We start from the raw sequence: 71468 nt of genomic DNA, 5'->3' as shown, positions 1-71468 counted from the left end.
ACTGTTACTACCTATGGTATGATTCATTGATTAAATAAGTACCAAATATATAAAGTAATTATACCAAACGGATTAGCAGAGAATCACTGAAACTGATAATATCAACACATACCTTGAAGCCACTTAGAGCTTTGCTTTGTGTCCTTGTTTGTGTCCTTGTTTGTGTCATCAACACATACCTCCAGCTTATATTTTTTAATTGCTTCAGCCCAACCTTCCTCGAACTCTTCTGGTGATAAACTGTTGTAGATTACATTCGGTAACGCCACTTTAATTTGGGGATAATCTGTAAGAGAACCAAGTTTCCGGCTGAACTTCTGCATAATGTGCCACATGCACCACCGATGTCGGGTATGTGGCATTGGCATCACTATTCGAATTGCCTTCCTCATTGCTGCATCTTGGTCAGTCATTATTGCGGCTGGAGCTTTTCCTCCCATACATGACAACCAAGCCCTAAACAACCACACAAAAGTCTCTGCATTTTCATGGGACAATAACGCACATCCTAACAATATAGTTTGCCCATGATGATTTACCCCCACAAAATTCGAGAACGGCAACTCATACTTGTTTGTCAAGTAGGTCGAGTCAAAACATACAACATCACCAAAATACTGATACGCCGCTCTGCTACGAGCATCCACCCACATTACGTCCTGCAACTTTCCTCCTTTATCTAACCGGTGCAGATGGAAAAAGTTTTGGTTATCCTTGGTCATTTTATCTAAGTAGTTGATCATTGCTGCAGCATCACCATCCCTAAGCCTCAGTGTCATCCTCTTATTCAAAACATTATGAATATCTTTCTTCGAAAATCCTATATTCTCAACCCCATTCCTTCTTCCTGCTAAGTTGTTGAAAATCTGTGCAACGGGCGTCCCTGAATCATGATCATTTTCCATATTTTTCAATAAGACATCTGTAATTTTTTTCACCCTATACATCGAAATATGATTAGACTTGCTTGGCGTAGGGTTATGGTTCATGTGTTCGTTTACAACAGTCTTCACAACACAGTTATTCTCACTGGTACGAGAACCATACAACATCACAGGGCAATTACACTTTTTCGACTTCTTCTTAACCATTGGTTCTTCAAAACAAGTCACTTTTTTCCCATTAATCACGCGCCGGTAAGTGGTTCTCCCATAACATTCACATCTCCATACATAGCTCTTAAGGGATTTTGATTTCCCACTTTCTTTGCCACTTTCTTTCCTTTCTTTGCTAGATATACTTCCACCAACACAAACTACACCAAATCCTTGTTGCTCCCCATACAAACGATAATAGTTATTCATAACTTCCCAACTACTAAAACTCATACCAACAACAAGGATCGCCATGACCGGACCATTTGTACCTTTTGTCTTCTTAATAGGGGTACTATAAACTGCAGAACTTCTTCCTTCTCCACCTTCCACATTACCTAAATCTCCAACAACCTCATCCAACTCCGTATCCTCATTAAGGTCATCATCATTTGCCACAAATACTTCTTCATCCAATTCATCACCTGCATCCAGTTCCTCATCATAATCATCAATTACTTCGTAATCATTACCATCTTCAACCCCATCATCAACATCTTCATCAACATCCTCATCAACCTCATGACCATCACCCTCATCACTCTCATCACCCTCACCCTCATCACCCTCATCCTCATCACCAAGTAAATCCCAATGCTCATCTAAAGAATCTTCATCCAGTTGATTATCAACAACCTTCATTACCAACACAACTTACTTACTGACTAAACATAATAAACAACAGAAGTACTAAACCATATATATTCCATAAATGTATATAGTTTGGTACAGTAACAATAACATCCTAACTCGATAATAATAATGTATAATGTATCAAACATCGTTTAATCAGTAATAATAAATCATTAATCGTATAATCACTCATTAATAAAATCGTTCATTCATCATAATTCAATCGTATAGAATATCAATACATCATTATGATTTAAAACTATTTCATTTCAGTTCCTAATTTCATTGTGTTCCTAATCTGATTATGTTCCAAAGCAAATCATATCAATAAATTTATTAACCATAACCCTAATTATTAAATTCCTAAAATGATTCAAACTTACAATTCTAGGAAGATGAAAATCTTTCAAATTATTGCAAATTTACCTCGTCTAGTTGTAATCTTCTCCTTCTTTCCTCCACTGTCCTGCTTCCCTCCATAGTTTTTATTGCCAACTGAACCGGATCTGATGCCCTTTAAGTGTCCAAACCCAACCCAGCTCTGGATTTAAATTAATAGGAATAACGGAAACTGAACCGGATCTGGATGCCCTTTAAGTACCCATTTGCGAATGAAGAACTATTTCAGTGCCCATTTGCAAATGAAGAACTATTTCAAGATTTTGGACAAAATAATTTCGTAGAATTAATAAATGGTTTTTATTTGGAGCAAATTCATTTGTAATTGTTTTAATTTGGAGTATAGAAGATTTAATTTGTAATAATTTTTTTTGGATCGCGGAAATTAAGAGAAACAAATTTTTGGAGGTAGGAACAAGAAGAACTGCTAAAATGAAGAACTAACAAATGAAAGAGGAAGTGGGAACCTTTGGTTTTGCCGCCAACAAAATTTCACGGAACTTTGGCGCAATTGGTAAAAATTTCACTCTCTCTCTAGCATTTCAGTTGGCGCCAAGTAATATACCATTTTGCTTTTATTTTCTCAGTTTAGTAGCCCCACAATTGTACCATATGAATATATACCATTATTTATTGCCATTATAGGTTTTGCAATCTATAATAATTATAGATTCAGAAACTCTCTTCAAAACACAACCCATTGGAGCACAAGTTACGCGACCATAGCACGTGGACCAACACGTCATGGTACCTCCTTATTTCCAGAATACGAAGTATTAATAAATCTAATACTTCGTATTACGTATTACTCGAGCTCGACGCAACGGCATTCTGTTATGTATACTCCCTCCGTCCTGGAATATTCGTACCGGTTTAAATTTTTGCACTATTCACATAATTCATTTTGTCCATATTTTATTTCTAGTATATAAAAACAAAAGTTAGCATATAATATATTGTACGCTTCATCTTAACATATATTTTCAAAATATTAATATTTCATAAGTTTTTATAATATGTAGTTAAAGATATTGGTGGTCAAAGTTGTGCATTGGCAAGCGTGTCCACTTGAACCGGTGCGAGTATTCTGGGACAGAGGGAGAGATCCTACTACATGTCTACATGTACACCTAGTGTACAAGACATCTTGTAAATCATGCTTTTCTATTGGTTGAAATGGCATATTTATTGACTTTCATTCTCATTTGTTAGTGGGTTTGATGATGTGTCAACAAATTAATGGTGATGTACAAGAAAATCTTGTACACTAGATGGACATGTAGCCTTTTCCCAGAGGGAGAACAAATTACACTCCCTCCGTATTTATTTAATAGATACACTTGGCCGGGCACAGATACTAAGAATAATAATTTAATGAAATAAAATAATAAAACAAGTGGGGTTGGGTAGATATTTTAATAAGTAAAACAAGTGGAGACCATGTAATTTTTGAGGGTGGAGGGTAAGTAGTTATGAAATTATTTGTTTAATAAGGTGATAGGACATATGATATATTAGATAGATTATTTAATTAAATAGTGGGGTTGATAAGTTACTAAAAATGACAAGTGGATATCTTAATAAATACGATCGAAAAAGACAAGTGTTTCCCTTGAATAAATACGGAGGGAGAAACACCAACCACAAGACAAAGTAGAAAAACAGACAAGAGGAAAATGACAAAAAGAATAAAAGAAATAAGACAATCAAGACAAAAAAAAGAAGAGAAAGAGAAAATAAAGAAGAGAGAGAGGAAGAAAAAAGCAGAGAGAGAAGAAGACGGCAATAGAGAGAGAAATTACAAAGTAGAGAGAGAAATACCATTATTTTTAAAGAAATTATTATTTCTTAAAAAAAGTGTCATTTTCTTTATAAAAAAAGTACTATTTTTATTTAAAAAATATTTTATATTAATTTTTTTACTACTCCCTCCGTATTTATTTAAGAGATTCATGGTTGGGCACGGGTATTAAGAAAAAAATTGAATGAAATAAAGTACGGAGTAATAAAACAAATGGGGTTTGATAGATATTTTAATAAGTAAAACAATTGGAGACCATGTCATTTTAGGGGATGGGAGAGGGGATGGGGTGTAGATATATTATTTAATTAGATGGTCGGTTTGATAAGTTACTAAAAATGGCAAGTGTATCTCTTAAATAAATACGGCCGGAAAAAGCAAGTGTGTCCCTTAAATAAATACAGAGGGAGTATTACTTTATTTTTTCATATCCATAATCAATCCAAAGAGATAATCATAAAAATATTATTAAATAAAAAAGTTGACAGCAAAAAATTTCATGTCTTTATTAACCTGTTTTAGGGTTCAGGGTTTAGGGTTCAGGGTTTAGGGTTTAGGGTTTAGGGTTTTAGGGTTTTGGGGTTTTAGGGTTTATGGTTTTAGGGTTAAGGGTTTACGGTTTAGGGGTTAGGGTTTACGGTTTAGGGGTTAGGGTTTAGGGGTTTAGGGTTTAGGGTTTAGGGTTCTAGGGTTTGGTTTAGGGTTTAGGGTTTAGGGTTTTAGGGTTTAGGGTTTAGGGTTTAGGGTTTAGGGTTTAGGGTTTAGGGTTTAGGGTTTAGGGTTTTAGGGTTTTAGGGTTTAGGTTTAAGGTTTAGGGTTTAGGGTTTTAGGGTTTAGGGTTTAGGGTTTAGGGTTTTAGGGTTTTAGGGTTTTAGGGTTTAGGGTTTACACTAGTAGAAAAAATATCATTTACAGCGCGCGTAAAAGAGGCCAATTGTGATGGCTGCAATGAAATGAACGGTGATTCAGACGCGCTGTAAAAAATCTACGTAGGCGCTGCAAAAAGAGATTTCAAATAGTACGTTTATTTTTTTAAAAAAATCACTCCAATATAATCCATTAGCAAAATTTATTACCAAAAGAATCCAAACAAAGAACACCGTAAAAGATTCAATTAATGGAGCTGCCTCCTCTCCCTTAGCTCTCTCTTGCTCAACCTCTGTAGTTTTTTCTCCATTTCTTGTTTCTCCCTCAGCTGCTCGTTGAGAGCAAACTCCATCAATGCTTGCTTTGTCAACTTATCCTGAAATGAAGTAGATAACACCAACCAGCAAACATCGAGAAGTATTTTCAGAAAATAAACACTTACGGTATCATAGATTCAGCAAATGATGCAAGGTGATTTCTCACGGTATCAGATTCAAGATCTTGCATCAAACATCATCATTGGTCAAACTACTTTACCTGGTGACATCAATATATATTCAAGATCCTAGATACCACAATCTTAACCGACGCAAAAGACCATCAATCAATCTGAATGTTTGAAGACTTAGACGCCCTTGACTCAAGAAAACAGTAGCTTTGAACATCCTGAAAGATGACACTGAAGGCAGCTATGGCACAGTGTACCAAGGTACACTAACAAAATACACTTGGTAGAGATGCAAAAAGAGCAAAATATTGCACCTGTTGTAGCAATCTAAGAGTTGCTAGCTTTTCCAAGGCAAGAGCAAAACTTATGTTTGACAGCATCTACAGAAATATTTTCCACAACAGAAAAATCAAAAAGTTGCATTCTTGACACTGTATGCACTTCTTGTTCAGTGAGAAGTGGAAAATTGTAGTTCTAATTCGCTCAATGACCTAATAAAAACAAATTTCTCCATTATGGCAGGGCTAAAGTTGCATTCTTGCATACATCTGAACCTCTGTTGCCTAACCCTTGGTACCAGCCCCAACAGGGGCAGTGGTCTAATGTTGATGATACCAGAAATCATTAATTACTGATCTGGAAAACAAGGCAATGACATTCATGAATTTGTAAAACCACCAAACATGAGTCAAAATTGCAAAAGTTTTGTTTTTATGTAAAAATAATGCTGTACAGAAGCCAACATGATTTTTTTAAAACCTCTAAATTCACATCAAGGCTTTAAAGGGACCAGCATGTTTAACATTAACCACATGTCCACATGAAATCGTGAATCAGAAAGGAGGCATATAATTCAAAGAGATTGGTAGCTACAAAACTTTTTTGCAATAGAAAATTGCTTGGACATTGTCTTACCTGCCAAAGTTCAAGTTCAGTGGCAATCTTTAGTTGCTCAGACCTCGTGTCGAGATACAATTGCAAGCTTTCTGGAGCTGTCAGATCAGGCCTGTCATGCTGGTCCTTGTATTTGTTCAGATTTGACAAATGGTTCCTGATTATTTCACAGAGTCGACGAAATTCTGTGGTACGTTTGTATTGCTTGCAGAATTGAAAAGCACGATGTGCCGTCATCTGCAAAAGAATACAGCATAATTTAGCCCTTAAGTACTTAATATAATACATAATACAAATCATAAAATAACTACCATAATAACTGTGGCAGTTTCTCCGTTTTTCTCTCACAAAATGTATATTAGTACTAGTAAGTAAGGGAACTATCCTGTTGATCATTCATATCTTTAATTCTTTAATCCATAAACCCATGTTGGCACTTAAACCTATTAAGATAATAAGAATTATTTAGAAACATTATTATATATGTCCGAAGAATAAAAACCAGTCTTTCGAGTACAAGATTTACTTCCAACTAGTACCCAAAAGTCAAAATAAAATGAACTATTATACGAAATCAAGATAGTTAATTATTCAAGGAAATATATACACAGCCAAATCACAAAATTATTGTCACGACACACTATGCCCAGATATCAATTTTCAGCTCAGCGCTAGGCTTCAAGCACTATTTGATCAAACCAGTTTATAACAAATCAAATGTTCTGTCCCTCCGTATCTCACAAGCACAAGATTATTAGATTGAACATATAATTCCATCACAATTAGTATATAAACCCAAATAAAGACTAACACCTATACAAACAACAACTATAATGACAATATATACTACCAACTACAAACATCAAATTAATCGATAAAACCCTGTATGAATTAAGTTATCGCAAAAAGAACCTTTAACTAAAAAGTAGTGTGCAGATTAAATGATTCCATCTCTATTTCATAAGTTTGAACTAGATAAGTTGCAGTGGTCCATTTCTGATCATTAACATATACAGTAAAACAAGTACAAATAACGATCTTCTAATCGAAGTCTTGACTCATGACAATAACATAGAAGCATCTTGTATGCCAAGAAAAATTCGTTTTCACTATTAGTCGCCAGTGGTGTTGCCTCTCATATAATAATCAAATAAATTCATATTTGTGTTCATGAACTGGTTGGCACAAACAAACAAAATCCCAGTAACTCAGCAAGGCAATAATGGGAGCATCAACAACCTCACAGCTGCCAACAACTATTTCTATAGCAACCACTTACCAGAGTTTAAACACTTCAATGCAGCTCATGGGAACTAGATAAGTTGCAAATGACGTTTTCTCTACTAGTGTGAAGACTAAATCCTGAAATCCATAAAGAAAGGGGGAAAGGAAAAAGGCGGTTAGAGTGTAATACGGGAAAGACTTGAAGAGAAAGAGTGATGCCTTTGGTTTGTGCTCAAATAGAATGGAAGATTATCATATCAGCATAACACACATTTCTATGGGAACGGACGTCTCTTCTAAACTACCACTAAAAGAGAATTAATTTGAAATCTATATAGCGAAACAAATATACCATTATCAAAACCCTTAGAAGACCCTCTATAATAGTTGGATTGCTTAAACTGATTCGGGGTAACATATTTCTACCATATCTTAGATGTGTGACTATTTTCATAGAAAGAGTCATACCATTATGATACTATAGCATCGATACAGGGCTGGCGTAAATATAAAAAGAGTAATACCATTATACTACAGCTCTGTTTTGATACTATACTATTTTCATAGAAAGAGTCATACCATTATGCTACAGGGAAGACGTAATAGAACCAAATCCACCAGGGAAGGATTAACTAATAGACAAGAGAACAGAAAACGATAAATGAGTGCAAGCTTTATCAAGTACACTAAAACAGATGCCATCAAACTTGACTGTCAATTCTGGTTTCTGTGAACTTTTTTTTTAAAATGGTAGTAACAGAAAGGAAACAAAACTACACTCGAATTAGGAAACCAGATAACAGATTCCAGGATGAGTAAAATAGTGAAAATGAAGTCAATGAAGAGAATTTCATAGAAGATTAAAAGAAAGCACCTTTCACCCAATTTATTCTTATGTAAAAAAAAATATAAAAGTGCATACACGTAACAAGGATTCATTATTAGCTTACAAGAACAAGACAATCATACCTGGCAACCAAGAACCCTGTAAAGAAGTTGTTGTAATGTTGGTAATTGATCAAGCAAGTCAACTGTATCAAGATCCTTTGTTCTCTGCACAGAAAATCAAAGGTCAATAATTATATTATGATGATATCAGAGCCGTTATGGGAAAGTTCAAGCTGAAATTAAGTTGCGGCATAATGGCAAGTTATGAAAGTTAACAACACAAGCAGCCAGGAAAACCGAAATGCATAAGGAGAAGAATTTAAACTTCTTACAGGACGTTCTGTCTCAACATCATTTTTGAAGACACGAAAACATTCCATTCCAGCCTTTCTTCCGAAAACAAGGCATGAGCACGAATGAATAAACTATCACCCACTTAATTTAACTTCACTAATCCACAAAAATTTACTCCAAAACCCTTTTCCCAATTTTTTTAATTTTCTGGGTATCAAAATTTAATAAAGATGGGTATCAAATTACAGGCCCATGAAAGAATTAGCCACAAATTTGGAATTGTTTGGGACAAAATTACGCATACCCAGAAAGAGAAACAAAACAATGAACATAATTACGAGATGAATTATCAAAATTGAGAGAAAGAGTAGAGAAATTACAGACATGAAACCATCAAATTGCACAGGTCAAAGAAAATCTCATCGCATGTGATTCGAATATACGAAAATCAAACAAATACGACTTGTGTGAATTCCAAATAACCAGACACAATTTGGCCCTAAAATCAACCGATATAACTTCAAAAACCTAAAAATTAACCCTAAATGATCTAAGTTAATAGCTCAATCGATTAAACCCCAAAATTTTACATCAAGTCAAAGGAAGAACAACAAATCAACCCTAAAAACAAACAAAATCAACGAAACAAAATAAATAAATAAAAATCGAAGAAAAACAAAGATTTTAGGCGTCGAATCCCTACCGCAATGGGCGAAGAAATGGTAGGAACATTGAGCCATAGCAAAAGGTCGCCGTCTTTCTTTCTCTTCCGCCTTATGTTTCTCTCTCTATGACCGGGGTGGAAAGACTTAGACACGAAATCGAAGAAGATGAATCCATTAAAGATTTGGAGAGATTCAGGGAGGGAGGAAGAAGAACTCTACCTAGGGTTTGAGAGAGAATTGTGAAATTGACGGAGAGTTCAAGGGCTTGTTTTTTCAGATCTGAAAATGGATTACAACGCGCGAGTGTGTGAGTTGCGACTATAGCACGATTGCAGGAGGAAGTATTTTCGGATATCAGATATGTGTGGGCAAATGCATATCATAGTAAGAGACAAAATAAGAAAAATGATAAAAAAGAAATTAAATGGTACTTTTTTAAATAAAAATGGTACTTTTTTTAACTGAATGGTACTTTTTTTTTACAGAATGGTACTTTTTTAACATAAATGGTACTTTCTTTTTTGTCTTTTAGCTATTTGTCTTTTAGCTGATATGTGTGTTGCCACACATATCTGATATCCGAAAAAACAACCTCCGATTGCAGCGCGTAGAGACATGGTCCAAGGCTCCAAGCTGCGATTAATTTTTTATTTATTTTCTCTATTTCTCGTAGCGTTCGATGGTAAGCAAACGCTAATAATAACTCATTTAAAGTCTGACCCGCATTGACCAAGGATATTTTGCAACTTCTGTTCATTAGATGATTTGTAAATGATGGGTTGCAAATGATATTTTTTCTACTAGTGTTAGGGTTTAGGGGTTTAGGGTTTAGGGGTTAGGGTATTAACCTGACATGATTTGTGTATCATAGGCAGTATTGGGTGTGGGGATGAACTGGCAATTTGCATAGTTTTTGCATGAGATCATTGACCATCTCATACTGATCGTATATTAAAATAAATATACGATGGTACTTGTTACCTTCGTATTTAATAACAAAAACATTATTCAATATACATTGATTAATCAAGACAAGAAACCCACAAAGCCACCACTAGTAGAAAAAATACCTGTTGAGGGGGGGCATTTTGGGCCTATTGAGGCGAACAAGGCCCGCTTCGACAGACGGGGCTTCAACAGCTCAGTGAGCTATTGAGGCGGGCTTTGTTCGCCTCAACAGCTCATCTGTTGTGGGGGGCTTTCAAAAGCCCCCCTCAACAGCCCAAATCCAAAGGAAAAAAAAGGACCTGTTGTGGGGGGCATTACCAAAAGCCCGCCTCAACAGACACCTCTGTTGAGGCTCACTTCTTAAATGCCCCCCACAACAGACCTGTATTTTTGCGCCAATACCTGTACATTGGCGCCATAAATTCATATGTTGTTGAGGCGTACATTAAAAGCCCCCTTCAACAACATTAATTTTATTTTCAAATTCTTTTAAAATATAAAATAGGTGGCAATAACCAAATCTAGATATATACTCCATTGAGTATTGAAACCTGTACACCAATCAACACCAAAATAGCAAAGATACGAATCTGCTTATCTTTGATAAATATAATAAATCATTACATTAACTTCTTTTACATTAACCCAACAGAGCAAAGCGTATATATAGTACGTACGTTTACAATTTTTAAACACCTCTCTAGTCTAACAAATTACAACTAATATTAACAACTAAAGACAAAAGGCTAGAGAGCTAATCTAACAAATTTCTCTAATCCAACCACTTAGGCCCCTTTAGATCATGCATTACAAACCTTAATTAAGGCCGTGTTGACTTTATTCCAATCGACTTGATCCCTGAAATTGGAAGGAGAATATATATGAGTACCAAAGTTTACACTCACGATATTATCTTTACATTCCACTGAAGCATAAAATTAAAAGATATAGTTGCAGACTATAGAGATAATTAAGTTGTTGAAAACCATGCAACTAAACATGTACTTCTAATTGCTCTGTGAGCATTCAAGCTAGTGTCCGGGAAAGCTGATGCCTGTCAAACCAAGATTAGTTGGTGGAACAACTCTAATTTAGACATATCTAATGCATATTAATCCTGTAATAAGAATCAAATGAGTCCTTAGGTTCTTTAGTTCAAAGTTGAGAGCGGAAATGTCATTTTAGCTCTAAACATGACCTGTAACGACCTAATGAGCCTTAAATGTGCATAAATAGATTCAAATGAGTTTTAGAAAGTTAAAATAATGCATATTAGTCATGTAATAAGAATCAAATGAGTCCTTAGTTTCTTTAGTTCTAAGTGCAGTATTTTCTTTAAAATAGAAATAGAATCCTGGAGCCTGTGAGTTTAACTACGATTGGCTATACCGCCAACCCGTAGATCCCACAATCTTTTGTAGCGAACACTAGTATTTTTTTCTGCTAGTTAATGATGACCAGTTTAACACAAAAAAAGTTTTGTGTTTTTGAATGGTTTCGGGCACAGAAATATACCAGTCTCGGATTTCGAAAAAATGCCTCAGATCATAGAGATCGAGTGTAACAAAGACAGATTTGAATTGCACTGAGAAATTACCACAAAAAAATACAGATACTTTGACAAGACGAGTGATCCGTGATTGAACAATTAGCAAGTTAGAGGTTGCGGTAATCAACTACTGAACATTCTGTTCTTTACTGTACTTCCTTAATCTAAACCATACTCTGTATATTTATGGCTATTACTCTGTGGAACAATATCTATAATACTCCATGTTTAACAGTGGAGTTGGAAAAAACCACCAGACTCAGAGCATATTCTAAACCACAGACTAAGATTCAAGTCATAGTCGGATGGGTCATGGAAGTACATACCTAGCTGCTAAAACACCTCTGCAGCTCTTCCAGGGCATCATCACCACCTACATACTTGAATTCCATGGAGTTCATCATCCACACTTTCGCTTCATAGACCTCCTCCATCTCAGTTCTCAGATTTGTCACCAACAGTTACCTCAAGAGTAACATAGTACTCGATATATCGTAGCAGTAACCATTTTCAACAGTGTGAACTTCGAACAAATCATTCTGCAAAAATAAAACATTCCATCGGTCCATCACTTGTATTCATAAATAGTTCCAAAACATAAAAGAATGTGATATGGAACTAGCTCATCTTCCAGTTTCCATATTCTGCATAAAAGGAATGCAAAACTAGCATTTGTTAAATTTGGAGTGTTCTTTACTCCACTCCTGCCACTAAAACATTTCAGAAATGAATATTTCAATGAAGGTATCAGATGCTATTAGCAAGCCGCGATAACAAGACAAATATAATCAATTTCATCAAAAATTACAGGCTATTGTTGTTTTGACAGTCTTCGGGCATTCAGGAATACAGAACCAATGATCAAAAGCTGTATATTCAAGCTTAAAACCAGTGATTAATATCACTGAGAACTGCACAATTATTTTAAGAGCAGGATCATCATCTACCTCTAAAACTTATCTGTCGAAAATGTGGATTCAGATGACATCAACCATTACAGCAGTCTCACAACGATAAAAACGGCCATCCTATAACGACTCAGAGTGAACCTTGTCTGAATTAAAAGGTTTTCAACCTCCTTAGGAGGATTTAATCCTAATTTACAACCAATGCACGGTCCATACGCCATGTTCATGCCAAATTCCCTCATTATGATCATAATCACGTAAATCACCTGAGAATTAAAAGTTTACCAATCAAACACTACCATATTTTGCATCTAAACGAAATTTAGAAGGCCAAAACACAACCAAATTTGAAAGTTAATCATCAGGACAATATGTCAAAAATCGCAATAAAATGTGAGACATTGAACAACAAATTAGATAAATTTTGTACATAAAAGGCGGTCCAATTTGCAAAATGGGAACGAATTCAAAAGTTCAAAAAGGTTGTATTTTTTTTTATCTGGATGTTGACCGTGCATCAAATTTCTCTTGGAAACACTTAATCGAAAGATTTGATAACATTTTCAGAAATTAATGAAGCATAATTCCAAAATACGAGACAAGAGAAAGTGCAGAGTAAATTCTAAACCGCAGAGGTCAAGGGGAAAACGTGGTAGTATTGGTGTATACCTAGCTGCTAAAACCCTCTTCCAGGACATCAGCATCACACACAAACTTGAAGTCCTGCACTTCGGTAGAGTTCATCAGCCACACTTTCCCTTCATGTCAGTTGTCACCATCAGTTGCTTCAAGAGTAATATAGTACTCTAATATAATACCAGAAACTACCTGTTCCTCAGTGTTTACACACAGTGAAATTAGGGCAAAGCATAGTACAAAATTAATAAGCTCCATCGCTTATATTCATAAACAAAAATACACAGCGTTAACCAATTAGCAAAATGCGAATATTCAATGAACATCAGGTTCAGATCTAAGAAACATGAGAACCCAAATCTACAAAAAGAAGATTGAAAAAACAACATAGACCTAAGATATATATACTCATCATCATTTCAACTTCAACTTCTTTCCATTAGACTCGGCCAAAACCCCAATTTGTAGGTCGCACTCAAGCAGTAAATACTGGAATTCATGGTCTTAGAAACTGAATCGAATATAAACTAACCTTGACAGATTGTGTGAAACAGAGTCGCGCGGTGGTAGGAAAGACGACGGTCGGGGGAAACTCGCCTTTAGGTGGTGGTGGAGCCGCGCGGTGAGGAAGGTGGTGGTGATGATGGTGGTGGTGGAGCCGCGCGGTGAGGAGAGCAGCGAACTCGAACTCCTTCAGATGCGTTTGCGTTGGAATAGAAGGTTTAGGGTGAGAAAATTATGTTTTAATTGTTTTAAATCTTGTGAAGCCCTGTTGAAGCGAACAAACATAAGCCCGCCCCTTTAGCTAGTGTCTATTGAGGGGGGCAATTAAAAGCCCCCTTCAACAACTTCTATAGAAGCGAACACCCGAAAAGCCCCCCTCAACCTGTTATTAAAATGTTTGACCCGCGTTGACCAAGTGGTTATTGAGGCGCGCTTATGTATGCCCCCCTCAACAAGGGGGCTACAATAGGGGTTTTTTCCACTAGTGCACTACCCACACAGAACTTCCAAGAGATAGATAGACCAGGCATAAACTTAACATAAAAAACAAGCAGCTTGAGAAGTTGAAATGGAGGCGACAGCCTTGCTCAAATCAGCTGGTCTACAGCTTGGGAAATGGATGGTGGAAGAAGCAAAGTATTTATATGCTGTAAAAGATAAGGTTGAGGGGCTCCAACATGAACTTGATTGGATTCAATGCTTCCTAAAAAATGCGGATATGAGGAAGGGAGATGATGAGATGATTCGCAAATGGATATCTGAAATCAATGATTTTTCATATGAAGTCGAAGACATTCTTGAGAAGTACCTCGTCCAAGTTTCCGGTCCTAGAAAAAACTATGGGATTGAGAAGCCGCTTAGATGGACTACTTGTGATCTAGGAGATGTTGTGTCAACTCATGAAGTTGGCTCTGCGATTGATGCTCTAACGAGTAAGATATCAAAGTTGGCTACCAGAATGACTACCTACCTCTTTGCCGTCATCAATGGCTGATCTTAGACATGCTGATTCCGATATTCCGGTGGATGACATAGTTGGGCTGAAAAAAGACACAAAAGTTTTGGTTGACCATCTGATGAACAAAGACACGAAAGTGATTGCCATAAGTGGGATGGGAGGGTGTGGTAAAACAACTCTTGCTAGGAAGGTATATCATGCAGTAAAAAAAGAGCGTGAATTTGAGAAGTGTGCTTGGGTTTATGTCTCTCAGAAGTTCCAACCAAGAGATGTTATACGAGAAATTTATCTGGAACTTTATGCTGATGATGACGAGAAAAAGAGGAATGAGATCCGAAGTGCAGGAGATAAACTAGAAAGAGAACTTTACAACGTCTTAAAAGATAACAAGTGCCTTGTTGTTCTTGATGATATATGGAACTTGGATGCTTGGAATTGTCTGAAATGTGCATTCCCAAAACCTGGTATGTCTAGCAGCAAATTGTTGATCACCACACGCTCTATTGATCTGCTTTACCAAATTGATTCTGAATGACTTCTTCATGAGCCCAAGGGTCTAGAAAGCGAGGAGAGTTTCCAGCTATTCTGCAAGAAAGCAACCATTGACAAATATAGCACATCAACAGGTACCCTCATCACCACTACGTAAAACTTTTCTATCACTATGATGTAGATCATTTTTTTTTTTGAAAGGATGTAGATCTAATTTTAGTTCAGAACCTATGTCTTCATGGAATAAATCTTGACTAACTTGATTCAACTTCATGTATTGTGTCTAAAATAAAAATGCCCTTATTTAGATACGAAAAACTCCAAAGTTCTCTAAATATGCCAAGATGAAAAAATTGATCTTGAGACTAGGCAAAAAAGTTAAATCTTGTTTTCAAATGTAGTTGATTTAGCTGCAACTAAAGGAAATTAAGATTCATAATGAAAATATTTTTCAAATCAAAAGGTTTAATCGCTAAAATAATCATGAATCCATGATCCTTCATTACAAACAAATTCCCAGTCTGTTATTTTACACTAGTTTGGGAGATCAATCTTCTTGTTCTATATAGCATCATTTTGGGCATTCCATATGGTGTAGACCAAAAATCAGTCATTCCATTGTACTCCCTAAGTCCCTATGGAGCCAGAGCCCATAGCTTCTGACTAATTTCTCTGATGACTCTCGGAATCAATAGGTTACTAGGATGAAGCCACCTCAACCCCTCTTTTTTTTTATGTAGAAAGATCACTAAACTATGAAAATTCTTGTTGTATCCCTTGTTGTGCATATTTGAGTCTACACATTGGAAAAGAGGAGAAAAAATAACCCACTTGTAAGGGGTAAGCAACTACTCCTCTAATTGTCAATTGGTTTTAGGATGTAGCCATTTTTTTGGTTTGTAAGCAGTTTGTTCTCTCCTTCTATTTATGGATAGCCCCACGCTAACACACCGTCTGTGGCACCAGGCCAATTTGTTATTACCAGTTTACCGCCTATGTAGCGCACCAGTACAAGGAACCAGATTGCAATTTACCAAGGCAAAAGAGTGTTTGGAATAGGTTGTCTATTCCTAAAACAACTTCATTATCTGGTTGGCTACTTTGGGTAGAGTGATAACTGATAAATTGTTCAAGCTAAACATTAGACACTACAGAGTGCACTATATGTGGAAGTGAGTCTGAAACACATGAACATTTATTCTTTAAATGTCATCCTAGTCATGAAGTTGACTAAAATCCAAGGATGCTAGTAAGAAATGAGGCATTGTGGAACTACCAAATTTTCCCGATAGATTAAATTTTCAGCATTCAAGTGTAAGAAGTAAGAAAATCATTCAGCAGAAAAAGTCCTGGTCTGGTAGCTCATAAGTCACAACTCACCAAGTGATGTATACTCTGTATATGCCTTTTATGATTTTATGTCCTTTTTCCTTAGGAGAGTTTTCCTAAAAGGTTAGTCCAAGCAGGAAGGACTAATGGACTATTAACATAGTTTGGTAAAAAATGAAAAGGTTACTTACCAAAAATAAAAATTGTTGGTGATCTTTTCTTGTTCTACTCTCCTGGTCGCGTCCCTTGAAATTCTATGGAGTATCCCTTTGGCAGAAGGAAAAAAAACCGTCTTAGAAAAGCACAATTTTAACAAAGATCGCTTCAATTCCCTTCCTGCCTAAGTTACATTTGACTAGGGGTTACCTTTGCATTTTGCACAAGGTATTGGCATTTGGCAAGGTTATATGATATATTTGCCTTGTCATTAAAGATTACATTCCTCTCATCTTTTTTCAATTTTCATGCAACTGATTTTGTTTTTGGTTTTTTATTTTTATTTTTGTAATGCCTGATTATGTTCTCATTGTATCTTCCTGTGCAGATCCTGAAGAAAAGTTCTTACAGGAAAAGGAGGATTTGGGTAAACAAATGGTTGTTAAATGCAAAGGTCTGCCTTTGGCTATAGTTGTAATGGGAGGACTCCTAGCACCGAAAAAAACTCTAAAGGAATGGAAAAGTGTAAACACGAATGTTGAGACATATTTAAACGGCAAGAATGATGTAGAAAATAGAGTAGCAAAAGTGTTGGAATTGAGCTATATAGATTTACCCTATCACTTAAAACCTTGCTTCCTTCATCTGGGAAATTTCCCAGAAGGTTTTGAAATACCGACCAAGAAGTTGTACCGGATGTGGATTGTTGAAGGTATTGTTGCTCCTGGAAATGATGAGTCTGTGAGCTTGGAGGAAACTGCAAATTGTTACTTGAAGGAGTTGGCGCAAAGATGTATTGTCCAAGTTAAAAAAGGGACAGAAGGAAAGATAAAATCTTGTCGTCTGCATGACTTAATGTTGAAGATGTGTATTTCTAAGGCAAAAGAGGAAAAATTCCTCTCCGTAGTTCGTCAAGAGAGTACGAATACGAATACGAATATGGGTAATGGAAGTTATTCAGCAATTAGAGATGGGAATCTACATCGTGCAGTCTTTCATTTTGGTCAGACTAGCTTTCCCTTCCTGTTTAACAAGGCTTCACACCTTAGATCCTTGATGTTCTTTACCAGTGGTCCAATTAAATATGAGGATCAAGGTTGGTTGAAAACAATGATAAATAACTTCAAGCTGCTTCGTGTGTTGGATCTTGAAAATACTGGCATTGAAGAGGTTCCTGATACGCTTGGTAACTTATTTCTTTTGAGGTACTTGAGCATCATGGGAACTCGAGTTAAAACGTTGTCATCGTCCATAGGCAACCTAAGGTGCCTTCAAACTCTTGATCTACGCGTAAATCTTCCAGAAAATTGTTGTATGAGTATACCAAATGTGTTGTGGAAGATGGAAAAGCTAAAACATTTGTATCTTCCTTCACATGACTACAAAGTCAAGGGGTTTCCAAAACTGAGGGTCAAATTTCTTAAGGTCAAAGGTTTAAGCAGCTTAGAGATACTCAAGAACTTTGACACAAGTAGATCTCGAGTTACTGATTTGTGCAAATTGGATAAGATGAGGAAACTCTCCATCAAGAACAATATACCCAAGATTGAAACTATTAAGGTCATAAAAGAATGCCCGAGCATGAAAAATGATAGGCTTGTGCATCTGTCCCTTAAGATTCATGGTGCTATACTAAATAAAGAAGCGACGATTTTGTCATACTGCAGCTGCCTTCGTACTCTGGAAATGTCAGGGACAAATTCATCCACGACAAAGATGATGCTTGAAACCTTTGAATTTCCAGAAAATTTGATGGCTTTAATTATCAACAACTGCGAACTAGGGTGTGCTAATCCTATGCAGACCTTCAAGCAGCTCCATAACCTGAGAAGTCTTTCCCTGGACACAGTCTCATTCTCAGAAAATTGTATGGATTTCACACAAGGAAATTTCTTAAAGCTTGTTGATTTGAGGCTCAGTAATTTGGAAACCTTAGAGGTGTGGAAAGTAGGAGAAAATGCAATGCCTAAACTTCACAGCTTGCACATATATCAATGTAAAGCACTACGGATGATTCCTGCTAGTTTGCCTACATCAGTTGAAGTTGTTTGCCAACCTTGTGTGAAAGGTATTGACAACTACTTAACATGTCCTTTCCATAAAGTTGCGCGTGTGGATGACGATGATGATGATTTGGCCACGAGACAGCGCAAGGAGTACCATCTTTGAACCCGAGCCTCAGTACACAATCCCTGCCTCTCTATGGATGTTTGGATGCATGGGAACATGGGCTTCACCATTACAATTTACAAGAAAAGAAAATCCGTATGTTAAGGCAACACTTAGACTCAATTACCATTTTATGGCCTCTAAAAGTACCTTTTAGCATTACATGCAGTGATTGCCTCTAAATTTACAGAGTAAATTTTAGATAAATCGAGGCATCCAAATCTTAGTTGCCTCTAAAAGGTACTCCGTACTTGAGATTCATATTAGCCTCCAAGTGTTTGTTACTCCGTACTATCTTCCTAAGTTATAAATTCCCCTATAAATGTTGTAAATATTTTTGTGTCATCTTCAGTTCTTCCTCTATCAAGTTTCTTGGTAAAAACTTGATTTTGAAATTGTTTACAAACGATTCTTGACATCAACTTTTTGAACTCCATCCCATGGGTTTTAATTTTGTCTTGCACCGCCCTCCTGCAGCATCGGAGCCACTACGCCACCACCAACCACCAAAATCAATTTCACCTTCTTTCAGTTGTCGCCTTGCTCCATGGCTACCCACCCACCTATGTTGGCCCTTAGCAAGTTTGCTACTCCAAAAGGGACTACAACACCTATGATATCAACCGTCATTTTGTGGTTCATTTCTCAGACCTTCAACTAAAGAATAGATGCAACAAAAAAATATTGAAGCCACAAGGACCTCTTATATTCTAGTAGGAACACATACAAGAGGCGGGTGAATTGTATTGGAACTTTAGTAAAGTTTCTTGTGGAAATAAAAGAACTGAAATAAAGAGAAGAAAGATTCAAAAATTGAGGAAACTTCTTGACACTGAACCTCAATTTTTTTTGTATTATTGTAATACCTCAATTACAATACTCACAATAACTCGAGTTCCTCTCAAACTTGAGTTCCTCACATCAATCCCCTTCGGTTGCTGTGCTGCTCTTCCTCTCTTTGTCTCAGACTTAACTTAAAGTCTCACAAGGATCACTCAACTCTTAATAACCAACATACAACTCGATTATTATGAAAACACTAGTATTTAATAAAGCTTAGTAATATTAGGAACTTAAGTACACTCTTCTTAGAATACTGACTCTTTTAAAACTTATAAGCTTTTAAGAATAGAAAAATGCGTTTGTCAGTTGTGTTTTAACAAAACCAAAACTTAGCCTTGGAGTCCTAATTAGGTTAGTTCCCCTAATCCCCTTAACTTCCACTAACTGCCATGTTTTGGCAGCCACCTCCCACGTTTACATTGTTTGAGTGAGTCAAGGCTTTACTAAGTCAAAGAAGTTAAAACAACATTTACTTGCAGAGAAATATAAGGAGCAGTTTTAGTAAATAAGAAATTCTGTTTTACTTGGAAAAAAGGCTTTATTAAAATTGGAATCCAAGAATTATTTTTCTGAAAAATCTTTTTGTTTATTTACTTTTCTTTATTAAAACAGTAGATCAGATTTTGTAAACAGCACACCTATATTTTGACCAAGTTGATTTAAGACACTTGTGCTCCTTCTAGTTCCTCGTACCATTAAGCAATATTAAATACTTACATAAAACCTAAACATAAACTCATATGGTTTAGTCTTTATGTTGCACCTACTGGAAGATCAACTCCGATGCTTCAAGGTCGAATTCAAACTCTGGAACTGACAATAGAGGAACTTTCATCTGAAACTTTGACTTGGAACTTGTTAGGTTGTCGAGGCATGTGAATGTTTCTTTATAATATCTTCATGATGTAGTTGTGTACCCCTTAGCTTGTCCACCTTTGGATTCCTTTAGCTTAGTGTATTCCTCCTTAGGAACTCGGATACATATCCTTAAAATATAAAATAGATTTTAAAGATTCGAAGCATATTAGAAATTCCATGCGCATAGTTTGAAAACAGAATTCACCCAAGTTTAGAAATTATACAAAACAGCAAAAGAAAAAAAATTGTTCCATGATACGCATTCAATTAAAACAGGGATCGGGCTTGAGGGGATTGTTCAGTTTCAGCTGCAGGTGGATCAATGACTTTGAAAGCCATATCATCAATTTGTCGCATAATGGTGTTGTAGCTTGTTATGACCCGAGCATTGTGATGGTCGAGAGTGGTCTGCATTTCCTGGACCAGAGTCACAAGTACACCATCTGATTTTGCAAGGTGAGCAACCTATGATCACTCCTTTCTTGGAGAGGCTAGCATACCAACTCTCTCCCTCAACTCAGCCATTGTGCCTTTGAGTTCCTTAATCTGCTGATCCTTGTGAGCTTCAGAGGAATTTGGTGGAGCTAAATCCATCAAATCCACAGAATAATGGAATAAGTTCCCTCCTAGATGGAACTCGATGAATCTCTCTGAACAGATGGAGCCTCCCAGGTGGAACTCGATGGAATCGAACTCTCTGAACAGATGGAGCTGCTGGCTCCTATGCTGGGCAGTGGTGTCCGACTGCTTGATCAAGTTCTTACTTCCGTATAGGAACCACAACTTCTTCCTCCTCCTGTTCCTCCTCATCATTTTGTTCCTCTACTCCCTCCGGATCTTCATCATCCCCTGTGATGTCCATATACACAGGGGCCTTCTGCCTGCTTTCTCTACTAGCCACCCTTATGCTTTTCCTCGTCCTTTGAGAAACCACTAGTTTCTTTATCTCTTGAGACTTCTTTGGAACCCTAGCTGGTGTGACCTTAACTGGAGTTGGTTCCTCCTCATCACCTTTTTCCTCCTTTTTAATACGGATCAGTTTCCCTTGAACAACTTTAAGGGTCAAGGAAGTTAACATCTCCAAGTGGACAATTTTGCTAAATCTTCAGCCTCCCCAGTGAGTTTCTTCACTTAAAGTATGAACACCCACGAGAAGCTCGAGGAAGGTTATTCCACGCAAAGGCCACCAATGTTCAACGACAAATTCTACACATACGGGAAGAACCGCATGGAGATCTTTGTTAAGGCGGAGAACTACCAAGTGTGGCGAGTCATAGAAGTCGGGGACTTCGAGGTAATAATGACCAAAGCTCAAAATGAGGTAGTTCCTAAACCAAAATTTGCAAAAGAAGATTTTGAAAAGTACGAAATCAATGCTATGGCTGTAAAAAATTTGCATTGCGGACTTGGACCTCACGAACATAACATAGTTATGGGGTGCAAGAGGGCAAAGAAAATATGGAATCTCCTTCAAGTAACACATGAATAAACCAATGAAGTCAAGCGTTCCAAAGTCGATCGTTTAATGTCTAAATATGAACGTTTTGAAATGCTGCCAAAAGAAACTATTCAGGAATATTTACTCAATTTACAAATATCACTAATGAATTAGTTGCTCTTGGAAGAATTATTCCACCGATGAACAGGTGAAGAAGATCCTCAGAAGCATGCCCTTGGATGATCGTTGGAGAACAAAGGTCACTGCATTGTTCGAAACCAAGGACTTTACCAAGTTCAATATCGAACAATTAGCAGGATCTTTGATGACCGCATCTTGGAGCTGTTGTTCCCGAGAATTCCTAGAACCGAGGGTTAGCTCTAAAGGCAGAGGAACTCGAGGAGTCAGAACCTGATGAGGAGGAAGCTGCCATGCTGGTTAGAAGGATGAAAAGGCTATACAAGAACTACAAGCCTAGAAACCAAAGACGAAGGAATTGTGAGAAAATTAAGCAGTTCCAAAATCGAACAAGGCTGCTTCAAGTGTGGAGATGATGGTCACCAGATTCGTGATTACCCACAGTGGGGAAAGGAAAAGGCAAAAGCAAGGAACAATCCAAAGAAAGATACAACAAATCTACTTTTTCCAAACCCAACTTCAAGAAAGCCATGATAGCAGTATGGGGAGAAACAACAGATTCTGAAGAAGATGAGAAACAACCCCATGAGGAGACTGCCAACCTCTGTCTCATGGATAAAATGGAAGGACCCTTCAAATGAGATAATTTTCACTACTTTTCAATCACTTTCAAAGTCTAAATTAATTGAACTGTTGTTGGAAACACTAGAAGACTACAAAAAACTTAGTATATTAAAAGGCCAAAGTGATAAGGCCTTGGAACTTAGCAAGAGACACATGACCTACCTAAATAATGTTAGATCTGATGTACAAGGTAGGCTCTTTGAGTTTCTTGACAAGAATACCACTATTAATGAATCGTACGAAAGAGTTAAAAATTAGAACATTCGTTACTCAAAATGGAACTCAGTCACTACAAAATGTTTAATTTAAGTCTAGATCCTACTAAGTATACTAAAATTAGTATGTTGATTTAGAAAAATTAAACAGTGACTTGATTACAGTAAAAGAACAGAAGGAGAAGTTAGAAAAGGAACTAGCTAGAGCCAATGCTCAGAAACAATCGTCTAAACCTACTCCTAAATTGATTAAAAATGCTCAATTCAAACTAACAGAAGGTCTAGACTTTTCATACATAAAGGGCTATAACAAAGTGTATGTGGAACTGCCAAGTATAAAAGTCTGTTTCTTTTGTGGTGATAGTAATCATGTCAGTACTGAGTGTTCCAAGGAAAAGGAACAAGATGTTAAAAATGAAAATTACGTGAAACAAATGTGGGTTAAAACGTCCGATGTTGTAGTGGAAAAGGAACTCGTGGAAACCCGAGTTCCTGTGACTAATCACTAATTTTCATGCAGGCCCTATTGAGGGGAAACAACTCGTGCTATCTCGACAACGAATGTTCCCGGCACATGATAAGAGACAAATCAAAGTTTCTCTCACTAGAGGCCTACAATAGAGGAATTGTGACTTTTGTAGACAATAAGAAAGGTGAAATTATTGTCATTGGAAAGGTTGGAAGGTCAAGTTCCCACTCAATTGACAACGTGTTCTTGGTCGAGAGTCTAATGCACACTCTGCTAAGTATTTCCCAATTAATTGTGACAAGGGAAACTCTGTAAGTTTACTTCTGAAAATTGTCGAATAATTAACAATGAAAGTGGGAAGGTTATTTTGGAAGGAACTCGAAAAGGGAATACATAAATTGTGGATCTCAATAAAGTTCCAAGGAAACTTAACCTGCCTAAGTGCCATCGAGGATGATCCACTATTATGGGACAAGAGATTCTGACATGCTAGCTTTTCATTGCTTGACAAACTGAGATTAAAGGAACTTGGTGAGAGGGCTACCTTCCATCAAGTTCCTAAATGATAGAGTTTGTGAAGCATGTGCTAAAGGAAAACATGTCAGGGGATCTTTCAAGCCTAAGAAAATGGTCAACACAACAAAACCATTATAACTCATCCATATGGACTTGTGTGGACCAATGAGAATACAAAGTAGAATTGGAAAAAAATATGCCTTGATTATTGTTGATGATTATTCTCGGTTCACTTGGTTTTTTTTTCTAGCAAGTAAAGATGATATTGATGAATTTGTTGCTTTTGCTAAGAAAATACAGAGAACCACAGGACATTAACCAATACACATAAGGTCGGGTCATGGAACTAAGTTTGAAAAACACAAGTTCGATGAATACTGCAAGAAACAGGGTGTAGATCGTAAGTTTTCTGCTCCTAAGACTCCGCAATAAAATGGAGTCGTTGAAAGGAAAAATAGAACTTTGGAAGACATGGCTAGAACCATGTTGATTGCCAGTTCCTTACCAAGGAACTTCTGGGGCAGAAGCAGTAAACACAGCTTGTTATATAATTGATAGAGTAATATTCATGGCTATATATATAATTAATGGGGTAATGAACAGGCAACATATAAGAGAGATTGAACAATAAAGAGAGAATTGAGATTTTAATGGAAATATGGAGAAATTTGACAGAGCATTATGGTGAACTGTTTGTTATATTTTTTGAGCTGAACATCTGCAGAGTGCAGACTGTATACATATATTGGCTACTGTATTGAGAATATCTGGAAATGAAGATTGATCCAAAGAAATTTTTGCAAGGATTTATTGTTAACATTATGCTTTGACTTGTAACACCCCCGATTTACTAACTTTAAATAAATAAGAATATAAAAGACTTTATAAAAATATGCGGAAGCTTACACCTAAATCGGAGGTATCACCGCCACACTTGACCACATTGTCAAGTGCTAAGGCTTACAAGACTTAAACTATTACAACTCAATTACTAGGTGGTCTATCTACAACTGAAAAATATAAAACTGTCATAAAAGGCAGAACGATAACACTTGAGCTCCTTCATCTTGAATTGCGATCTTTCACGATCAATCTGCTCCAGTCAATCTTGACTGCTCACCATAGAGGACAAATTCCAAAAGGGTCGTCGCAGGGCCACCATAAGAAAAAGACATGGCCGCAAACACACATAGCAAATAAACACACACGTCAGCAAAAAGCTGAGTAATCACCTGTAACAAAAACGGAAACATACTAATATAGAATAATAAAGGCTCATGTAAACAATGTAGTATGAACTACATTTCAAGTATGATCCCAAAGGTGAAACTAACTCCAAACTCTATAAATACTATAAGTCTTCTCTTCAATTGAACCTCAAATATATTTGATATGATCCTTTCATCTACTAAACTTACTTCAACCAATAGGTGCCATGTTTGCTCTTTGTTTTATACCTAGCCTTGGACATGGGTAATTCGAATAAATAAACCAACAAGTATAAAAACTTGAAACTCTCAATAGCTACTAAAAAGACTCTCTGAGTCAAGGCCACTTTTGGACCAAATCCCACTTTTTGGAGATATTAAGAAATAATAAAGATTGAATCTTGCTCCTCTACTAATGGTTATCCTCTCCTTACCAACATGCCAAGGACTAAGGTCTATAACGTCGAGCCTCAAACCAAGAATATATAATTACCGTCTTCTCATAATATCTCATAATATGATCAATACGATCGATATCCATTATGAGTGAATAGTCTATACTTTTCAATACTGGCACGAGATCTCAAAGTACTATATTAGGATATAACTTAGTTATGTCTAAAATAACCAAACTCATTCGTACAACTTATACCAATCATAAACTTATAATTTTGCATCCCAAAATATCACTTGATCGAACTCGATCATGCGGAGAATATAAAACTCAACTCTTTGAAGGAAAATAATACTACTCATCCATACTACTAATACGAATCCTCAAAAAAAAAAATCTTATATCTAAACTAATAATCAGCATCAATAATGTATACTAACAATATAAAATTAGTCGCACAACTCCAAGGAATATGTGTTGATACAAATAATAGGTATTAATAATAACAGATGTATAGGCGTGCGTGATTACCTTCCGACTTCGTATACGATCGAATATAAATTGAGTACCAAAATCCACGACAATACACAAGGGCTTTTGACTATAATCAATCTCAAAAGCATGATGATTAAGTGGCGAATAACATAAGCCTTATAATTGGCTTTTGGAAAACTATACACGGCAAAAGCTATAACATTTACAACATGGAAGTAGCATTAAGATTTTAGAAGATAATTAGGGTTAGGGAGTATTTATAATACTTGTAAAAAGAGTCCTATTAAAATTATAACTTAACAAAAATAGAAAGACACCCTTTAGTTTAGATAAACTCACTTAATAAATATATATAACCTTATTCTAGCTATAAATATATTTTATAAAATCATAAAATATTGGAGTATTACATGACTAATAAAACACACTAGTACATAAATAAAACAAAGCGGAGACAACTAGGGAGGCTCAGTTTCACTGAGAGTATATAGATTTTTGCCTTTGCTCCTTACAGAAAGGCTAGATGTTACAAGGATGCAAATCTATGACATCTAATAATTCTTAGAGATAGTCCAATACAAAATGAAGCTATTTACTAGAGTGATAAATACACAGAAAGCCAGGGAGAAGATAAAAAAGGAAATCCTTCCTTGATTGGCATTGATAGATGCTGGTGGTGCTGGTGCATCCGACTCATCTTCGTTGGAATCAAAATAATCATCAATCTCTTCATCATCTAAATTTGTAGCAGTAGGACCATCGTTTTATTCAGCTATTTCCTACAATATTCAGTAGTTGTTAGGAAACATGTTTACAAAAAAAAAAAAAAAAAAAAAAAAACTCTGCATACATTATGTAACATATATTTTTGATTCATAAAATTGGTTCAGTATTTACGGAGTATAAGAGAAGTGGACATGAATCACATGATCGATCTGTGAAGTATGCATACCTGGAATAATGTGCTTCTATCTCCCTCAATCCAACAGTTTTTGATTTTTATATGTGGCACATGTTCAATCTTTTTCCATTCAGATCAGTCCTTGTCAAATCTTTCCTCTAAAGTGGGACACTTCTCGATACGCAAACAGCGTAACTTCTTTAACCGCATCATTTTCTTCCGTGCAGGAAGTTGCTTCAAACTGTCACATTCTTCAATAATCAAGATCCCCAGATTCTTGAGGTTGCATATCCAACCAGGAATATTTTGCAGGGAAACAAAATTCTTGATTCTCAATACCTTGAGTTGCTGGAGGCGTTTTAGTGCGGTAGGAAGAGATGTCATGTGTTGGTTGTCCTTCAACCATAGTCTTTCGAGGGATTTGCATTCTGGAAATCGATTAAACCTCATGGTTCGAAGTTTTGGAAGTGACTGAAGCCCATCTGGCAGGGATCTCATTTTGTCACAGTCTAATATATCTACTTCTTCAAGCTCAATCAGCTGCTGCAGATTTGGAATTTCTCTAAGGTTAATGCAGTTTGTGATTGCCAATTTAGTCAGAGATGTGCACATTCCCAGATTGTTTGTAAGGCACCTACATCCGCTAATGACTAATATGTTGAGAGCAATGAGACCATAAAAATCTGGAAAAGAAGAGAGACAACAACAATCATCTATGCACAGCTCCTTGAGGGAAATGAGATTCCACGAATTACCCGACCACGAATTGAAGTGTTGACATTTTTGTAAACTGAGTTTTTCCAGAGATGAACAGCGGAACAACTCCGATCCTTTGGAAGACGAGTTAATTCCGACACCTTACTCAAGGCAAGAGTAGTTAGAGTACTGCCATCATTCATGCAGCTGTTTTTTATTAAAGTCTCCAACCATAGAACTTCGATCAGTATCGTGATTGTATAGAGCCATTGCTAGTCTGCTACTGCAGAGCCGCCTGATGTTGTTAATCTTATTGTAGCCATTCTAGAAGCTTCTTTCTGGAGTTCATCCAACAATGTGAGGATGTTTTTAATCTTACGAGACATCCGAAAAGCGAGTGAGAACAAACAAGTTTTTTTGAATGATCTATTCTTCCTTCCAAGGATTTCAGACTCATACTCATCAATGGTGTTTTCGATATCAAAGATCAAATCGTTGACTCTTTCAGGCCAACGATTCAATAATCCCAGAGTGGCGCTAGTCGTCGTGTTAGTGTTAGTGTTGACCCCTTGTTTGTTGCATATATCTTCTAAAAAAAATTGGATGAACCGGAAGTTGTGTTGTATGGTAACAAGTTGAGCTTCTGAAACCCCCACTCGCATTAGCTTCTGTGAAATGCAAGGAGACAACATGCTCGAAATTAATTGTCGAGTTCAATGCACCTGCTATTAACGAAGTAGCGTCCATCGATCCGGCCTACTGCGCGCGGTTGGGATGGTTTAGTTGCCCGGTAAAGGACGAGTTGGGTTAAGCGCTGGGTGGAGGGGAGTTTAGATTTTAGAATAAGTCAACGAGATGGCATCTAGCTTAGATGGTTGTAAATGCAAATGTGCAACGAGTTATGGAGTTATGGAACTTATGGGTGTATTATTATTGTTGACAACTTTGTCTGTCCGATGTCATCATTATCATTACCCCATTGTATTAAAGAGGCTCCCGTAAGAAGCAGAGGGTAAAGGGGGTCGGATGTGCGCAACCTTATCCCAACAATTACAATTTTACAGAGAAATTATTTCCAATTGACCCAAAAGTGATAACCAGAAGACCATCTTCTATTTCATGGAAAAGAAGCAAAGATATATTAAGAGTCATTTTGATTTAGTTCATTACATCCACGGCCAAAAGAAACAAATGAATCTTTAATTTCATCAGAAATGGACGTTTTGTCTATCCGATGTAAAAAAAAAAAAACTTTGAGGTCTCTGCTACAGCCTACAGAACAACCCATGAGTTGACGGTATACATTAGTCAATTAGGTCAATTTTGTTAATTTTAGTTTAATAATATTGTTGGGCCCTACCATTATAGTGAAAGATATACGAAGTACGAAGCATGTTGTCCATTGATTACTCCATATAAGATTAAAATATCATCCATTCATCACTTTGACCATGGGAATTTTTTTTCCTTTTATTGATTGAGACAAATTTGATATTTCAAGAAATCTCAAATTTGTCCACTTCTCTAAACTGGGATAAACCGATCTCTTCACTTGAGGCGTTTTGAATTGAATTGTGTAACTTTTGATTTAGTCAAATTTGATCTTCTGGTTTGACTAAATATTAGTTTTTTTTGTTTGACAGACGACTAAATGTTAATAACATTTGTCTATAAAAAGTAAAAATAAAATAACTTGCCAAATAGAAATGTGGTAATAAATGATGAAATGAGAATAAATAGATAAGATAATAGCCTTATTTGTCAAATGACTTTTCTTTAGCGTTTTCATTTGTTTTTAGCTTCATATTTGGCAATACAAAAAAAAGTTGGTACAGGGTATTTGGCTTTTCCAACCAGCTGAAAAAGTGACTTTTAAGCCAAAATGAAAATCTGTTTGGAGTAGCTTTTGACTTTTGGCTTTTAAAGTTGCTAATAATATCCAAATTTTACCAAACATGTTTTCTAAGAATTAAAAGTCAATACAAAGAGCCGGCCGAATCAGGCTAACCAGCCAATAAAAACTTGTTCCCCTCCTAGCTTTTCACTCCGTTTTCTATTATTCAAAAGAAAGTGTTAAGGTTGTAGATAGAACCGTAATTCTTAAGTCCATATTCAGGGGTTGTTTGGTTGACATATAAAAATAGGGGAAGTAGAAGTTCATGGGAATTAGAAATTGGCTAGTTGTTTGGTTGATATAAAAAAGTAAAAATGGAGGAAGTTGGAATTCATGGGAAGTTTGAGTTCCTACAAAACATGGGAAGTAAATTACCTAGTCTCCCCTTGGTCAATCAAAGTTCATGGGAATTTCTAATTCCCATGTTCTCAACCAAACAACTTTAAGAAATTCCCATGAATTTAATAAGGGAACTAATTTCCCTTGAGTTACAACTTCCTTGGGAATAAATTCCCATGTCAACCAAACAAGCCAATCCATTCCAATTTGACTCAAGTCTTAAGTTTTTTTGGTGTTATCATTCGGATCACCCTTGGGCCTAATCCGGATTCGGGGTGAGTGCTCCATTAGGAGGTCAATCGCACGTCCGAGATTTTGATTCTTATAAGTAGGCGTTTTCTTCGCTCAAAGACTTCTTGCTTGTGTTCCTCGGTCTTTCGACAACGGGAATGAAGTTCAAAACACTCTTTCTAGTAGACTCGTCAACGGCTGACTCTTCTTTCTTATTGCATGAATCCCTAACCCGCCACCTCATCGAATCAAATCCAAAAGCTCCAAGAGCTTTAGTGATTACATTACCTCGCGTGAACTTCGTTTTCGCCAGGTTTCATTTGATTTCTTGTGGATTGGATGATGGAAAAACCAGCAAGCTACGAAAAGCTTGAAAGCCACTTACGCCTATTTATTAGGCTCCATGGCGCAGACCGGGAACTATACCTTTCTCATTTCAGTGCTCGAGCTTGAGCTGATGCCAGCTGGGACGGACATCGATCTTCGCTTCGCTGGAAGAAGAAAAACCTGGGTGGATAGGTTTCAGTGCCCTCCCAATTGTCGTTGCGGGGGGATTGAACACGTGATACTCCCTACCAAGTTCAGTCACAATCACCGTTAAAGCAACAATCAATTAGTTTGACTCGAGTGTAAGTAAACGTAAGGCCAGAGTAGCCCAAAGGCAAGTCGCATGAGATTTTGTCATTTATGTGGTGTTGTCAAGCCAAACAAAACAGTTACCCCGGTGGCAGTCCATGTCTCAACATTACACTTAAACATGTGTCGTCGATCTAGTGCTCTTAGTAGTTCTTACTAACCCAACAAGAGAAGACAATGTTAAATGGATATTCGTTTACCGACCGACTCACAATTATGAACATATGGACGAAAACCCAAACTCTCTCTCCTCCCAAATCCATCAAAGGGATTGTTTAATTTGGAACTACGAAGGTTTGGAGTACCGTCCAAGAAATTGGGTGTGGTTAGCAAAATAAAGTCGTATGTGCTGCTCATGTGCAAGTCAATGGCCGAAAACTTGCATTTGGTTGTCTTTCGAAAAAAAAATTACATTAAAGTGTGATTTCACAAAGAAAAGTATATAATGTCTTTTCCCACAAATTTGGGTTATAAAAAGCCATTTTTGACAAATTTTCCTTATTCAAACCCTTTGTTGTTGATTTTTTTTTAATACTCCGTATAAAATTATTTTATTGTTAAAAGAGGATTTTTATTCGACGCTCTGTTCTGTTAATAACGCCCTAATTTATTACGTGAAAGTACGATTCTGCTCTTTAAAATCAAATTCACCCCCCCTCATCACCCTTCCCCTTCTCTGCTCTTTCCCTCCCTCCCTCCCTTCCTCCTGCCAGCACCCCTCCATCAACGCCGCCGCCATCTCCCAGCCCAACTCCGGTCGTCCATCTCCGCCTCCATCACAGTAACAACAGACCATTCTCGCCGCTCATCTCAAACCCGATCGGAGTGGCCTCATAAAACCCCCCTCTTGCTCGCAAGCCCATATCTCCGCCGCCGGAGAAAGCCCATATCGCCGGAGTTGAAGACCCTATTCTAAAATAACTACATAATTTCTAGAAATTTCTAAAATCACTATCATAATTTTTAAAAATAAACAAATTCTAAAATAACTACATAATTTCTAGAAATTTCTAAAATCACTAACATAATTTTCTTAAATAAATAAAAATTAAATTAACTAATTATAATATTAATTCGAATAACTCTACATTAAAAATTAAAATTTTATTTAAACAAATTTAAATTTCAGATTTACTTCCCGCGCACGAACTTTGCATGAACGACATGGGACTGACGCACAAGATTTGCATGAACGACATGGTAGTGGCGCACAGATTTTGCACCGTGCACATGGAAGTGGCGCAAATTCTGTGCGCCAGTTCCATGTCACTGGCGCACATATTAAAACACCTAGACAAGTCCAGGTTCCGAAATCCAAAATGTTTTTGGCCTGGGGTGTTTTGTTTAGATGGGACCCAAAATAAAACACCCAAGTGAGTAATACCAGCAATGATCTCAGTATGAAGTTGATGCTGCGTTTCATTCCATTGGCCCAATACATTAGATATCTCCCGCGCAGGAACTTTTCAATTATTATATACTGCGGCGATTTAGTATTAATTCCTGGTTTAAGCAGTTTATGACAAACTAACTTCCTAAGCAACCACACTACCATATAAGTAGACAAGGTAATCACATTGTAGGCAATGAGGACGAAAATGGATACCTCAATCCATTTCTGAGTGTACAGTCCGAGTATCTTGTGGTGCCTAAAGGCAGAAACACGCTTCATAACCTCAGATTCAGCCCACCAGAAAATAAGGGAATCAAATATCTCAAGCACTGTTTCTGGTAATTTAAGGCCACTTTCAGTATGACCCAAGAGGACTAGTGGTAATAAATTAATGGTGATTACTGTAACAAAACAGCTCAAAAAATAGATCCCAAAGATGACAAAATAGAGTCTTACCCAATCTGCTAATGTCAATCCCAACAACATAACATGCTTTAATCCTGAAACATATTTAGGAACTGAGAAGAAGATCCATAGTACAATGAGAAATACCGCCATGTCTAAGAGTATCCAACTGCGTATGAAAAGCTTAAGTTGAATGGCTTTATCATAGGCATCACCATGCCTAAAGAATTGAATTAACCGTATAACTAAAAAAGACACCAGTAACAGTGGTAACGCGGCAGTGGCTGCAATAACTGAGCAAGAAATGAGAAGACCTAAAATAACCGCTAAAATCACACCAACAAGGCCAGCCACACAAAGATAACAAGCACCAACAATCGGTAGAAAAAGTAAATATTCCACATAATATACTACGTTACAGATTCTGCTCTTTAAAATCAAATTCACCCCCCCTCATCACCCTTCCCCTTCTCTGCTCTTTCCCTCCCTCCCTCCCTTCCTCCTGCCAGCACCCCTCCATCAACGCCGCCGCCATCTCCCAGCCCAACTCCGGTCGTCCATCTCCGCCTCCATCACAGTAACAACAGACCATTCTCGCCGCTCATCTCAAACCCGATCGGAGTGGCCTCATAAAACCCCCCTCTTGCTCGCAAGCCCATATCTCCGCCGCCGGAGAAAGCCCATATCGCCGGAGTTGAAGACCCTATTCTAAAATAACTACATAATTTCTAGAAATTTCTAAAATCACTATCATAATTTTCAAAAATAAACAAATTCTAAAATAACTACATAATTTCTAGAAATTTCTAAAATCACTAACATAATTTTCTTAAATAAATAAAAATTAAATTAACTAATTATAATATTAATTCGAATAACTCTACATTAAAAATTAAAATTTTATTTAAACAAATTTGAATTTCAGATTTACTTCCCGCGCACGAACTTTGCATGAACGACATGGGACTGACGCACAAGATTTGCATGAACGACATGGTAGTGGCGCACAGATTTTGCACCGTGCACATGGAAGTGGCGCAAATTCTGTGCGCCAGTTCCATGTCACTGGCGCACATATTTTGCGCCACTTCCATGTGCACGGTGCAAAATCTGTGCGCCACTACCATGTCGTTCATGCAAATCTTGTGCGCCAGAAATGAAAAAAATAAATAAATAAAAAACACCATTTTTACCTCCTCCATTGAAGCTTACGAGCAGATTTTCCGGGAACCGATTTTCCGGGACAACTTCCACGACTATAACCACCGCCGCAACTCCCACATGAATTATGAAGAAACTAATGTTACCAACAACTTATTCAGACGGAATTACAAGTTAAGATACCATAATGAGTTAAAGAGGGGGGAAAAATTTCTCACCGGAATTTCAGTTTTCCGGCGAAAATCCGGGAGCCATCTTGGTGGGGAGGGGGGTTGAGAGAGAGGTGAGGGAAAGGTGAGGTGAGAAGGGTAAAAAAAATGAAAGGGAGAGGTAAGTTTTTATAAGGGTAGTTCTGTACTTTCGCTATGAATAGTAGGGCGATTTTAGCGTGGGTGGGCGTCGAATAGCGATACACTAAAATAACTCCTACAAATACTTCGTATATATCATACAGAGGTACTTGACATTACTTGACATCCCCCGGAGTTGCCGACGCTATGGCCGTCAGATATGGTGTTCAACTTGCAAGGAGGTTGGGGTACAGGAAAATATGGGTAGAAAGTGATGCACTAAACTTGATAAATGAAATTAAAGACGCCAATTATGGCTGCTCCCCTATACGTCTGATCTACAAAGATATTATGTATGATAGCTTGACTTTTGATCTCAATAATTTTTCTCATGTTATCATGTAACACTGTAGCTCACTTAGTGGTAAGGTGGGATACTAGTGATAGTATTGAGTATGTTTGTAATGGTGTTTTCCCTCAAAGTATTACACCTTTGGCGGAGATTGACTTGAGTTAATAAAACGCCCGAGCTATCTTCCCTTCAAAATAAATAAATCATACAGAGGTACTCTATCCGTCTGTGAATACTCGCTCCGGTTTGACTGACACATCGTTTTAGGCAATTTAATCGACTTATTAATTTACTAGCTGGTAGTTGATAGTGGGGTATATTTTTTTTTAATATAGTTAGTGAAAAATGTGTCAAATAAAGGGATATGGGTGAGTGGGGTTTGAATTTTTTTAATGTGTTGTTAGGAAGTAGGAATATATGTGGGTTCATGGTTAAGTGAGAATGATATAATCCTAACACTTATAAAGCTTCATACTTTGATTACTATTCACCCAATAGTGCATTTACGTGCATGCCCCTCATTTCCTTCTTTGTTTTATTTTGTCTTATTCTTAACAATAGAACATTTTCGGTTTCACCCTTCAATTGCGATACAAAATGTATTGTGTTCTTTGGGTATAATTTCCTATATATTGTACCTTCGAACTATCAATTAAAATGCATATGGTTTCTATTTCCTGTTACATGTAAATCCAACATCTAACTTTAACATATCATTTCTAACATTTACAATAAATTGTAAGTTCCTAGCTTTTAAGTAACATTTTTACAAAAATAATTTTGTATACCTAGGGGGATCGTGCGCGATAGCGCACGATCCAACAACTAGTATTAGTAAAAGTATGCAATTTATAAAAACGGGACGAGTATTAAGGGACGACTTTATAAGAAAAGCAGAACGAGTATTAAAAGACGGAGGGAGTAACACTTTCGCTAGTACATGGAAGTGAAATATTCTTCCTGGTGATCATTCGATCTACCCATTCTAACCGCGGAAAATGATGAATGGATAGATGCGAGTAATGAATTAAGGGGATGATGGTGAACGGATGTGGTAGAACATATCGAAAAGCATATGGATGTGGCTAGGTATGACAATGGGTAGGATCTGGATCCAAATTTCATCCGCCAAAACGATCCCAGATCCACAGGGTCCAAATTTTGAAGATCCAGATCCGTTGTAAAACGGATTTGGACCTTCCAGATCCATTGCCATCTCTAGATGTGGCCTATCCGAATTTGTTCCACTTGCCATCTCAGACCCGACCCGACCAAATACCATTTTAGTTTATTTCTCTCAGAAAATTTAGGCATAAGCAAAACATTAAGACTTTGAAAACTCTGCTACTCCGTAAATGCTAATTGCACCAGGCGACATGTCAGCGGAGTGAAAGACAGAGAAATCGTAGAATGTTTGGCGAAAATGTGGTACAATGGACATCAAGAATCCATTCTTACTCCCAAAAAGGTTTGTTTCACAGAGCCCTTTCTTTGTTCCTTAATATGCGAAGAGCTGGTGTTAAACCAAATGAAGTCACTTTCTCAACCACCTTAACTGTGTGCACTCAATCAATCAACAAACCCTTCGGTTTAGGCTTGCATACTCTAATTCTCAAGAAAGGGTATCAAAAACAGCTCTTTGTTTGTGGTGGGTTAATCTCGATGTATGCGGGTTTCGGCCGAATGGGAGATGCCCACCATGTGTTTGATGAAATGCCTGAGAGAGATGAAGTCGTGTGTAACTTGATGATAGGTAAGTATTCGCAGCATGGGTTTAGTAAAGAAGCTTGTAGGTTGTTTTGTGGGATGGTTAATGGGGTTGTACATTGGAGGGGTTTTGTGAGTGATTATAGTCTTGCTAGTGTTCTTAATGCTTGTGCTCATGTGGGTTGTTGTAGGTTTGGTGAGTCTGTACATGGTTATGCGATTAAGATTTGTTTTGATTCGAATGATTTTGTTGGTAGCTCTCTTATTGGTTTGTATTCTAAGTACGGAGAGTTGGGTAATGCTCGTTTGGTGTTTGATCGGTTGGGGACTATGGATGTCGTTGTGTGGAATACTATGATTAGTGTGTATGCTCAAAATGGTTATGAAGAAGAAGCTATTGGGTTGTTCCTTGATATGGAGATTCGGGGGCTTACTCCTAATTATACCACATTTTCGGCTGTTGTGGATGCTTCATCTGTTATGCCTGATGAGACACTTGGTAGAAAACTTCATGCTAAATCATTAAAATTTGGTTTTCTGTCGGATGTTTACTTGGGTACTGCAATTGTTGATATGTACTCCAAGTTCCTGATCATGCCAAATGCTGAAAGAGCTTTCTCTGAGATGGTGAAAAAGAATGTGATATCGTATAATGCACTTATTACCGGCTATGGTTTGATTGGTGATCATGAAAATGCTCTTAAAAGATACACACTGTTGAGGCTTCAGGGAATGAAACCCGATGCATGCACCTTTATTGGCCTTCTCACATCTTCCACATCCCGAGCATTTGTTGTGGGGGAACAAGTGCACTCAGACTCAATTAAGCTTGGGTTGGACCGAGATGTTTTGGTTAGGAACTCAATTGTGAATTTCTATTCTAAGTGTGGACGGGTTGACTCTGCAATAAAAGCATTTGAGACTACACAGGGGAGTGATATTGTTTCTTGGACGGCCATTATTTCAGGACTTGTCCAAAACAATGAACATACCAAAGCTCTTGAGATGTTTTGTGAAATGCACAAACTGTCAGAAAAGGCAGATGAATTTTCTTCCTCTAGCGTCATCAAGGCAGTAGCTAGCCTAGCAGCTGTTGCTGAAGGAAGATACCTGCATGGGTATGTGCTGAAAGTGGGCTTAAACCACCATATATTTGTTGGAAGTGCACTGATTGACATGTACTCCAAATGTGGGATTGTGGAAGATGCATATAAATTATTCTCCGAGATGCCTGAGAAAAATGTTGTGTCTTGGAACGCAATGATAACAGGTTATGCTCAAAGTTGTCTCTCTGATGAAGCACTACACTTGTTCAATGAAATGTTGAGGTGTGGGATCTTGCCTACTTCAGCAACTTTTGTTGGGGTTCTCCTTGCTTGTTGTCATGCAGGACTGGTTCAAGAAGGCAGGCGCTATCACAAACTAATGGAAAACTACTATGGGATTTCACCTTCCGTAGAACACTACTCCTGTATGGTGAATCTCCTAGGTCATGCTGGTTATGTTAGTGAGGCAGAAGAATTTCTTCTTAGTTCACCCTTTAAAGAGGACTATGGAATTTGGAAGTCTCTCCTCACTTCTTGTGAAGCACACAGAGATTTTGATGTTGCTGCTCGCGTTGCAGAGTACTGTTTGCATTTAAAGCCAAATGACTCTTCTACTTATACCATTCTCTCCAACATATATGCCACTAAGAAGTTGTGGTCAGAAGTTGAAAGAACAAGGGATTCTATGAGGGTGGCAGATGTTGTGAAGGAACCTGGGTGCAGCTGGATTGAAGTGAAGTGACTGGTATTGTGGGTTATGGTAACTGGTGGACTAGATGCATTCTCCTTTGTCTTCTGAAGTCCCACTCAGCTTTCCAAGACATTCAAGAATTGTGTTTATCACTTTCCTTTGCTCCTGCTGGCATGTGTGGAGTAGAGGCAAATAGCCATTCAGCTGGCAAATATCAATGGTACATACTTTAATGTAACCGTGATGTCTGGTTCAAGCGATTCACTTCATTTTCAGGGTGTAGCAGATGGTATTGACCATACATCTGCATAGGAGTGTGATTATATTCCAGAGCCATGTAGTTTCAGAGGTAAGTTGATTCTGCACATTTTGATAATGGAATTTCTCATACTTGGTTTTAGTTCAAGCAAGAAAAATCATTTGCTGCAGTTTCAAATTTCCTGTTTCCAGTTGTATTATGTTGCAATCATTTCACCCTTCCAAAATATATGAAATGCAAAGACTACGAGATGTATATATGTGTTATACCTACAAATTCGAAATATCTCTAAAAGCATCCTGTAGCAAAGCATAATTAAGTATTGACTGCATTGTCTGCATATATGTCCTGATCAACCCCCATAAACTGCAAATCTGGAATTCTGGATACACATTGGGTGATGGCGTGTAGAACAGCGGCTTTTATTTGTATGGAATTGTATTATCCTATTCCATATTTCCATCTAAGCTCTTACCTATGAGTGTGATATCAGAAGACATCTGGAACAGGGGCATACAAATTAGATGGAGATTCCTGATCTAGGATTATGCTTTCATTATGTGGATTGTTGCTTGGATTTTTGAGTTTACAAGGATCAATGGATCATGGTACTGGATGTGGACGTGCAAGGGTACATATAATCTCGCCATCATCATTTCCAACATTTCTTAATCCCTGTCTCTAACGTGGCATATCTCTCAATTGATTTTCTCTAGAAATTTCTAGATTCTGTGCAATGTATGGCACATCACTAATCAATATGATATCACATATTTATCCTTTTCCTAATTGCTTCTAGCCGTTTTAGGGCTAAAATTCTCCTCTTCTTGGTTGTTAGTCTCTTGTTTCGTGAGGATGGTATTTGAAGACTCCCAAGCCTACAATGCTGAGGACAAACTAGTCTCCGCTACTTAAAATCTATGTTTCCTCCATTCCTTATGGGAGCATGTGAAGGATGATCTATCCCTAGTTGCGTGCTTGTTCTCGTAAGTCATACGAGTAACAAATATCTCACTTCCACCACGATAAGTTCAACTTCTCTGCTTCTTGTTGTTGATATTTCTAAAACACCAGCACCCTTCAACCTAGGCAGCTATCCTATGACTTGTGCAGTTTTGGCCTCATTTTCTTTAGCATCTTCTGATCTGCTGTTTTACCACTGTTGGTTTCTTCTTCTGGGTGCTTGAAGGGTTCCAGGGGTGGACACACTGCTAATCCCGAGGACCTGGTTAGTTGATGTTTGATTGGTGATCTCTTCAAATGTACTAAAATATGACTTATTTGAAGTCAACCCACAACAGCTACCTGGCTGGCTGGCTATTGTAGAGCACTTCTATATTCTCTGCTTTTCTGATCTAGTAACATATCTGAAGAAAAGAACTAAAGAAAAGTTGTGTATTGATCGAGATAAACTAACCTGTGTGGATAGGTGCTTTTGAGCTCTGTTGCATCGGTTGTTAGACTTAAAGTTTTTCTCTCTGTTTCTTTAGTTATATATTAAGCTATTACTTCGCACCTCATCTGCCTAACATATTTACACAAGATTATGAATTATGTTGAGCAACTTCTGAAATGGAATAGACTTCCGATTTTCCATATGTATTTCTCCAGCAATATTGGTCTTCATAAGTAGTTGTACTTCTTGAAGATTTGCAGGCGCCCCAAAAGAGTAGTGTAGAGGTCGATAGAAATTTATCATTCATCGTATTGCTAGAAATTTCTCGTCTTACTTTAGTAGTAAAGTTCTTTTAGAAAATTTGTGTTGAGATTGAAAGCTATCTGCAGGAAATCAAACAATATCGACTTAGACAGTGTAAGCTGACTAAGCTCCGTAAGGTGTACCTTACATTAATCTTAAGCATGTTTAGTCAAGGGACACACAAAGGAATAGATCTAAGAGATAAAAAGAAGCTATAGTATTACTTTCTGAGTGCAATCACCAATACTTTAGCTTCTGCTAGTCTTATGAGATCACAATTCCTAACTCATTGCTGCACTATCTTGTATAACCTTGAGAATGAACTTTTCTTTCTTTGACATTCCTGAGAATTTGTTAAACTTTTTGATCATTCACATAGAAACTTAGACCTATAAATGTTTCACAAATCTGAATCCTAAATAGGTATTTTTTGTTGCAGAGAGTTGAAGAATGAAGCTTTTCTCCTTGGATATAATTCATGAAGCAGTTAAGGAAGACTACAAAATTCCCAGCAATTGGAGAGCATAGACAGGGTACTTGCTGCAAAACATGCCATTTTTTTATGGATTGTAGTTGCGCTTGTACGTGTTTGTGGAAGATGCATAACAAGACTTCCAGGAAAACACAAGACCATTATTCAACTGGATTTAGACTACTGTTTGTGGAAAATGTACTCCATGCTGACTTTTTCTTGATCATCAAGATTTCAGCCAATTTCGGAGGTGAGTTGAACTCACTTTGGTCATAATGGAGCATGACACCAGGCTACCAGCATTTTGAGCACTTTAATGATAATGGTATGACTAAAAGATACTGGTTCTACTATTAGAGAGAGAACTAAATATGCAGCATAAAGCATTTCTTAAAACAAACAAACAACCAACCTAAATGTATTCTTTAGAATTGCTAAAAGAATGAATTGAAGATATTCATCATTTCATGTACAATTTATGCAGGGTAATCAAAGAAATAGGCCGGGTCATAATTCACAATTCACAAATCACGGCAAGTACTACTTCCTTCACTTTGAGGAGCCACATGCTGATCATTTTCTTGTACATAGGCAGCCAAATTCAAGTATTTCTGATCATGATCTGCCCTGCTAATTATATCTTTCCATCTCGACCTACAAATCACACAACTTACTGATCTTCTTCTCTGAGTCCTTTTCCAAGTCTTGAAACAATCCTCATGTATAAAATTCCGACATGTTCCACAACCCACCAACCTTTCCCCTGACACTGACTCTGATCCCATCTCTTCAAGACATATAGGACACGTGGCACCCTCCTCAACCACGACAGAAGGCGCATTGGTCGTGGTGGTCCCACCAATCACATCCCTCTGGCTCTGGAGGAAGAATGCTCGGTGGAACCTCTCACGAAGAGTATAGCCGGCTAGGGGGGAGTCGGTAGAGGTTGGGTTAGCCAAGAGTCGAGTCACGTGGCTAGGCCTTAGAGTCCGCCTCCTTAGAAAAGGATCGTCTAAGGAGACACCTAAGACCTTAATAAGCACAAATAGAATATGCTTACATGGGGTTGCACGGTCAGGGCACGTGCATGCAAGGGTGGTTGATACGTTTACAACGTACACATTTCCCGTCGCACCTAAGACGTAGAAATTGGGGTCCGACCTATTAAGTAGGAGAAGGCGATGCTCTAATGCCCTCAATACTCTATCTGTGAACCCTTGTGTGGGATGATATCGTGTGGTGGACCACCGCCTTTCGGGGTGGTGGTTTTGTTGTCGTGGTGGTGGTGACGGTGGTTGTGCAGTAGGGTATGTTGGCTCCATGGGGACGGTAAGATTGCCTTACCTTAAAGAGAAACTAATGCAAATGAGGCAAAATTAAGAATATATATGAAGGGATGGAGTTTTTGTAAACTTATGTCGAAGAGATACTTTGGAGAGTTTTAGAGAGAACGTGCATGGTTGGGATTACTTGAGGGTAAAGTTAGGGGAAAAGTGCAAAATAGTAATACGGCTATATATGATCAAGTTATAGGGTTGGGAAATTCCGAGTCTTGCCTTGTGTGTAATTGAAGTTAACCGTACGGCACGTTAAACCTTCCTTAAGTCCTTAACCCTTTGTCTAAGAATCCAGCCTAGCTTCTTGCTTAGCCTATTACTTAAGTTGTTTCTGATTAAATTGCATAACATCATTTTTGGCCTAAGATAATTATATCATGGTTTTATTCAAACACCAAATTTCATGGTTTTGTTCTTCTATAATTATAACATATTGTTATTATAGCTAATTCTACGTACGCAGTAATGATTAATGATAGAGTATATATAAAAACTAATTTCGGGGCTTCAACCACCGCCTTAAGTTTTTTGTTGAGTTGGTCCTCTAACATAGTATCAGAGCCAGCGTGACGTAAATGTCAAGGGTTCAAATCTCATCCACCCCTCCTTTTAAAGTGGAACTAGTGTGTGGCTCGGGCGATGCCCCGCTTGCTACATTCAATACTTAAAATTTTAGATTTTTTTGAGCTTAATATTTGACCAAAATACATGTATTTCATAAAGTGAAAACATCCATTAAATTCGTAAACTACAAAGACACACTACGTCATTTATCATGCTAAGTAATTTTTCAATTAGATCATTTTACCATTCGTATAATTTGTTTTCTGGTGGAACTAAGTGCTTCAAATTATTAAACACCAAATTATTATAATTTACGTAAACATGTTTTTCATGTTTTAATGCTATAATTATTATTATGTTTTTCAAACAGTCCAAAGAAAATAAAATGTCATGTAAAAATTTACATAGTGTTTAGATGTTAATATTTATTTATAAATTATGTGAATAAATGAACCACAAATGGTGGTTGGTTAAGTGGTAATGAAACTTATCATCTACACATGAGGTATTGTGTTCGAATCTCATTGCATTAGTTTTGGTTGTCTATGACATGGTATAACACTTTGTGAGTGGATGATGTGGCGTAAAAGGAAGAGTATTACGTGCCACATATACATTTTTCACAACGCCTTTTAATATATTAGTATAGATAGTTTGCTTTGAGTACGAGGAGGCCAATGCTTCATCCACATTTCAAGCTCCAATATCTTTTATGTAAGGGGGTGTGATAGAGTATAAAACTAATCTTGGGGATTTAACCACTAGCTAATTAACCTTTTGGTTGAGCTGGTCCTCTGACAATTAATGTAACATATTAATTTATTAAAAATAATGTAACACATTTATAATAAAGGCAAGAAAATAGAAATCATCAATCAATAATTATATACATTTGATATTATTATTTGACCAAGTATACACTGAATATTACACGTAGTACCATTTTTAATTAAAAATACATATCTTAACGTAGATTTAAACTTCTATTGACGGACTTTAGGTCAAAATATTAATATATCATGCATGTATAGAGTAATAATAATATTAATAAGTAATGACAAAATAAATTCAAAAAAAAAATCATATTTTGTGGTAATTTTGACCCTATTTTCTACAATATATGTTTTGTATGGGTCATAACTTACACTAGTAAATATATAATACATTCGTTCTTATTTATATGACGCAATTGAGTTCTGTACACTATGCATATCTTTAAGTATGTTATTGTATTCAAAAAAAAATATTATTTTTTTAAAAAAGAACTTATTAACGGAAAAGTAGTATTGTTTGTAGTAAAAACAATTCCGTTGCCGGGACTTGAACCCGGGTCTCTCGGGTGAGAGCCGAGTATCCTGACCAACTAGACTACAACGGATTATTGGTGGTATGATCATCATTTAGTTATTAACTATTTTTTTTTTCTCCCGAATTTCAGTATTTCATTCACTCAATCTTCTAAATTCACTCTCTGAAACCGAAACCTGCAAAAGTTGTGAATAATGTTCTTTTCAATCCCATTGGGGAAAGTAAGAAATTTTCAGTTATCTTTTTTTTGTTGTTGTTGTTTATTTTATCTATTTTTCAGAATTTCTAACAAATTGTTTAATTGAATTGCAGCAGCAGCATGATAGAGAGGAGAGAGAAGGGATAGGGGTGAGTTTCAGGCCAGAAAACTTCATCCCAGGTGTTGTTATTGGCTTCATTTTTGGGTTTCTTCTTGATTTAGCTAAACCCTCCAAAACCCCACCTAAATCCTTAAACCAAACTCAGAATTCCTTTTCTTCAGGCCATTCAGATGAAGAATTGAAGATGGTACTTCCCTGAATTCTTTTAATTTCTTGTTAAATAGAAATCTTGAATTGTGATTTTTATGTAACATTCCTATTGTGTAGATGTAGAGGTCTCGCTACTTTCAGGTTAGGTTCGGTTTAGTGTATTGTGTGGAGTCAACTTTTGCCTAGCTCCTAAAACTTGATACTTCATTATGGAATGTTGGTTTGGTTTATCCTATAGTATGCCTTTTGGGTCTCCTTTTAAAATTTTGTTGTCTGGCCCTTTTTTGGGGATTAAATTAATGATAGAAAAGCATTTGGGCAAGTTCAGCAGGAATGATATTGCTTGATTTAATGATGTCTATTTGAATAGGGGTTTAACAGGTTTTGTTGGATTGTGGTACCGGGAAGCCGAATTCGCAAAGATTACTCTGAACTTATTCATGTTCCATGTGTAATTCTATTATATTGATTGTTGGAGTATGGAATTATATGTTCTTGCTTAAAATTGATTTATTGTGTTTTTGTTGAAATTCAGTCCCAAAATCCTTTTGAAGGCAATGTTTGTTGTGTGTTTTCTCTACCTATTGTTATTTCTTTCCTGCTTCAGTGAGTTTGAGATAAGACCATTGTCAATTTGTCATAGGAGGATACTCCCTTTGTCCCGGAATACTCGCAACGGTTTGACTGAACACGCTTGCCAATGCACAACTTTGACCATCAATATCTTCAATTATATATTATAAAAACTTATAAAATATTAATATTTTGAAAATATATATTAAGATGAAGCCAACAATATATTATATGCTAACTCTTATTTTCATATACTATAAATAAAATAGGGTCAAAGTGAATTATGTGAATAGTGCAAAAAGTCAAACCGTTGCGAGTATTCCGGGACGGAGGGTGTATTAACAAGGTTAATTTGACCTGGAGTCTTGCATCTATTATGTTTTAAGGACCATGAAACTGTGTTTGCAGACTTGGAGTTGGCAATATACCGTGTTCATGTTATAACATTTGCATTCCTATTATGTGGAAAATGTTGATTTCAGGTTTTGGTGGTTAGACAAGATCTAAAAATGGGAACCGGAAAGATTGCATCTCAATGTGCACGTAAGATTAATTGGTTTTAATTGAAACAAGAGATCAACGTCAATTTCTTTATTTTTGTCATCGTCAACCTCTGATAAGATATTTTTTTCCAGATGCTGCCACTGGCATGTATGCCGAACTAATGCTAAGGTAATATCTACTATCTCAAGTTCTCAACTGGCCAACATCCTTGTTGAAGAAAGTTTGATGGACTATGATGGTCGAATTTATGATATGCTTTCCTTTTAGGCCCTATCCTGCAACTTTAATTTCTTCAATATATGTTCAGTTTTGTGTGTTGATTATCAGAAAAGTCACTTATTCTTGTAAACCTACTCCTGTGTCGAACTGAAGAGTATTTAGAATATATTGGACCTCAATAGTTTCTTACATCTCACAAGTCCTATAGTGACATGCAATATAGTTTTCTTCAAAGTTGTGAGCGTTTTTTGTTTAGCCTTTTAGAGAAAAGTGTATGATTTTATTTTGGTATATTATGTTCTTGGAATGCTAGCTTGTTGCATATTATTTAGACGTGATTTTTCCAAGTTGTCTATTGTTCTGAAACACATAAGCCAGTACTGCTATTAGTGTTGATCTCTATGTCAAGAGTCTCAAAAAGTGGCACTAACTATATCTATTGTAGTCAGCGGTTCCTATTGAGGCAGTGGGAGCAATGTGGACAGGCTAAAATAGTAGTGACATGCAAAAATCAAAAAGAAATGTAAGGAGGTCATGTCATTGTAGTCATGCTTTCATTATGTTATTTACATCACTCTATCAGCAACATGTAAACTTTTTATATCTTGAATTAGGAATAAATTGCAGCAAGATGCTGAGAGCATTGGTCTTCCAACTTTTGTTGTTGCAGATGCTGGGCGCACACAGGTATGCTTCTTTTGTTAGAATCATAGGCTGCAAAGAAGAAGCTTAATATAATAGTTCTTGTTTATCTCTGTTAATTATCCTAGCCAAAGTTGAGAATTACTAATGATTTTGTAATCCATTCAGTTGATGTGTGGGGGTGTGTGTGGTTATATACTTCAACCTATCCTTGTGCCTCTGTAGCTCCAGCTTTCATTTTTCGAGTCCGAATGTTTACTTGCCAAATACAGTCAGTTCCCAAGAAGGCTTCTTTGTGATTTTGTATTTGGGTGGATCAATGAATTTGAACAATCAAATCCTTCTTAGAACTTGGAATCATGACTATCTGTGAAGTTATCATGGAAGTATATAATTAGTTGCGTCATTAGAGTTCACGGTAGCTGCAGACTTGCAGAGTTGCAGTATCCTAAGTTTGACTCAGGAAAGACATTTTATTTGTCCGAGTTTGATTGTTTGACTGGTGTATCATGTTTCTATATGTGTAAAATCCTGTGGAAGGTAGTAGATTGAGTCAGTGTAATTTTCTGTGAAAATATTACTTGGCATATTACCCTTACGGCCCGTTTGGTAGCCGGCCATAAATGGTGTAAATGGGAATGAAATTTTATGTAAATTTGTAAGGAAAATCAATATTCATTCCCATGGTAATGCTAGTTTACTCAAAATTATCTCTTTTTCTTTATAAATTTCCATTACTATCCATTACCATTTGGGGAATGCAAATTTATGAAGAAAAACACCAAGTATAAGACAAAATTTCATTACCACAGACATCATGATGTTAAATTCTTGTCAAATAACACTTGGATTTATACCCCATTCCCACCGTTTATTGCTACCAAACGGGCCTTGAAAGCATCTACACATTTTGAGGAATATCTTGGTCTCTTGTTCCTCTCTATGGATACTTTACTTTGAACAGATTGCATTTTGAATTTTTGACTTCCTATTCCTTAAAATGATGAATCTGATATTTTGTTTTCTCTTTGCTGAAGATTGCAGCTGGTTCTAAGACAGTACTTGCAATAGGACCTGGTACGTTCTTGAATCAATCATAATGCATGGAGGCTAGCTACACGTTCTGGCAGTTCTCTTTCTTAATTTAGTTTTCTTTTTTACCTCTACGAAAATATCCAAAAATATGAAGTATCTTTGTAAATGCACTACAGTTTGAATACTTAACCCGAGTATTGTTTTTAGAGGAATAACAATTAGCTGAAAAGTGTGGATTTCAGCTTATGGAACTTTTATTTTTGCCAATTTGCAGGAAGCAAGGCTTCTGTGGATTCAGTCACCGGGAAACAACGACTTCTTTGATAGCTTAATCACGAGCCCGGTTTTCTTTCAGAAAGCAACAAGCTATTCTCTGTGATGTCACGATTCTGACGATTATGCTTCCATTAGTTCTAACTGTAGATCAAATAGAAGCCAATAATATGCATAGGAGAAGAATTGTGGCTTTGATTTGGTGAAAATTCTTTGTGGCAGCTCAGTTTCTGTCTTCCTCATTCAATTGTAGTAGTCTATTCTATAATTTCTTACAGTGTAATTCATGCTTCAAACAACAAGCACATACGAAATTCAATTGAACACTTATTTCTTTCGAATGGGAAGTACAGATTGGTTCATTTCTCTTAATCATTTTATCTGATTCAGCAATTTAACACGACCTGATGCAGTAACAAATGAAGATCAGTAATTTAGAGCATAATTGTTTGATGATGAGTCTAGTTGCAAATGCTAGATGTAAATGCAGCAAGAATTAGTAAGTCCAACGAATTTACTAGGTTGATTCTCTAACTAGTCTCCTATAAGATCATTAGAACACGTTCAATATTTATGAGACCTTATTTTATAAGAATTTGTACTTTACTATTAATGCTCCGTAATAATTACTCTCACAAAAGTTTGTATAATTCAAAATTTTGTATTATGTCACTGTCTTGTACAAAATTTGTACAAACACAAACCTGATTTTTTCTTTTTTGGAATTAATTGATTTTTTTTTAAAGCCACCCAGATAAAAAGTTAAAAACTTTCTCTTTTCTCACTGGTGTTGCATTTGCTAAGCTCAGCAACAATGGCGGACCAAAACACAGTCATACTCTCTCTCCTCATCCTCCTCCCTTTCTCTCTCCTCTTCATCCTCTACCTAATAGTCCGCCCTCGCTCACTCACCATCCCAATCAAAAACCGCCATGTCTTCATCACTGGCGGATCAAGCGGCATCGGCTTGTCCCTCGCTCACCGCTTCGCATCCGAAGGCGCGCGCGTCTCCATCTTAGCGCGGGACCTCCGTAAGCTGGAAGAAGCGAAGGAGGCGATCCGGCTCTCCACTGGCATCGACGTCAGCATATTCAGCGCTGACGTGAGGGATTTCAACGCCGTCAAGAAGGCGATTGAAGATGCGGGGCCCATTGATGTTCTGGTGTGTAATCAGGGGGTTTTTACTCCCCAGGAGTTGGAATTACAGTCGCTGGATGAAATCAAGTTCATGATTGATGTGAATGTGATGGGGACTTTTCATCTGATTAAAGCTGCGTTGCCATTGATGAAGAAAGATCGCAAGTCGCGTGGTCCTGCTTCTATCGCTATCATGTCGTCTCAAGCTGGTCAGGTATATGGCAAAATTACGTATCTATTGGTGTTATTGGTGCCTAATACGAATCGATTCATTTTCGCTTTTAGCTTGTTATATGCATAAATGCCAGTCCTATATTATAAATTGCCAGTTTTTGTTATGATTGTGATTTAAATTTGTTTTTGGCTCACTTGGCTGTTGATGTTGTTTGAGATGAATGACTAAATGTTGAGTTAGAATTAGTGAAAATGGAAATGCAATTGAATTCAGATTTTGGAGTGTATTAAATGTAAATCGAATTGCTGCACTGCGGCAACTATGCCTGTAGCTTTTGATAGTTGTCTTCAATAAAAAATTATATGTAAAACAAGTTGTTTATTGACACTTTGACAGGCTACACCGTTCTGTTATGTTAATTTTCGTTGTTATACTGGTTGTCGACTTAGCTTATGGCTTGAAGCTATGGGGATCAATGTGTATGTGATTCGGATACTATAGACCTTTGTCTGGGTGTAGTGCCTATACATTTATTAGCTAATGAATAAGGCGAAGTAGTTGTTTAAGTCAATTTCTCTGCCTAAAATACCATAAGTGAATGATAAAGTTATGCGTCTGCATTTTACTTTGTCCATGCCTTGTTTCTAAGTTTGGTTTAATTTTGCAATTTTGCTGTAAGCTTTTGCAGTTTAAGAAGTGATTCATGCTTTGTCTTATGGTTTATGTTTTTTTTTTCTTCATCTAGGTGGGTATTTATGGTTACACAGCTTACTCGGCTAGTAAATTTGCACTCAGGGGCATGGCAGAAGCACTGCAACATGAAGTGATTGCGGATGATATCCATGTGTCATTGATCTTTCCTCCAGACACTGATACTCCTGGTTTAGAAGAAGGTTTGATTTAATAGAGTTATGTTTTCTTTTTTAATCTTTAGATATTATACCAAACCTGGCGTAGGGCTGATTCTCTCTTGTTATACAAATTAAGGGTTACAGAATTACCTATAATTTGAAACAAAGTTACCTTTTCCAGTGACAGTCCAGTTTCCATCCCACCTGTATGGGAATGACACATCATTCCGTTCTACACATTTTTGCAAATCGTTATTCACTAGAGTACATACCTATATGTTTTTGTTGACAAATATTATACCAATGTGGCAAATGGGTGCTAACTTCTGTTCCAATCTAGCTAAATGGCCACTGGTAATGCTTTGCGTGTCTGACTCCCAAAATGACATTACCTCTTCTAACTGTTAGCTATTCACTGATACAAGCAAGGGTTTTGTCGCAGCAAACTGATTTGCTTGGCAATCTAGCTCTGTCAATTTATTTCTCATGGAAATTTGAATTTTGGATCTTTGCATCAATAGTAATAGAAACTATTGTGGAGTTAGGTGTCGTATGTTATACTAGCACTTGATGGTTTGTCAACACTTGTTTAATCAAATGTTTAGACAGTGTCGTGTGTTTTCATGTTTCATGTAAACTTTGTATCTCCTGGTCTTTGATTTGATAGTAAGACCTTCCATGTGTTGATCTCTAAAAGAAAAGTGGTGGTTGTATCTATTTGGATACACTAACACCTGTAATTCTAATTTCTAACCTTTCATGCGCATCAAATCATGTTGCAGAAAACAAGAGGCGGCCTGAGCTGACAACTATTATAGCAGATTCTTCGGGAATGATGAAAGCTGATGAAGTTGCAAAGAAAAGCATAGATGGAATAAAAAAGGGCAGTTTTATTATCCCTTGCAACTTGGAGGGTGTATTATTGTCTATAGCTACCGCTGGCTTGTCCCCACAGAGATCGTATCTGATGGCATTTGTAGAAGTGCTTGCTGCTGGTCCTGTACGCCTTATTGGTCTATGTTTCCAGTGGAATTGGTATGGGAGTATAGAAAAGTGGCACTCCAAAAGAAAAAGTAAGTTTGCTCTGTCTTGCTTAATTTATATACGAAGTATGATTAACCTTGATTTGGTGGGGTACAACAAATGCAATTGACTACAGGAAATTAATCATATTTCTTTCATCACTATCTTTGCCTTTGAGGTGCTTTCAACAAAATCCAAAATTTATAATTATTTTCTGTTTTACCTAAAATTTTGCTATTTATTTTCCCTCGAAAAAAAAAGTTTGCTATTTATTCATCCTGCATGCTCCTACTCATATGTCATTTCCGTTCTCACTAAGTCATTATTAATGTCAGTTCTGGAGCCTTGGCCTACTTACTTGGTTTAGTTATGTATGGAGAAAGTAATGTTCTATTTGCTAAAATTCATATCACCTACTAATTGTTGCTGAACTAAAGTAGGAATTAAGCTGATTTTAACTTTGGGCGAACTTCCCCTGTCCTTTTCGGTGTATTTTGCCCTAATGACTGGAGTATTTTCCCTGTTAGGTAGGTAGACGAAACAGATCCTGTAGATCAAGTTCGGTTTTGGGGGATCCGGTGTCGGTCTTGTTTGTCTTTGTTGTCAATTTTTTTTTTTTTACGGTCTATCAATTTCAGTCGTATAAATTTTGGGAAGACTTGATTCTGTTCTAGTCAAAATCAGGTCATGTAGTTTCAGGTACAGTTTAGGTCAAATGCTTTAGAGTCGGCTCTATTTTCCCCAAATCTACGGTTAGTATTATGGGTACACATAATAAATAAGGAGTAAGCAAGCAGTTTGAAAAGGTGTGATTCCGCATGTTCAGTGAGATCTTGATAGTGTTTATGCGGATTATGGCAACTCTAACATCCCATAAAATCCTAGAATTCCCCTCTCCCTCGGCAGTTTGAAAAGGTGTGAATAAAGATCCGAGCTTTTTTCCTTTTACCAATAATAAAAGACTGGTCTAGAGGCCCTCTGTTCCTACAAATCAGAATAGGAGGGGCAAAAGGGGGTTCTTAGTTGCTTCGTCTCTTTCCCTCCTGCAGTTGTGTATGCAGTTTGTGTTCTACAAAATAGAGGGCCAATCCTAAAAAATTGTGAACACATAAAACTGGAAATTAGTGTTGAAAGAATGGTGAAAGAGTGGGGGGTAGCAAGTGTTTTATCTACTGTTCAGGTAATACACTATCCGATGTGGTGCTTTTTTCACTCTTACCACTAATTGTTGATCCTTATAATCTAATTTTATGTTTTCTTGATTCAGGGACATAAAGTTGTTCAGGAATTGTTCCCTTAGACCTGATTGCAGTCTAGTTCAAGACAAAAACTTTGTAGCTGATGAAGATTATGTATTTTGCTATTATTCCTTGTTAAATATTTGGCCACGTATTAGAGTGTCGCCATACCCCTGAATCCCTGACGGCTTGACTTAGTCAGGTTCTATGAATTGCTGGTGTTGCTTTTCTGGCGTCTTGATTACCAGTTGAGAGTAACAGATCCAGTGATCAGCACCTGAGTATTCAAGCAGTTGAGAGATGTAATGTATGTGAGAATTGAGATCTATCCACAGCATCAGAAAACTGATTCTGTCTAACTTATTTGTATATTTGTTTTGTATTTGCAATTCTTTCTCAAAGAATTGAAGTATGCTGTTGGTTTTTGCAAGGATCTCATCGTCAAGCTTTGTTGTTCTTTTGGGTATGTGGAGCCTGTAGGGCATTTTTGGATTTTTCCTTGTTATTTCTAGTTTTAGAATAAAAGGAGACTATTGATTGATAATGTATAATGAAATCTCTAGCCACTTGATAATGTTTTTGCAAAATTAGATAAACGCTGATAAAATACATTTTGAGAACTTTCTTCTTACTCTTGTTCTCCATCAGAAAAAGGGAACACATTACAAAGCTGCTGCAGCAGCAGCAATAATAGCATAACAATTAAAAAAAAGCTCCTTCATTCCATTATTGTATCACAAATTAAGAGAGTAACAATCTACCACGCTTGATACAGGCTCATATTCGTTCTATACACCTGCACGTAACTTCAGAACTGGACAAACTGCAACTCTGCAAGTATCAAAGAATATGTATTTGAATGAAATATAGCAATGTCAAACTACTACAAAAATTATGCAGAAGTCTGAATCAACCCAGTACTCAAAATCACCATCTCAACTTTGTAGTTCGGTGTTACACCGCGTTTTCTTATCATAAAAAAAAACATCTACAAAGTGCCTGACATGAGCTCCACTTCAGGTGACTGTTATCTTGCAAAATTATTGAAGTCTTAAAGGATCACTCAAATTTCAATGGAAGTTTAATCAAGAGACAAGTCGAATTTAATAAACACAGCCTAAACTGAATGCTTCAATTCCAACCACAAAAAGCTCCACGGCTCTCATTCGAGAAAGCGGAAGACTGCTATTAACCTCCACAAATGCAAGCAGTAATGGATTGTTAATCAAGAACACCACTCCCTGGCATTTTGGAACAAGCGCAGCCACGGGCTCGGCCCCTTCTTGTTGACATCCCAATGCTTCGGGTACCACGGATACTGCCACATTAAGAAGCAACGTTCAGGGTGAGGCATCATAGCAAGATGTCTTCCATCAGGGGAGCAAATAGCCGCAATCCCAAGAGGTGACCCGTTCAGGTTAAATGGGTAGGTTTCCGTTGGTTTCCCGTTGTCATCACAATACCTCAATGGGGCTAAATCAGAGCCCAAAACGCTGTTGAGAACATCGGCATTTGGGAAATAAGCCCTTCCTTCACCATGAGCTGCCCATACACCAAGTGAACTACCCGCCATTCCTTTGAGCATTATAGCAGGAGACTCTCCAATACTCACGCTTGTGAAACGACATTCAAATTTCCCTGATTCGTTGTGGATGAACCTAGGTTGTGCAGTGTCACCACCATTCCCGTGCACACCGCCAACATCGGGGCCCGGGATCCAGCCAAGTAAAGCCATGAGCTGGCATCCATTACAAACCCCGAGACTGAAAGTGTCAGGTCGATGATAGAATTCTTGAAATTGATCTAGAAGAGGTTGGTTAAATCTTATTGAAGCAGACCAACCCTTTGCTGAATCTAGAACATCTGCATAACTAAAGCCTCCAACGAATGCAATTCCACGAAACTCTTTCAAAGAGACGGCTCCACTCAGGAGGTCAGACATGGCAACATCCCATGGCTCAAAACCAGCAGCATAGAATGCTGCGGACATTTCTCTATCACCATTGCTACCTTCTTCCCGAAGAATGGCCACCTTTGGTTTTGAGGTAGCAAGCATGTATTTGTCATCTGTAGAGGCCGGGGTAAAGGACAACGACCAAGAAGGTTCTTGTCTGTGTTTTAACCCTTCTTTCTCCAAATCTACACAAGAGGCTAACCTCTGTAATTTCTCTAGGTTAAAACTGGTTTCCTCCCATAAGTCCCTCAAATACACCATATCTTCATTCAAATGACTGACCCCGTCAACCTTCAGATCAATAGTTTTCCCTGAAGTTACTTGTCCAATGATCTCTGAAGAGATGCCAGCACTACTCAGTTTTCCCATTACTGATTGCAACATTTTCTTGTCAACTTCAAGAACCAAACCTAGCTCCTCAGCAAATAGAGTCTCAAACAGGCTATATCCTTCAGATTTTAGTTCTAAGGAAAGCCCACAGTTGCCTGCAAAAGCCATCTCCAAGATGCTGACAAGTATACCACCATCACTAATATCATGACCAGCAGAAACGAGATCCTCTGCAATAAGCTCTTGAACTGCATTGAATGCTTTCTTGAAGTAGGAGACATCATCAAGATCAGGAGATACACTACCAATTTGATCAAAAGCCTACAAAAAAAACGAAGGCCAAACAAGAGAATTAGGAAAATAGATCAACCTATTTTTTGTGGCCAAATCTAGAGATGCAATTATATTTTACTACTGCAGCCCCCATGGGTTGGGACTTGGGCACTATAAGAGAGTTGATGTTCTAAAAGCTCATAACTGATTTGCTAGTCCGCTACAGGACAGGAGTTTCATGCATGAAAACCGGCAGATGAATAAGTCCTAACAAAAGCAGGGACCTTTTCTAGTTATAGAAAGCAGATATCGGAAACAAATGAGGTAGTAAATAATTTCCAATATCTCCTTATTTTTATGTGAAGAAAGCACAAGAGTTTTGCAGCGGTTATATTCAAGAAAACAGCGAAATAGAAAATGCTAAGAACTACCATATTGTGAATGCAAAGAGAATTATTCATTAGAGGCCTTAAGAAAGAAACCTGGGCAAGAGCAGAACCCCCTAGGCGGCGCTTTCCCTTGGCTAAATCAACATGAATCAAAACGCCTTCATCTCTGAGCTTTAGATCAGGAGTTACGGTCTTTGTTATATCCGGAGTAGTTACATAAGCACTGATAACAAGATTCCCTGGAGCTTTGACGACCTCACCGCCTGCATTTGCAGCCATGGAAAGACTGTCCTTTCCCCCATCTATAGCAATGCCAAGTTCAATCATGGCCTCAGAAAGGGCTGTGGCAGCATCATACATATCCGCACCTTCCCCGTCAAGCTTGGCTGCATACATCCAGTTGCCACTGGCTTTGACATCAGAAAGGGATGTAATTTTTGCCCAGATGAGATTTGTTAGGGCTTCACCAACAGCTAATCTTGCCATTGCTTTAGGATCCAACAAGCCCTTAATAGGCTGCTCACCAATAGCACATGCACCTCCAGTGAAGTTGGTGTAACTCTGAGCAATAATTGCAACATCGGCAAGAGTAATTTGCAACGGGCCCACAGTCTGCTGCTGTGCCACAAGGCCAGTGACACATCTATCAACCTTAGTGGTTAAGAAGCGTTTTGAGCATACAGATGGGAGTCTTAAAACCCTTTTCAAGGAATCCATCACGGTTGTTCCTGGAGAAATATCAAGTGGCTCTTGAGGATGAACCACGCGCTGGAACTCAAAGGTTTTCTGGGGCATGTCACCAAGCACTTTCTCAAGCTCAAGATCAACAGCAGGTAGGGGTGGAGGGACTCCATCAACACGGCTTTTCTCAATAGCAGCACTATCAACCAAAACAACACGCCCTTCACCATTGATTGTTCCAATCACAGCCATAGATAACCTCTCTCTATCACAAATTGATTGTAACATGCTACGACTTTCAGCCTTCACCAATATAGCATCTTGCTCCTGGTACTCTGCACCCCATATCTCCAATATTGACATTGTGTGATCACCAACCACTATAGCCCTGATATCGATCTGAGCACCCTTTGGATATATTATCTCCTTGACAACATTGCAGTTACCACCAGCACCTTGATCATGGATGCTAATAATAGGGTTCTTGTCACCCATTTCAATACAAGCACGTACAACACGATACAATTTCTGTGACATCTCAGCATCTCCTCGCTGTACAGCATTAAAGTCAAGCTCCGCATCATTCTGACCACTCACCATACTAGAAGCAGCACCTCCTCCCATTCCAATGCGATATGCAGGTCCCCCAATCTTTACAACTAACATGCCAATTTCAGGCTCTCCCTTCGTTATATGGGTGTGATCAATTTGCCCTATTCCAGCACTAAACATTATTGGCTTCAACCATTCCCGTCTCTCACCATTTGGAAGCCTCATTCCAAAGGTTCTAGTGTAACCCTGAATCAAGGGCTCACCAAATTTGTTCCCATAATCTGAAGCACCGTTACTGGCATCAATGAGAATCTGCAAAGGTGAAGCCAAGTTTGACGGATAGGTAAAAGATGCATCTTCCCAGGGAGCGTAAGATTCTTCCATATTTAAGTTTCCAATACAATACCCAGCCGTAGCAGCAACAACAAATGACCCTCTTCCTGTTGCATGTGTATCCCTAATCCTGCCACCAGCACCTGTTTCGGCTCCAGGGTAAGGTGCCACAGCACATGGGAAATTGTGGGTCTCGGCGGTAAAAAGAATGTCAAGATCACGCATCTGTACATCTAATGGACAGGATAAACCTGGAAGAAGAGGGCGCAATTGTTTCACAGGAAACCCTTTTATTGCACTAGAATTATCCTTGAATCCAATCACTGAATTGTTAGGGTTTGCCTTCAGTGTACTCTTCACAATCTGCATAAGAGTTCTTTCAACGGGTTTCCCATCTATCACTAGTTTACCCATAAAAAACCAATGCCTACTATGTTCACTGTTAGACTGCGCAATATCAAATAATTCAACATTAGTTGGGTTCCGCTTGATGTCTTCCTTGAAAAGCCAAGTATAATATTGAAGATCTTGCTCATCAAATGCTAAACCCATTTTTGCATTAATTTCTTCAAGGGCTTTCCTACCCTTCTCCATTACTGGCACATACAGAACTTCTTCCGGAACCAAACTAGTCTTGAAGCTTGTAAGTCTTTGAGTGTACACAGTTTCAGTCATTCGATCATGAACCATGGCAGCAAAGTCATTTATCTGCTGCTCCTGCAATGGGTACTTAGAAAACAGCATATACCTCCTAGAACGTTCAAGACGATTTACCTCAGTCAAACCGCATGATCGACAAATAGATACAGCATTAGTGGACCATGCTGTTGTAAAGGATAACCTAGGTCCTACCTCAACGACAACAGCAGTGCAACCTTCCATAGCCTCCTTATCAAGAAAGCTCTCAGTCTCTAAATTTTCAGGTTCGTAAGTCTCACCCAAAAGCCACCTAAGCGCCAAAATTTTGTCCCCGGAAAGCTCACTATTCAGCCCAATGTTGAAACATTGTTCAGTTCTCAAACCAACTATCTCATTAGATATCTTTGTCTGAATATTCCTCAGCAGCTCATCAGCTGCACTATCTTGAATAAGTGGAACACGGAAGAAATGAGTAACACTGTCCACAGACTGCACTACTTGTTCACCTAATGCAACACTCACATCGCCTGAAACAATAGCCTTCAGCTTCCCCAATCCTGAGCTTCTTAACCCAGCACTATGGGTGTGCAAACTTGGTGATCGAGTAAAGCATCGACCTGGCCCGTGAGCCAAATGTCTCCGAGTATTAATCGAATTTCGAGATAGAAATAATTTGCGTTGTGCATAACCCTGTAAAATAACCAAAACATAAATCAAAATGAAGAAAAATGAGAAAGTCCACAACAGTACAACACAACAATCCCTGGAAAGGTTCTCCCCATTCCTAACCTATGTTAATATGACTCCTCATTAAGTACCCAGGTCACATACTCAACACTCAGACATGGGTATGACCAAATACTACATTTTGGACCGAAATCATGCAAAATTTTCACAAGACAGACATGTCTAACACTTGAACATGTACCCGCGTCTAAAAGGTATACCCAAAACCTGAGTAACATAGGCTCTGATGTTTCACTATAACAAATAAGAACTTAAATAAACAGATAAATAAGGGCCAATACCTTTAATTCTGCGTTCATTAGTTTGGAACCAGTAAAATCAGACCGAGCTGCCATTGCTGTAAACAAAACAAAAACAAGAACCAGTCAGTTTCCTGAGCACAAATTAATCAAAACCAAAAAATATTGACACCCAAAAACAGGCTAAAATCGCAAATTCACACACACAAGTAAAACAGCAATTTACCTTAAATTGTAAAACAAAAAATAGATTGTAAAACAACAAATAAATTATTATCCTACACTAGAAACTTTTATCTGACATTCTATTGTTTAAACAACTTTAATTCAATGGAACACATTAGCAATTGCGAAATTAGACAAATAAGATAATTAGTTTATACCTTAGAAAAAGTTCGCGACAAGTCCACGAGGGGTAAGACCACGATCAGTGGCTCGTCGGCCGCCTCTGTGCCGCCGAACCGCTGGTGTCGCCGGAGGTCGTCAATGTGTGAGGGAAAGAGCGTGAAAACGGCGCAGAGAATAACGTTTGGGTTTTGTGTTTCAGTTTAGTCAAAAAATGATTGTGCAGTCAAACTACTTTTACTACTCAGTCCCTAAATGTTTTGTATCTTTTTTATCATAGTTTAAAATATTTGGCAACAAATCGTCGCCCTCTTGTAAGAAATAACTAGATTAGATCCCGTGCATGCACAAATTATAATAATTTTTTAAAAAAAATATTTAACTAAATATCCCCAAACTAGTGCATAATAATAAAAGAAATTAAACATACTCATTTATATTTATTCATCAAATATGCATACTATATATGTGTAATATGTTACTTTGACCGACATATCTAGTGAATATAATTTTCGTTATTAATGTACCGATTTGACTAAAATATTATAAAAATAATATTTAGCAAAATTATTATTACGTGGTATCTATTATTGCCATAAATTATAAACCAATATTTTTTCCATATGTAGATAGTTTATAAAAAGAGTAGAGAATAAAATAAAATAAGATATATATTTTAGGAAAATGTTTTAGGCGAGAAAATTTTACACCAGGAAATGACATGTGTCATTCCTGGTGTCTGTTTTAGTATATAGTAATAGATGTAGTCATATACTAGTAATACCTCGTATTTTTCTATAATTATAAATATATTTTATTATATTTATAAAGCATTTCGTTGTATTTTTACAAATTAATTTCATTTAATTAGAATTAAATGCGCGTTTATTTTTAATTAATTTAAATATTAATTATTTCGAAAACCGTATTTTATTAAATAGATTCAAGGAATTTATTTAGTCGGGAATTGTCGGGTCGTATTTCAAAAACGAATTTAATAAACTTAAAGCCCGGTCGTTTTGTTTTAATTAAACCCAACAAAGCTTGCAAGGAAATTTAATGAATTAAGCCCGAAAGCAAGCCCAACTCAAAAGTACCCTAACCTAGCCCACAAAGGAGAGGAACCTATAAATAAGACCCCATGTCAAACCCTCACAACCAAAAATTCGGAAATCTCTCTCTCCTCTTCCCCTCTCCTTGCGGCACACTCAACCCTCACGCCTCTCTCCTTCGTCGCCCTTGCTTGCGGCGCAAGGAAGCTCGCCCGTCTCTCCCTCTCGCCTTCTCGCAGCCGCAGCGTAGCACATTGTGCCTGCGTGCGCTGTGCGGTGGTGCCTTGCTGCTCGCCCACTCGTCCCTTGCTCGCCCTCGTCCCGCGTCGCGTCGCAGCACAACAGCAGTGCTGTGTGTGCGCACGCTGTGTCCCGCCTGTGCCTAGCCTCTCTCGCTTGTCCCTTGCGCGCACGTTGTGTGCGTGTGTCTTGCTGTGCCCAGCGCCCTCGTCGCTTGCCCCGTCCCTTGCGCGCGCGCCCGTGCTGTGGTGCGTTGCGTCGCTGGTGCTATTATTGTTGTTGTCGTGTGTGTTGGTCGGCACACACACACACGATTAATTAATCGTTGTGTGTGTGTGTGTTGATCAATTGTTTAATCAAATTTTGTTTTCAAAAATATTAATTTTCAGTTTTAAACCGATTTAATTATTGTGATTAGTTTAATTATTGGATTGTTTAGATTAATTAAAACGGTTATGAACACCGTATTGGGTTAGTAGTATGTTTTAATTAAAGAAATTGGTTTTGATGTTTGAAATTATAATTTTCAGATTATATATGTTTATAAAGTGTGGATTTTTGAAGTCAAAACATATGTTCGGATTAAACTATTGCTAGGGTTTTGGTTTCAAATTGATTGAGCAATTGATTTACATAATTTAATGACAATTTAAATTATGGGAATCAATCTAAATTTTCAGAATGTTTATAAGCTTTAAAAGGTTTGTTTTTAAGGGTTTTAAAGCTAAAAAGTCAATGTTTTTATGCTAGGACTTGAGTTGACTATTTGAGACTATTAAATTACCAAGTAATGAATGAATTTTAATTAAACTAAGAGTTTTAGTTTCATAAATAGTTGCTGGAAATTTGGTAAACATGGATAATAATTTAGTTCTCTTATTTTGTTTTATAGGAGTTGATTTCTAGTAAGTCGTTCGCACAGTGGTCCCCGTACTTAGGTATTCCAGGTACGTACAAGACTAGGGTGACCACCCATCCCTTGAGGATTTTATGAAGTGTATTGAATGCGAATCATGTGAACTTATATGCTATGAATTCATGTTTGATGATTGGGAATGATTATGTTGTTATGAATTCATGTTTAATATTGAGAACGAGCATGTTATTATTATTGTTGAATCTATGTGATCGAGCATGTTATGAATTGAATTATGCTTTATAGATTCTATTGAACTGTCATGTTATGGACTTTATAATCGTTGAATTATGTCAAGCATGTTGTTCAAGTGATTTGCATGTATGAGTAGTGCGCATGCAAGTTGTTATTATTATTATGCTATAGTACAGGATATCTAGCATAATTATTGAGCCAGTCGAATATTTCCAGTGAGCAATATATATTCTACCAAAGGGGTAGAATATGTTAGAGAGTCTATGTGAATTGAATTAAGGACAATTCGTGCTAAGGGCACACCCCGCTTGTTAATAGGCAATGTCGGGTTATCTCAAACAGTGTTTTGAGAAGGAACAATGGGAGTAATTTCACTTGAGTCTATGTTTGATCACAAGTCCTAAAAGAAGTAAAATAATGAAGTGTCATTGTTGAGTTGTTTAATTGTTCATTCGTTGTATGATTGTGTCTTGAGTCGTCTTGAACATAATATACTAATTAACGTAAAGTGTAACCCAAAGAGCTTTAAAACTCTTGGAACGTATATACCTTGAGTATGAACAATGGGGGAGTCTTGCCGGAAAACTTGTACTCCTAGAATGATACAAGACGTTGTTTCATTCTCTTTTATGCCGTTGTGAATTGGAATTCCTGTCGGTATGGCCCGACTGTCGGTAGTAGCCCGACTTATTTTGGTGTATGGTTGGCTCCCATCACCCTTTCTTTCCTTTTGAGGATACTTTACTTTACCCGTTCGAAGCTACTTTTTATTAAACTGTGAGTCAAGGGTCGTGTCATGTGTCGAGTCTTGTCTCCATGTTTATTTGTTTATTACATGGCTTTTGCATGTTGATTATTTAATTTGTCGAGTGAAGCATGTTAGGATAGAATGTTATTCTAGCTTGTTCGTACTCAGCTTTTGCTGATTTCGTGCTTCATGTCTTCTGGTCATGGCCTTTGCCTTAATGACCCTATGATGATCCATCAATTGCATTTGCGTTGTTGGGGAATAGATTTTCAATAAGCAGGTTTGTAGAGATAACTTGCGGAAGAAGTTATCGTGGGATTCGAGTTGAGAGTTTATTCTTCTGTATTTTATAAACTCTATTACTTTTATTTAAAGTCATGACTACTACTATTTTCAGTTAATGGATTTCCAACGGTTTGTTTTAGTTCGGGCCTCAACGGTTCCAACTTGTCTTAATAACCATTAACTATTTATTTAATGTGTTTGAAAGTTAGTTAATTCCGCTGCGTAATTATGGTAAATAGCCTTAGCCGTTATCACGGTGGCGGTAATATCTTGGTAATTCCTGTGTTTTAAGTTGGAAAATGTTTTATAAAAAGCAAGGAATTATTTGGGTGTTACAATACTCCCTAATAATTAATGGCTGCATAGGTATGCATCTATCTCTAGATGCATATGAGCTAAGACATAGTACATTATGCATACTCATTTTTCTCTCTTCTCTAACCTTTTCCCATTTTCTCTCTCATCAAACCCCATTTTATTTTTCTCTCACCATTTTCTCTTTCATCAAAAACCTCCACATTTTCTCTCATCAAACTACTACTTTCTCTCATCAAATTACATATTTATCTCTCTTTACACCTCCAATTTGACTCCGATGGTTTCCATAGTGACGGTTACTCATGCGATTCCGGCGAATTTCTAGTTGGATTCGTAGAACTTCTGGTCAAATCTGTCGAATTTTTGGTCGGATATGTCAAATTTTGGTCAGATCTGTCGATTTTTTGGTCGAATTTGTCGTATTTCTGATCGATTCCGGCGAACTTTTGATCAGATCCGTCGAATATCTCTCTCCTCTCTTTACACCAATCCATGTTTATTTGTATGAAATTCGTGAGTTTTCTTTGTAAATTGATCTTTAATTTGCATTTATTCAAGGTTCATTTGCTGCGAATTCGTGTTTAATAATTTGTTACTTTCGTCACCAAATTTGATTGTGATTTTAATTTACATATTGTCGTTAATTGATTTTGTGGTTGGAGATGTTCAAATTAATATATGTAGATGTTCAAAATAATATATGTAGGTGTTGATTTTTTTTAAACAACAATTTTATGCTGCGATTTTAGATCTATCATCGTTCATGTTTAACTTGAGGCGGATCCGGACGTACTGTGGACTATCTACGGAGGGACGACATTTGGAGTCCTAAAGACTTGTTCTTGTTCGGTTCGGGCGCAGCTAGGGAAGGCACGCTACAACATGTATGCATCAATTCTATGTTAAATGATTATGTGAATATAATATGCTTTCCTGGCTTTATGGTTTTTCCGCATGATTTATGAATTGTCATATGTATCATAACCTAACAGTGGTATCACGAGCCTCTTATTATTTTCATAATCTAAATTGCACGAACATGGTTAAATATTACAAATTTGCAAGAATTAAAAGGGGTGATTAATTTTCGTAATTGTTAATTAATTGCAAATTGCGTTTATTTAATTATACGTACGCAGTTTTTCGGCAGTTTCTTCATTACTCATCCAAATCGAGTGATTTTTGTGTCAATTCCGCATGTAAAAGGCATTCTAAAATTTTGACAAAAGTATTTTTTTCGGCCGAACCCAGAATTCTCAAATTCGAAGCCTAACTATGACTTTTCGGAGGTTTTAGTTTTTCGAATGCAAAATTTCGTAAATTTAAGATGTTAAATTAAATATTTGCGATTCTTGTTGATAAATCTTGAATTTTTGATTGACCTACTGTATATGTTTAACAAGTTTGAATGCATAGCCTTGTTAATTATGCAATCTAATTTGTAATTATGGTTAATTTGTTGAAAATTGGAATAATTTAGAATTAATTTGATTTTCATAATTAGTTATAATTTAATTAGATACCTATGATTAAAAACCACCATAAAAATTGTAAATTTATGTTAAATTTTAAATTTTTATGACCTAGACATGAATCCATGTTAATCGGAAATCAATTAAATAATAAATTTTCGATTTTTCGCCCTAAAATTATGAAATTAATATTATTTATTAATTTGTCATTAATTTTGAAAATAAATTTTTAATTTTTATGCGATTCGCTCATATAACTTGCACGCACAAAGCAATGGACGCTACGTGTTACCCTTAAGGGGTGTTGTATAGTGCGGGCATGCGACGACGAGCACGGGAGCTCGTCGCCCATGCGGTACGAATGCAGCGAGCAAGGGCATGGTGCACGAGCACAAGGCAGCAGCCCTGCTGACAGGCTAAATCGCACTCCTATCAAAGATAAACCTAACGTTCACCAACTAAAAATATAGCAAGGGAAGCAGGGATCGTATCCACAGGGAAACAATGTTCTTTCTACTATTAATCGGCAATTCTAGACTATTGGGAAACAAGAATATGGATTGATTTGTATAATATAACTAGGACGATAATAAAATAGGAAAAAATCAGATATTAAAAGGTCTAGGGCATAGGTTCACCGATGGACAACATTCCAGGATGACAACAATCGATAATAATCAATAAAACAGTTAATTAGACTAGCGTGCTCTCTCGAATCGATACTAATCATAGACTTAGAATTAACGGGCTCTCGCTACGTATTAATCCCAATTCCACCTATTGACACAAGCCTAAACATCAAATTGCATCTCTCGAATCTTAATTTGATATTGCGAAACTAATACAATCAAACCTGCGCAAATCTAATTGCAAAGTAAATAGGAGCAATCAATAGGAATTAACAGCTAAACCAACAATCAACAACAATTAATCATCCCTTCATATTCGTTCATGGATTCCCAAAACCCTAGAAAATCAACTACTCACACATATTTAAATTAAACCAAGTAAACATATTAAATAAAAGCATGATTGAAATTGAATAATAGAATCATAAATAAAGTAATACCTAAACGAAGAACGAAGAATTAGCTGAAAGATTGAAGCTTTAAATTAATAAAAGTTGAGTAATTGGAAAATAAAAATTGAAGTTTTAAACTAAGGAATAATAATAATACGAAGTTCGGAGAGGAGAGGCTACTAAAACACTAATTTAATATATATAGCCTTCCCCTTAAACCTACGGAGAGAAACGAACAAAGGAATACGGTTTGGGGCCGAAAACCTGGCACCCCGGTTTGTGAAAACCTGCCGGTTTTCGGTCCTTCCCAGCATAGAAAACCTACAGGTAGCGAAAACCTGGCACCCGGGTTTGTGAAAACCTGCCGGTTTCGCGCCTAAAATTAAAATCCTCCTTTTCTCAAAACCTGCCGGTTTTCAGAACCCGCCCGGTTTTCGGTGCAAAACTGCACAAAGTCTCTATCTTCAAAACGTCATAACTCCTTCGTTATTTATCGGAATTAGGCAAATGACCACTCGTTGGAAAGATCTTGAAATTTAAAATTCAACCCAATTAAAATCACTGCATTTGGAGTTGTAGAACTTGACTTATGATCAAAAGAGTAGACGAGTGTCGGTTTTCTACTTCTTTCACTATCCGCTTTGCTCGCAAACTCTTCCAACTCAATGTGTGTGCTCTCGAAAGTACATAATATCTTGTATTGATTCAAATGAGTAGGAAATGCACAAAAATATGCTAATTCCTACAATGATGAGCCTGAAACTACAAACACACTACAAGGAGCACATTAGTACTAAAAATCGCTCCGAAGAGCTCATTTGAGATAAAAAAAGTACTAAGGGACGGGGGTAAAAACACTATAAAATATGAACATATCACCTGCCTTGTGTCGTGGGCTGTGAGCAATGGGCGCATGGGCAAGGGCGAGAGCAAGGCACGAGCAGTCGCGTGTGGGCAGCAAGCGTGCTGCGCCACAGCGCGCACTGCCTCGCGCAAGCGCATGTGTGCGTGCGACTAGCGCTGCGCCCAGCGATGGCGTGCAGCGTGCTTGTTGCGACGTGCGACGAGCGCTGCGCCCAGCGATGGTCAGCATCATGCTTTTTGCGACGAGCGCTGGCGCGCACCTTGCGATGGGAAGCAGCAGCGATGGGAAGCAGCAGCGATGCGACGCAGCGCATGGGCTGCGCACACATGGCCAGCGATGGCTGTGTGCGTGTGGCCCATGGGCGTGCGTTGCGTGGGGTTGTTGCGTTGCGATTAGATCGTTTTGAAATTTTAATTTGAAATTTTCAGTTTACGTAATTTTAGTTAATTTTAAAATTAATAATTTAAATTATTTTCTTGGATTTTAATTTTGAATATTGTAATTATAATAAATTTTATTTATTCTAATTATTTTACTAAAATTAAAATCATGAATTAATTTAAATATGACTGAAATTAAATTAAATTTTTGGATTCAATTATAAATTTATATGAGCTTTAAATTTTAATTAAATTTGTATGTTTCCGGTTAGACTAGAAATACATTTTTATGTTTAAAATTAGTAAAGCATATGAATTTATTGGTTTAAGTGGGAGCCCTTTTAATCATATACTCTTGATTAGGTCTACAAATCCTTAAGTTTAAAACAACTTGATTAGAATTAATAAGGACTGAATAATTTGTAGATTATTGGTGCCCTTGATTAATTGCTGCAAATGTTTATGTGATGCATAATGTGTTTTACTAACCAGCTATGTGGGCCATTCATGTTAATGAATGGGTGAATGGTATATATTGTATATGTACTGTTTTGCAGGTTATTAAGTTACTAGTATGGCCCAAATAGGATAGAAAATATGGTCTGCGTACCATTAATTTGAATGTAATTGGTCTAAAGTACCAAAGTTGTTTTTCAATTCAAATATGGTCTGCGTACCATCAAATAGTTGTAATTAGTTTTAATTATAGCTTATTCTATTTGAAGAAAATGGTGCCTCCCACGGAGATTTTCAAGACGGACTTTGAAGTTAAAGCTTCAAGATGAAGTCGGGCCATACTAGATCACATTTATCTTATGCATGTTTTAAGTTATTTATTGCTATTAAATATGTCTTAAAATGCATGAGATCAAAGCTTGATTATGTTGCATGATTAAGGATTTTAGTTCACTTAAAATCTAACCAACATAGTAAGAGCCTTAAGTTCCAAACTTAAAAAATTGAGTTAAAAGGTGCCATGCCAAAATATACACTTGCTTGGATATCCTTTACATCAATCTAGTAATAGTTTTCGCTCAGCGAGGTGTTACTTATTGGTCCTAAAGGGGCAAGGTACACAAATAATTGTGAGTACATGTTAGTTTTGGTGAAACTCAACGATATAAGTAAGGAGTCCTTTTATGTCGTGGCAAAATCGATAGGTTTACCTAATAAGTTCTTAGACGTACCTATCAACCAAGAATAGTTTCTAGACTATTAGCAAAAGGCTTTTGCTTACCTAAGATGTTTTAGGATTAAGTCGACAAACTGTGCTTAGTTCTTCAATGATTTTAGGATCTTGGAATCATTTTATTCACACCTGCCGGAACACATAACTTGAATAAAATGCTTAATGAACATTGAATTATGCATGTATGCTAGAATTTAAGTTTATTAAGAGAAAATGTGAATGGTTATTTATTTGTTTATTCTTTTCAATTGTAGTTTTGACTATGGCAAACAACAATCAAAACATCATCATGGGTTTTGAGCTTATGGTCAAGCTGAACCTGGCAAATTTTCTTGAATGGGAAGCTAAGCTGGTTGAAATAGTCAGACTCAATGGACTTGAGTATGTACTATCACATCCCATGCCAAGCTACTATGCCAGAGACATGACCCCTAAGAGATTTTACGCCTGGGATGCGGATCTCAAAAAGGTTATGAGTCTCATGCTGAACAATATCCCTGATGATTGGGCTAGAAGGTTTGTAGCCTATGAACCTTTTACTCTTATCAAGAATCTGAGGGATATCTGTCGTGGAAGCACGGAGGACAGGGACCTGAACGTCCATGAGTTGATTGAATCAATGTCTGGTCTAAAGGTTAGTTCTCCCAACAGGTGTTATAGGATGGAAGTCCAAGAAACACATGTTCAGCTCCTTCGCACTAAACAGAGGGTAGGCGTCCCACTGAGGTTCCATGTGGATCTTATGCGTTCATACTTTGATCGCTTAAGTCTACTAGGAACACCAATAAGCGAAAGGATGGCAGTCTCCATCTTGCTCAATTCACTACACAGTGGGTTTGGTCGCTTCAAGCAACTATACCTAAGTGAACCAAGAGAAGAAACAGTTGCAGAATTTGTTCACCTTGTCAGAAAGGCTGAGATAATACTGGACTGTGAAGCCAAAGATTTACTCAAGGCTAGAAGGAGACCGTTCAAGAAAAGTGGAAAGTCCAAGGGCAATGCTAAATCAAAGCAGGACAAGTCCACATCAAGCTGTCTTTATTGTGATGGAATAGGCCATTACAAAAGAGAATGTCCAAAGCTAAAGGAAGATCAGAAGAACGGAACAGTCGTTCCATCTTCAGGTATTTTCGTTAGACTATATACTTGCTAATTCAACTTCTTGGGTATTAGATACAGGTTGTGGCTCACACTTATGTTCCAATCCACAGGGACTAAGAAGAAGTAGAAAGTTAAGCAAGGGTGAAGATTTGGCTTGGGAAATGTTTTTCGATGAAGGATCTAGGAGAAGCACAGTACATATTGGGCATCAAGATTTACAGAGATAGATCTAAAAAGATGATTGGACTTAGTCAAAGCACTTATATCAATAAGGTGCTTGATAGGTTCAAGATGGCAGACTCCAAGCGAGGCTACCTACCCATGTCTCATGGAATAACTCTAAGCAAGACTCAGTGCCCAAAAACACTTGATGAGCGTAGACGAATGAGTGGGATTCCATATGCATCATTGATTGGTTCAATAATGTATGCTATGATATGTACACGCCCGGATGTTGCGTACGCACTCAGTGCTACGAGCATATACCAGTCAGATCCAGGAGAGGCGCATTGGACTGCTGCCAAGAATATTCTGAAGTACCTGAAAAGGCACAAAGATGACTTCCTGATCTATGGTGGAGATGATGAATTAATTGTTAAAGGCTATACGGACGCAAGTTTCCAAACCGACAAAGATGATTTCAGATTACAGTCTGGGTTTGTCTTCTGCCTCAATGGAGGTGCAGTAAGTTGGAAAAGTGCTAAGCAAAGCACCATTGCGGATTCTACAAATGAAGCGGAGTACATTGCTGCACATGAAGCAGCAAAGGAAGCTATATGGCTAAGGAAGTTCATAGGTGAACTTGGTGTAGTCCCCTCCATTAAAGGACCAATAGCCCTGTATTGTGATAATAACGGAGCTATTGCACAGGCGAAGGAGCCTAGACACCACCAGAGAGTCAAGCATGTACTTCGTAGATTTCACCTTCTACGAGAGTTCGTTGAAAGAAAAGAAGTCGAGATAAGCAAGATTGGAACTGATGACAACATATCAGATCCATTGACTAAACCTCTGCCGCAGGCGAAGCACAACTCGCACACTGCAGCTATGGGAATCAAGCATATTGGAGAATGGCTTTGATATCCTTGTTTAATGTTTTAAAGTTTTAGAGTTTAAATCTTTGTAAAACATTATTGGTTAATCATTCACAATAAATGAAGAGAATTCATTTTTCCATTTAATTTGTGGTTTATTAAATGATGAGTCCCTTCAATTTGACGATATATTCAAGATAGACTGTCAGGACCAGTCCTGTGACTAAGAGATGTCTATCAAGTGAACTTGAATGTAAAAAGTTGAAAATGGTCCCTAGTCGGAGTTTTCTATAAAATTGGACGCATAGAAAACGTTAGACGACCAGAATGCAAGATGACTAGTAGTTCTGTTTCTTGAACTATGTGGACATGGCAATGTCATAATCATTTGCATAGATACTTACTTTGGGAAGACTAGTATCGGACAAGACCTATGAAACTTTACTGTAAGAGATGAAAATCTGTCATAAGTAAATTTCATTAAAATTATTAGACACTAAATCCTCAATACCTGAGTGATTTGAGATTACTTGTTTGAGAACTGGTTGCTTTGACGTTGACCAACCGTCGCACCGTAAAAGGAGGCTATAAAGGCAACGCTCAGGTAATCACCTATCAAACGAAGTCTAATCTCAAGATCGCAAGATTGGGATTGTCCTCCCATAAATCGGGATGAGATGCTTAAAAGTTGTACAAGGCCACTCGGAGAGCTAGAAACTGTGAAATGCATGGCCGTGCTCGGATGAATCATAGGCTATGATTATCTGTTTATTTGATCAGTTGAACTCTGAAACCGAGGAACACCTCTGGACATAATAAGGATGACAACTCTTACCTTATGTTCAAGAGCAAGCATCGAGCGACAAAGGAATTAGGAAATGCACACTTGTCCCTAAGGACAAGTGGGAGACTGAAGGAAATAATGCCCTTGGTCCAAGTATGCATTCTATGTTAAGTCTAATAAGTGCGGTTCAATATTAATTAACAAGTTAATAATTCAGCGAGATCAAGTGAGCTGAATGCCTAGCTAGAGGCCGCTTCAGTTCAAGTGGAATTAATGATATTAATCCACAGCTTACTCTTGACTGAACCCGTATGGTCACACAAATAGTACGTAAACGGATCAAGTATTTAATGGCATTAAATACTCTATCTATGGATATTCGGAATCGACGGATCTTGGTTTCAGTGGGAGCTGAGATCGTCACAAGCAAGAAATGAATACTCCGGAAACGATGATATTGCCGGAAACGGAAATATGGATCGTATCGGAAATATAAATATTATCCAAGTCGTAGATGTTACCGGAAACGGAAACATGGTACGTATCGGAAAATATTATCGGAAATGGAAATATTGCCGGAATCGGAAATATTGCCGGAAACGGAAATATTGTCAGAATCGGAAATATTATCGGAATCGGAAAATAATTCCGGAAACGGAAATATTAAATATTTGTTCGAAACGGAAATTAATTCCGGAATCGGAAATATTAAATATTGTTCGTATCGGAAATGAATTCCGGAACCGGGAATTTAATCGGAAGCGTATCGTACGAATAAGCATCGGACGAGGCCTGCCGGACGAGGGCCCAGCACGAAGCCAGGCCATCGCCCAGCAAGCCAAGCGCGCCACACGAACAGCCAAGGCCAAGCCAGGCCCAGCAGGCCATGGCAGCGCGCGCAGCGCGCGCAGCAATGGGCTGCGAGCTGTGTTGCTGCTCGCGTGGGCTTGCGGCTCGCGTGGGCCGAGCGGCCGTGTGGGCTGTGCGCTGGCATGGCCTGCACGCTCGTGGGTCATGCTCGTGTAGAGTTTGTGTTCACATACGAAACCTAAATTGTGTAGGATTTGTTTGATGATTAAATTCCTAATCCTAAAAGGATAAAATTAATTAGTTAGAGTCCTACTAGGATTCTAGTTTAACTAATTAGTATCCTAATATGATTCCAGTTCCTTTTCCATACCTCTATAAATAAGGGCCTAGGGTCATTATTTGCAGGTACGATTGAAGTATTCAAAGGGTAAGTTTTTGAAAGAAAAACCAGCCATACACTTGCAAACACATAGCCGAAATTCCTAGTAACCTTAAGGGCGATTCTAGTTGGTCTAACTTGAGGCGGATCCGGACGTACTGTGGACTATCTACGGAGGGACGACATTTGGAGTCCTAAAGACTTGTTCTTGTTCGGTTCGGGCGCAGCTAGGGAAGGCACGCTACAACATGTATGCATCAATTCTATGCTAAATGATTATGTGAATATAATATGCTTTCCTGGCTTTATGGTTTTTCCGCATGATTTATGAATTGTCATATGTATCATAACCTAAAAATTTGTACTTTCAAGATAAAATACTTGTTAGGTGGCTTTTATGGAGAGAGAAATTAGAGATTAAGGGTATGCACATAATAAATGAGCCTAAAAAAGACAAAAATCAAGCACATGGGTTGAATAAAAGTCAAAAAGTACAATTTTTAAAGTAAAAAATCTGACTTTTTTAGGACAATATTGGAATTACAATTAGTGCATGAGGGTATTACGGGTAAAAATTAATGATTTAAAATAGAAATAGGCACATCATTTAGGGACACCATTT

The 71468-nt window shown here is 37.4% G+C and overlaps 6 protein-coding genes, 1 non-coding gene and 1 pseudogene across 16 annotated transcripts in view; 4 read left to right on the top strand and 4 right to left on the bottom strand.

Annotated features, from left to right (window-relative positions):
- The window catches only part of LOC110787455 (protein FAR-RED IMPAIRED RESPONSE 1-like), an 11950-nt gene extending 2421 nt beyond the window's left edge, over nt 1-9529 (bottom strand). For 2 of the 8 annotated variants that reach the window (XR_008932452.1, XR_008932453.1), the window contains exons 1-4: nt 9246-9525; nt 8330-8413; nt 7416-7498; nt 2154-6373 (exon numbers count right to left, since the gene is read on the bottom strand). Coding sequence is in view for 4 of the 8 variants with exons in the window: in XM_056843020.1 (XP_056698998.1) it covers nt 113-1730; nt 2154-2207 (1672 nt within the window). In the remaining 4 variants the exon portion in view is untranslated. Of the gene's footprint in view, nt 1-112; nt 1731-2153; nt 6374-7415; nt 7499-8329; nt 8414-9245 lie in introns of all 8 variants that reach the window. The other 6 variants (XM_056843033.1, XM_056843036.1, XM_056843020.1 and 3 more) reach the window with 5 other exon arrangements.
- Nucleotides 9530-14320: 4791 nt separating this feature from the next.
- Nucleotides 14321-18856, top strand: LOC110787398 (putative disease resistance protein At1g50180; annotated as a pseudogene).
- A 16436-nt stretch (nt 18857-35292) lies between these two features.
- Nucleotides 35293-40856, top strand: LOC110787452 (pentatricopeptide repeat-containing protein At4g13650). 2 transcript variants are annotated; one of them, XM_056843011.1, is made up of 3 exons: nt 35630-38145; nt 40194-40476; nt 40711-40856. In XM_056843011.1, the coding sequence occupies exon 1, from the start codon at nt 35763-35765 to the stop codon at nt 37845-37847; it is 2085 nt and encodes a 694-aa protein (XP_056698989.1). In that variant the 5' UTR covers nt 35630-35762; the 3' UTR covers nt 37848-38145; nt 40194-40476; nt 40711-40856. The 2 variants fall into 2 exon arrangements, with proteins under 2 accessions (XP_021847769.1, XP_056698989.1); XM_021992077.2 differs by lacking the exon at nt 40711-40856 and having other exon boundaries at nt 35293-38145; nt 40194-40701.
- LOC110787454 (uncharacterized) lies at nt 40633-41576 on the bottom strand. Its single transcript, XM_021992078.2, has one exon. The coding sequence runs from the start codon at nt 41546-41548 to the stop codon at nt 40748-40750; it is 801 nt and encodes a 266-aa protein (XP_021847770.1). The 5' UTR covers nt 41549-41576; the 3' UTR covers nt 40633-40747.
- A 1856-nt stretch (nt 41577-43432) lies between these two features.
- On the bottom strand, nt 43433-43505 carry TRNAE-CUC (transfer RNA glutamic acid (anticodon CUC)). The gene has a single exon. It is a non-coding gene; the product is annotated as a tRNA-Glu (tRNA).
- LOC110787451 (uncharacterized) lies at nt 43504-47523 on the top strand. 2 transcript variants are annotated; one of them, XM_021992075.2, is made up of 8 exons: nt 43504-43656; nt 43748-43942; nt 44961-45021; nt 45114-45150; nt 45647-45724; nt 45816-45888; nt 46881-46920; nt 47153-47523. In XM_021992075.2, exons 1-8 carry the CDS (start codon nt 43630-43632, stop codon nt 47200-47202), a joined length of 561 nt encoding a protein of 186 aa, XP_021847767.1. In that variant the 5' UTR covers nt 43504-43629; the 3' UTR covers nt 47203-47523. The 2 variants fall into 2 exon arrangements, with proteins under 2 accessions (XP_021847767.1, XP_021847768.1); XM_021992076.2 differs by having other exon boundaries at nt 43569-43656; nt 43751-43942.
- Nucleotides 47524-47905: 382 nt separating this feature from the next.
- Nucleotides 47906-52069, top strand: LOC110787450 (3-dehydrosphinganine reductase TSC10A). The gene is made up of 4 exons (XM_021992074.2): nt 47906-48502; nt 49209-49356; nt 50097-50387; nt 51605-52069. The coding sequence occupies exons 1-4, from the start codon at nt 47966-47968 to the stop codon at nt 51610-51612; spliced, it is 984 nt and encodes a 327-aa protein (XP_021847766.1). The 5' UTR covers nt 47906-47965; the 3' UTR covers nt 51613-52069.
- Nucleotides 52070-52405: 336 nt separating this feature from the next.
- Nucleotides 52406-58298, bottom strand: LOC110787449 (probable phosphoribosylformylglycinamidine synthase, chloroplastic/mitochondrial). The gene is made up of 4 exons (XM_021992073.2): nt 58096-58298; nt 57755-57810; nt 54615-57416; nt 52406-54180 (listed from the first exon to the last, which is right to left on the bottom strand). The coding sequence occupies exons 2-4, from the start codon at nt 57806-57808 to the stop codon at nt 52801-52803; spliced, it is 4236 nt and encodes a 1411-aa protein (XP_021847765.2). The 5' UTR covers nt 57809-57810; nt 58096-58298; the 3' UTR covers nt 52406-52800.
- Between the last annotated feature and the right edge of the window lie 13170 nt (nt 58299-71468).

Source organism: Spinacia oleracea, chromosome 1, assembly GCF_020520425.1.
Source record: "Spinacia oleracea cultivar Varoflay chromosome 1, BTI_SOV_V1, whole genome shotgun sequence".
NCBI classification, from domain to species: domain Eukaryota; kingdom Viridiplantae; phylum Streptophyta; class Magnoliopsida; order Caryophyllales; family Amaranthaceae; genus Spinacia; species Spinacia oleracea.
Note: the sequence above shows the minus strand (reverse complement) of the source record. Positions and strands in the feature narration are given on the sequence as shown.

What these genes read in the sequence shown, in the direction of transcription:
- LOC110787452 (XM_056843011.1), top strand. Translation starts at nt 35,763, where the DNA reads ATGTTTGGCGAAAATGTGGTACAATGGACATCAAGAATCCATTCTTAC.
- LOC110787454 (XM_021992078.2), bottom strand. Translation starts at nt 41,548, where the DNA reads ATGGAGCCAACATACCCTACTGCACAACCACCGTCACCACCACCACGA.
- LOC110787451 (XM_021992075.2), top strand. Translation starts at nt 43,630, where the DNA reads ATGTTCTTTTCAATCCCATTGGGGAAA. An exon ending in TTTCAATCCCATTGGGGAAA is followed by an intron (nt 43,657 to 43,747) that starts GTAAGAAATTTT and finishes ATTGAATTGCAG; the next exon opens with CAGCAGCATGATAGAGAGGA. An exon ending in CAGATGAAGAATTGAAGATG is followed by an intron (nt 43,943 to 44,960) that starts GTACTTCCCTGA and finishes TGTTGATTTCAG; the next exon opens with GTTTTGGTGGTTAGACAAGA.
- LOC110787450 (XM_021992074.2), top strand. Translation starts at nt 47,966, where the DNA reads ATGGCGGACCAAAACACAGTCATACTCTCTCTCCTCATCCTCCTCCCT. An exon ending in TGTCGTCTCAAGCTGGTCAG is followed by an intron (nt 48,503 to 49,208) that starts GTATATGGCAAA and finishes TTCTTCATCTAG; the next exon opens with GTGGGTATTTATGGTTACAC. An exon ending in TACTCCTGGTTTAGAAGAAG is followed by an intron (nt 49,357 to 50,096) that starts GTTTGATTTAAT and finishes ATCATGTTGCAG; the next exon opens with AAAACAAGAGGCGGCCTGAG.
- LOC110787449 (XM_021992073.2), bottom strand. Translation starts at nt 57,808, where the DNA reads ATGGCAGCTCGGTCTGATTTTACTGGTTCCAAACTAATGAACGCAGAA. An exon ending in TAATGAACGCAGAATTAAAG is followed by an intron (nt 57,417 to 57,754) that starts GTATTGGCCCTT and finishes GTTATTTTACAG; the next exon opens with GGTTATGCACAACGCAAATT. An exon ending in GGGGTTCTGCTCTTGCCCAG is followed by an intron (nt 54,181 to 54,614) that starts GTTTCTTTCTTA and finishes TTTTTTTTGTAG; the next exon opens with GCTTTTGATCAAATTGGTAG.